The sequence below is a fragment of the Cupressus sempervirens genome, chromosome 7 (assembly GCF_028749045.1).
Source record: "Cupressus sempervirens isolate cs-2001-9-10 chromosome 7, ASM2874904v1, whole genome shotgun sequence".
Classification (NCBI taxonomy): Eukaryota; Viridiplantae; Streptophyta; class Pinopsida; order Cupressales; family Cupressaceae; genus Cupressus; species Cupressus sempervirens.
In genome coordinates this window covers 277,441,149-277,513,237 of record NC_143124.1, presented here as the reverse complement: position 1 = coordinate 277,513,237, position 72,089 = coordinate 277,441,149, and the positions used below count along the sequence as shown (strand labels likewise).

The following is a 72,089-nucleotide window of genomic DNA, read 5'->3' as shown; positions in this document are numbered from 1 at the left end:
CTATTTCAATTTTTTCCACTTGATTGTCCCAATAGCTCTCAACATCTAATATAAGAAACTATCTATTTAATGTTTCATGACCTTCAATAATAAATATTAATTTATTTTATTTTGTGATTAATTATTAAAATATTTAGGGGACTTAAAAAAATTAGTTTATTATATACAATATTAAGAGATAGTTTTAATATCTAGTTTTTGATTTATTGTTTGATTTTTTATTAATATGTGTCAAACTGATTTATGTATGTATGGAGTAAAAGTTAATTTATGTATTCAATTTTATGCTTACTGATTTAATAGTCATAAGATAATAATTAAGTTAATTATACTACTAATATTTCATATTAACCATTATTTAATTAATATTTAATTGATATTTAAATTTTAATATTTATAGATAAAATCTTTCAATAATTAAGTAAATTGTAATACTAACATTTTGTTTTATTGTTATAAAATTAGTTGTATTTGAAAAGTTAGTAAATATGTGCAACATAAAATTGCATTGGGGAATAGGGGTAGTGCTTGATAGAAGTCCACTCATATAGGAACCCAAATATAGAACCAATCAAGTTAAGGTAATACAATTTTAATTTTAAAACTTAAAAATCTCACATATAAACACTAGAAAAGATCATGGACTAAAAATTAAAAATAAAGGTACTTATATTTAATTGGTTGAAATATAACATAATAATCATTATTAGGACTAAATGATTGCAATAGTACTAGCATATGACAAATACAAGAAGATACATAAAGTTTGTTTGGACCATCTTATAGGTTTCTATTTAACATATGAGATCTTAAATATGATCCAAAATGTAGCAATAGTGCTCATGTCTCATGTCAACCTCTTAGAGATGAACTATACTTAATTGATGAACTTTGTTTGCAAAAAAGATAGAAATAAACAACTAGCCTTATCTCTTAACTATTGTGAGATAAAGAATAGTCAATGGCACCTATTGGTGGGATTCTTCATCCTCATCAACTTCCTCTTCATGCTTTTCATCTTCCTCTCCATTTTCTTCTACCTCTTCTTCCTCCTCAACCTCCATCTCTACAATAATCTTGTCATCCTAATCTTCTTCATCACCCTCTTCATGTTCTACTTCTACTTCTTGTTAAACTTTAGAGAAATCTATACTACATCAACCATCTAACTTTTTAACATATTGATATTTCTAAATATACACTTTTTCCTCATCTACATCATCTATATAAAAATCCTTCATGTCATCTAGTTGACCATGAAGCCTTTTTGTGAAGACCTAATCCACTCCTCACGATGGACCTCCTAATATCTTGGATCTCCTATTCCTAAGTCTACTCGAAACAAAGAATATTCTAGGAAGCCCACCATACATGTTTCTCCTTTGTTTGTTACCCAATATTGGGAATTAATCTCCACCCTCATCACAACTACAAATTCAAATTGAAGGTTTAATGATGCCTATCAGTTATGACCTTAAACAAACACCATTTCTCTTAACTAATGAATAGTTTAGCATTTTGTCAAACACCTAGAAAAAATTCCTACTTTAACCCATCTCCAACTATGGTGTTAATGTGACTTCCTTAGTTTTGTTGATTTTTGAATATTGAAATATTGATAAAGAAATTGACAATGCTAAATTTTAACAATTCACCAATCATCTAGTTCTGAAATCAAAATGTTATTGCAACTTTATTTATATGAACCCAATGAGAATTCCATATAAAAATTACATTGTATAGAACCTATGATAACTCCAAAATTCTTCAATGCTAGCTGCAAATAATTAATCTAGGCTCTTCACATGAACTTCAGTCCTCAAATTGAGTTTCCAAGCTTCTAAAAAAGTGGACATATGGCTCCAAAAAGTAATTATAGGTCTGTAAATGTTTAGTGTAGGCCTTAGAAATGTGATCAAAGTACCTAGGAGTCCACTCACAACCCTACTATTAGTGAGAATGTTTCCCATAATAAGGAAAAAAACAACCTCCAAGACTCACAATAGTCTCTAACAAACAAAAAGAAAGTTCTATAATTTATAAACACTACCACTAGACCCTTTGTAATTAGACCCAATCATTTAATTTGCAAAATAAATCACCCCACTTTAGTTATTATCAGATTCCCAATGAGAAGCAACTACAAAAATTTGGTATTCACATGAAAGCCCCAAATTCTGACAATGAAAATGCAATCCCTTAAATCCTCTGATGTAATCGCCCAGAATTACAGCACTTAGATGCCCGAGATACATATATGTATTGATAATTTTGAGATGATAATACTCACATCAAGCGGGCAGATATATCAATTATTGGAATAATAAATTCATCAAAATTCTTTATTAAACACCTATCTTCTCAACTATAGGAACTGTAGTATGAAAAGGCACTAAATTCACCAATGGACAAATGCTCCTCAACCATAGTCGAAATAGAAATAGAAAGCAATAGAGTCAAATAATCAAATTAAATCCTTATACTTTAGAAAGGGCACAAAAACACAAACTCAAAATTGTCACAATGATAAGAAAGGAAAATAGATCATCGAATAATCAGATGCCTCTCTTGTCAAATGGTCTCATATTAATAATCTCTGAATGGCACAAGTTTCCTAAATGAACTCCACTTTAAAAACTTCCTCCACATAGGATGAAAATATATTAAAGTGCCATTATAATATAATTTATTAATTTCTTTGGTCTCCCAAAAATGAGCTTTTCTACCATAACATAATATTCTAACACACAAGGCCCTTATTTTTTATGATTGTGATTTTAAAAATTTCAACCAAGTTTGAACAAGATATGATACTAAGATGAGAAACATACAACACCAACATAATTAGAAATTTCAACATATTTAGATGATTAATAATAATAATTCATCTATTTTAATAAAATAACTAATGAAACATTAGAATAAAAATCTGACAACACCAAAGTGATCCTGGTGATGAAAGACAATGAACTTGACAAAGTGACCTATTATAAATAGATGATGCCTCCAAGATTCTTGAAATTCCAATTGAGAAGCCTAAAATAAAAATTAAGAGCATCACTCAACTCCTCTAACTCAACTAAAGTTATTGGAACAAATAGTTTGGCTTACTATAAATAGTAAGTCCCTCCAACGAAGATAAAGCATACCATAGGCTATTAGAAAGCCTATAACCCCACAATTGAGATCCTCAAATTCTAATGACAACTCACAAGGGTTGTGATGGTGCACTGACCAATCTAACTATGATAACCTACTAAAAATGGGGATATTACAGTCCTCTTTCCTTAAGAATTCTTGTGCTTAAGCAATCCCAAAGACAAATGAACACCATAGCCCACTTGGATCCTAATGGTAGAACAACATATTGTCCCTATAGTGTACAAGCAACTCATATAGCATCAATAAAAAAATAACTAATGTCAATGACTGAATCATATGGAAATTAGCTATAGGTCGCTGATGGTGATAACAACTCATTAAAACTCAATTTGACTTAAATACTGACTCTATTGACATTTTAGTCCCTATCAAACTAACAATCACACCCAATGGTACTATGGAGATGATAATGACCACAAGTACCTAAATCACTATCAACAACTCCAGCCAATGATAAACTATCCTAGGTATGTGGATATTGCAAGTAGTCTAACTTGTTGCAAAAAATCCCATCTGCAAAAGATCATGCTCACCCATCCCATAATGGGTTGTATGAAATTGGAGTCAACCCACATCAACGCAAAATAAAATTCTCTATGTGTGGGTCAAAAGATCAGTGATGAGCACTCATCATAGCATAATATTGATTAAAACTCCTGATCTCTATCAAGGGCTCATCAAACTAGGAATTAGGAGTCAACTCCAATCTATGACTTTGAACTACTAAATGGATAGGATTCAAGAAAACTCTCTTAGTAGACCCAACCTCAACATCCCTATTGGGAAGCATTGTAGCTAGGGTCTCTACAATATTTCTTAATGAATTATTTAGTCTCATTTAAATATCAACTAGGGATGTAAACTTGGAATGGCATTTGCAAAGTATATGCTTTAAAATTTAATTGGTTTCTAAATTAATTATTCAGTCTCATTTAATTATTGACCAGGGACATAAAATTGGAGTGGAATTTGAAAATTATATGTTTTAAAATTTCTCAATCTCAAGACTAACCTATAGAATTCAAATGCTTGAGCTTTGGGAAAACTATGCTAAAACCAGTAAATGAAATTACTCGAACAAAGCATGAAATCATGTATAGGAATTAATCTAACTACCTATGTTGTAGGAATAGTTCACTAGTTTTGTTATCAATGGCTGCATGAGCAACAGAGTTCTACCTCACTTTGAAATGAACAAGGAAATGAAATCTACTGTAACTAAAAAGTTAACTCACTAAGTGCCCCCTTGGATGAGTAAGCATGAAATACAATCAAGATAAAAGATATAAACTTGAACTATGTATTCTATTCATTCATGGAGAAATATTACGCTTAATTGAAAAAAAGTATCACAATGGTTCTTCTATGAAAATCAACTCATTTGACTTCTTCGACTTCCCTCCAAGTTACAATAGTCATTATTTGAAAGGAAACCTACAATTACTTCCTAAATCTTAGATCACTCTATTAATGAGGATCATCAAGTTCAAAAAAGAAATGATGTTAACCATGAAAACATCTTCTAGGAAAAAAAAAGCTACGGAAGCTACATTTTTGTGCTTTATACATTAGAAAGCAATAAATGATTTTCCCTACTTGCAATAGTTTAGCAATCCATGGTTGGCTTTGACTACTCTAGCACTAAAATGTTGGTCCTTGCATACCCATGGTAAATACCTACAAAATAATCAATGTGCACACAACCTTCCAAATACATATATATTCTCATTATCAATACTAGAGAAAAGGTGTAAAGTTCCAATAAACACTCTTGCAATTCCTATGGCTACAAGAGGTAAACTACCCATAACATGGCATAGATAGGGAAACATTTATCAACATGTATAACTACTTCATTATACCATTTCTATCCATGATTTTCAGCAAATATAATGTCTTTAAACTATCCATATCTCTACTTCATGTCTTCGCGAATGCACACACACATGCATGTGTGTGCACACACGCACACCCACACACAAAAAAGAAAAAGAAAACCATGAAGTCATAATTGCTTGCAAAATAACTGTTTGAAAATAAGATAAAAAGGACATAGAATGATGGCCTTTTGGAGGCCCATCAAATACTAATTCTTGGTCAACACTATAATTTCTTGACTTATACTAGTGCTTGGTCAACGCTAGCATTACTCAACATAAACTTCAAGTTCCTTAATATTTTTCTCTTTTGCTCGGCCAAGCCTATGCATTTTTTCATTCTTTGATCACTTCTTCTAGGCTTCATTACAACTATCTATTTTAGTTTTTTAATGATTAAAAAATCACTTTATCTTGACAAATTTTAACTAATCAAATGCTCATTGTAGTTTGGTATAACTCAACCTTTACTCTAGGTCATTTTGTTATGTCCATCTTCTCAAATCCTCTTCATCAATCATCTAGATATGACAATTGAATCATATAACAATTGTCTTACCAATAGGATTTGACACCAATGACAACATAATAATTATCTCAATTGTAGTTTCCAACAACATACTTACTTACATATATACATAGATACATATGTAGATACATAGATACATGCAGATACATAGAGACATACATATACATACATACACACACACACACACACACACACACACACACACACACACACACACACACACACAGATATATATGTGTGTGTGTGTGTGTGTGTGTGTGTGATTTCATCTCTATATACAACAATTGGAAGAGTATTGTAGTAGATTTTTAAAATTTCTACTAATTATTTTACAATTGTTCTAATCTAACCCTAATTATGGAGACATTATAGGTTAAAGGTTAGCCTATCTCTTCTTTTAGTACTTCCCTCTTTTTGTGCTTCACTTTAACTTGTGACAATTCCTCTTCTATAATGTACTTTATTGATTGGTAAGTTCCTTGAGTTGATAATGTCATTATTATGGACAAATCTCTTAATGATAATGTTGACTATTTTCTTCCCGATGAAAAAGATAGCATAATGCTTGATACCTTTTCTCTTCAATGAGACAATCTTGATATTTCTTATTGTTCTAATACATATCCTGATTTAGTTGATATTTGAGATCAAGAAGAAGAAATTGTCAATTCTTTAACCTAACATTGCATTTGTATGATAAACCTAGTAGAGAGGAAGACTTCATGGAAATTTGTGATCCCTAATCTAAGGATTCCTTGGGAAAAGTAGATAATTTAAACACTCTTAATGTTCTTCCTATTGAAAACAATTGGTTAATTGTGTAATGTCTTTGATATTACACAAAACTTCATATCATTATCAGTCAACGTATGTCAAGCTCACTTGAGTGATGAAGATAGTTTCTTGTATCTGTCAAACATTATAGAGTTTGCCAAGTTTAGAAAAAAAATTGTCTATTGAGTTCACTTGGGCATTAAAGGGAAGTTTGTAGAAGTTGAGTGTTAACCAAGCTCACTCAGTTAACAAAGGAAATGTTGGATGGAACCACTATTAATCAAGCTCACTCGATTACCAAAGAAACTCAGTGAATATGTAGTATTAACTGAATTCACTGGTTAACATAGAAAAATCATTTTTGAGTTGCCTACCAAGCTAGGTCAACTAATGAAGGATTTTCTTATTTTGGCATATTGAGTCCAATAGATTTCTTTGTTAGTTCTAGCTGATTGAGGAGATGAATACTAAGTCTTGTAGGTTGTATTCAACCTAGCTTGACAATGTGTAAGATATATATAAGGTCAAGTTGAGAATTTAATGTGTCGAATACAATAGAAGATTTGAAGATGCTTAGAGGAAGCAAATTAAAAGGATAAGCATAATTTCCTTAATGGGATGAAAAGATACATTTGGTCAGAAAGGATCAAGTATACTATCCAAAATTGAGATTTGTAATCAACAATTTAGTTTCATAAAAAATTAGGTCATTTCATTTTTTCTCTCTAACCATTGTAGCAGTGATCTAAATCTCTTAATAGAGTTGTCTTAACAACTATTTGTAAATCCTCTAACAAGGTGAAATTTCTAGATTGAAGTGTCTAAAGACCTTAAACAAGACCACTCTTAACAGGGTGATCAAATCTTCTAATAGGGTCACACCCAATAGTGTGTTTTGTAACCTTTAGTAGCATTGGCTCCTAATAGGGCTCACTTCATAAGAGTGAAAATTAGTAACTAGTTGCAATTGGTGGTTTCCCCCAAATTGGATTTCCACATTAGATCTTGGTGTCACTTGTGCTCATACTATTTCCTTTATGTGTATGAAACTAAGTTAAATTAATCATAGATAATTGTTAGAAATTCTTTAGAATAATCGAGGGGGAGAGGTGGGGGTGGCGGGGTGAATCATTTATTCAAGGTCCAAGTGTCCTTATAAAAATCTTTCACAAATTATAGTGAGCCCATTAAATTAACCATGCATCCAAGCTAAACATTTTCCTTAGCAAGTTACTAATAAATCAATATGTAGGATTAAGACATGAAAAATTGACACATGACACAATGAATTATGGAGAGACCCAATTTTGGAAAAACCACTAGTAACATGCTACTCCTTTCTCACTATTGTGAAGTGATGCCTTGTGAAAGGCCTGACCTATTAAAGGCTACAAAACACATTGTTAAATGTGACTCGGTTAAGGGATTTCAACCACCCTGTTAGAAGTGGGCTTGGTTAAAGGACTTTTGAACATTCACTTGGAATGTCACCATGTTAAAGGATTTACAAAATGGTTGTTAAACTAACCTAAGTCCATAGGAATTTTCCCTAATTGATACAATTTCTAGAGAGTAACAATAAGGGCTTTTGATCTGATATAACTCAGAACATAACTTGCAAATTTTAGATCTCAATTTAGTTCACAAATTTTCTTGGCTTTTAGTCCCTATAGCTCTGATAGCTTGTCCTCCTTTCAAGCTTTTTCTCCTTGAGCCTTCATGGTTGTTGTGATAATGCAATCACTTCTGTGGTCACCTATCAAAGTAGAGTCTCTGTACTCTTTTCTTCCCTCTCAATTCCTTCTCCTTGACACCAGACACTTTCTCCCATCTCTCTTTGTTTCTTGATCTATAACTCCTTAAATAGGAGTTTGGAATACTTTTCAGCTATAATTTTTCCCCTCTTATTTTGGGTTTGAATGGATTAGGTAAGATATGATGTATCTTACCCTAATCTTGTTTCTTCTGGAAATATCATGTAGAATCCACCTATATTCACCTAAAAATGGTCTACCTAGAATTTTGTACCACCAGCTCAACATCCTTATCTTCCATCTAGTTCAAAAAATTTAAGGTAATGAACATATTGCCTTAGATCTGGCAAATCTTTGACTTTTCAAATAGTGGAGCAGCTTACCACTATTGACTTTCTAATGCTCAACACATACTATGTTGCTCAGTACCTACTGTGGATTCACTCGGCATTAACTAAATTTTATTGATGCTCGACATCTATTACATTTTATCTAGCTTATCACCTTCTATTTCACTCGGGACACACTAGATTTTCCATTCACTCGACACCTACCAATAATTTGCTTGGCATGAACTAACTTTATCAATACCCACTAATGAATTTAGTCGAGCTTTGCAGACAACTTTGTTACAACTTATTCTTCTAGAGTTTCTAAGTGTATCCAACGTATGTATCTTCAAGTGAATTATCAATACATCATTTTACCATTGTCTTAACTGATCCTTGTACTTCATTAGAAAACCATAACTCAACCTTTCCCTTAGGCTCTTTTGTTACATCTTATTGCTTAAATCCTCTTCATCAATCAACTAAGTGATAGTACTTGGATCTTATATGCAATTGTCATTCCAACAAATAGCAGGTTTGACATCAGTGACAAAAAAATGATTGAAAACATTCTTTATCAACAATCTCCTTTCTTCAATAATGATATTTTCAATCAGGTTTCAACAATCTCCCTCTTTGGCATTGATGGCAAACCAAATTGATCAACCAAGTTATCAAAATGCTAACTAGGTTAAAATAGTAAGTCAAATGCTAAAAAGAAAACTTTTCATCAAAACTTATTCATTCTACTAGAAACTTTGAATTTCTCCCTCTAAATTTTGTAAGACTCCCTCTTTCAAAGTATTAGGGATATCTCTTTTGCTGATACACTATCTTCTCTTTTTGTTCTACTCCCTCTCTAATCTTGTCCTCCTAAATGATTTCTGTTTGTGTTGTTTTCTCTCTCTTAGCTACTATTTCCTTTCTCCTTCCTTTCTACTATTTCTTCTTTTACACATTTGATCTTGTAAATTTGATTTGTTTATGCTATTTCTTCCTCTTTGACAACAATGCCAAAGACATATTATTTTAGCATCTTATCATGCAAGTGTAGCATTTGTAGGAACTCCAATTTCTCCCTCTATTACCTTGCCTGTGACTTATTTGGAATTTTAGAATTTTAATTACTTTAGGAAAAACCTAAAGTAAGTATCCTCTGCATTAATTTATATCATTTCAGCAATCAACTCATTTGATGCAGAGTAGTCTTGTTGTTACTTAAATAGCCTTGGATAGGGGTATCACTCCTAACTTACCTCTAAGATACTCAAATGCATCTTTAGGTAATCGTTTTGTGAAAATGTCAGCAATTTGTTCCTTTGAGTTGACATATTCCATCTTCACTTGTTTGTCTTCCACCAATTCTCTTACATAGTGATACTTAATTGCAATGTGCTTTGTTTTGGCATGCATCATAGGATTCTTTGATATGTTGATGGCACTTGTGTTATCACAATAGAGTATCATAAGTTCAGTTGTCTCTTCCTTCATACCTTTCAACAAGTCCTTATTCCATATAATATTGGTGCAGTTGATGGTAGCAACAACATATTCAGCTTCAACTATGGACTATGAAGTACAACTTTTCTTTTTGCTAGTCCAAGTACTTGGATATTATAAGCAATTTCCATTCCAGCAAATAGTAGGTTTGACATTAGTGACAAAACAATGATTGAAAAAATTATTTATCAAGAATCTCCCTTCTTCAATAATGATCTTTTCAATTAGATTTCAACAATAATATCTTAAGATTTTCATGTTGATCAGCTGATGAGTTATTTTAGTGTTTGCTATGTTTTAGCATTTGCTAGTGTAAACCAAGTGACTATGTGTTTAATGAGCATCAATATTTTCAATAAAGTTTATGTTGTGACATCTAAGGGATCTAGGAAATATTTTTGTGGTAACTAATTCACCCCTCCACTCTCAGTTACTCTTATGTTTACAACACTCGTAATAAGTGATGATTTTTTGAAGACAATATTCTAATAAAGTTAATATTTCTCAACCTATTCTAACTCTTAAATGTTACCTACATCAAATAAAACCCTTATCAGCCTTAAAGGTTGTCCTTCAACATGTTTTTAAGGGGAATCTACTAATTATTTTGATTTTCATATTCTTTCTCACACCTACCATTAAAGGAATAATCCTCAACCTACTATTTTTCTCCCATCTTCTCAACCCTTTCTTCCTCATCCAACTAAGCTTTCTCAAAATATTAGAATTGAATATGATTTGGTTTCATAGGTGGGTAAAAGCACAAACCTATGTCACCCTTTTATAAAGGAAAAGGCTAACAAAAGTATAGTTGTTCACATTCAATGACATAAAACTAGTATTATTATTTAGAATTTAAAAATGAAGTAAACTAATGAAATGTGTAGAATTAGATGAATTTTATGAAATTATACTTTTTAGTAATTATTTGGAATAAGAAATTATATATTTTCCTATTTTTTAAAGATAAATTTTAGTTGCTGAAAAATGCTAAAAATTAGGGGTCTAGTTCCCACCACAAAACTATATGGAAATAAACTTATTTCCCTTTGAGATACATCAGAAGTCTCTTTCACCAAAAAAATTTGATACTAGTAAGAGATGTAAAAGGCCACGAAAAAGAAATAACTAAATAACCTTTTAATTCTTATTAAACCATGAGACTTTCTTAATAGGAGTTGCAAAGGAGGTTTCACTAGAAAACCCATTAAAAGAGGCATTCTATTAGGAAATGGCCAATAGCCCAAGTAGAAGGATTACAATTATCATAATAATCCAAGGGGACTCCAAATTTTGACCAATCAGAATCTTAAATTATTATGAATAGATAAAACTAGAAAGCTTAAGAGTATAGTAAATGAAATAGAGAGGGTATGACTAGGGAGTTTTTTTCGCTCTACTAGGGTTTCTTACTTCATGCAAACTTTCAATTTTCTTGTGTATGAATTTTCATCTAAACTTTCTTTCTGAGAGCACCACTTGTCACACTACATTTACTATTGAAGTTTCTAGGCTAGGATATAATGACTCTGGCCAGCACGAACTAGTTGTTTCTAGTGTTCACGCTATTGCTTCAATCTACCATGGCACTACCACAGAAAAAACACCCACGCAAGTTTGTCCCAAAGGTTTTTCATGAGGTAATCCTAACATTATCCTTCCTTTATAAGAATTTGATGCTGCATGTGATTGGTTAGAACAACACACCTTGATAGGTTATTTTGTGGGTAGGACTCCTCCTGAAGCTATGCTTTGAGAATGGGTTAACAAGAGATGGACTCCTCATGGAGTTTTCCTTCATGCTATGCAAAACCTTACCAAACATTTTTTTAATATTACTAACCAGTTGCAAGAAGATGCAACCTTTCACAACAAACCTTGGTATGTGTGTTCTTCTTTGCTTGTTTTTCAAAAGTGGTCATGAGACTTCACAATCTCGGATGATAAAAAGCTTAGTGTTCTTATGTTGGTCGAGTTCCTAGGTCTACCCCTGACATGTTGGCCTTTCATTGAATCCATTGCCAAAGTCATTGGAAAAGTCATCACCAAGGAGCGTGAGAAATTTTTTAATGCTTGCCCACAATGACGCATTTGTGTCAAGATTCATCTTTCCAAGGATCTCAAAGATTCTGTGGAAATTCAGATTGGGGCTCAAACCTTCTCCCAAAAGGTTCTTTACTTGAACCTCCCCAACACCTATTATAGGTTCCAATCTACGAAACACAAGATCAAGGACTGCCCTTTGGCTACACTTAAGGTCAAACCCACACCTAAAGAAGCACCTATCAAATAGGCCAAAGGGAAAAAAGAAGAATGGGTTACTGTTGGGTGCAAGGGCAAGGATCCCTTGAATCCCTTTCCTCCCAAGAAATCCTATGTGGTGGTGACCATGATTCTTCCTATCCCCACAAGAGCGTTAGTTCTAGCCAACTTGTAGGGACACAAGCAGTGGAAAAATGAACTACTCTGGGGATTTTGTAGGTTTTAAACCCTGCTGGTATGTAGGGGATAAAGGCGGCCACCAAGGATTCTACTTTAGTTGGGGTGTGTACTCCTCTTGCTACTTCTTCCATAGCACCACCAGTGACATTGCATTCTTGTAGTCCTCCTAGACATGTGGAGATACTAGAGGTGAAATGACATGCTATAAGTTCAAAGGGTACTCTATCAAACTTCAACCATTTTTCTACCTTCTTGTGGAATAGCTACTCCTCTCTTGAGGATAAAGATGACATGGAAGAGTTTTCATGAACTTCCTATCATGGAATGTTCGAGGTCTCACAGACCTCCCAAGAAAGTTCTACTTTTGGGATGTCCATCATAGACTTGGTAATTTAGATTTTCTGTCTGCAAGAAGTTAAAATTTCTAGTTTCATGCTTTCCTCGGTGTGCCACATCATTTGGCAAGATGGTGTAATGTTTTCTTCTCAGCACAAAGCTAGTTGAGTTGGTGTAGTTACTCTCTTATCACCTCACCTTCATTCTGCTATTATTTCGCACAGTTCTGACCCCACACATAGAATTATTTGGCTTTTACTTTCCACTAACAATCATTCTTTTGGAGTCATTAATGTTTATGCTTCCAATGATGCCGTGGAAAGATCCTAGATATGGGCCTAGTTTGCTGACAATTTGCCTCTAACTACTTGGGTAATGTATGGGGACTTTAATATGGTTGAACTGGCCTCTAACAAAGATGTCATTCTACCTTTTCCCTGGACAACTGGGGAAAGACAAGCCTGGTACTACATGTGCAATAAATTGGGCCTTTTGATCCCAATAACAACCACTACCAGGATAGTGGGGTTTGGCACACTTAGTCTAAATTTCGAGCTAGCTTTGACCACATTTTAAAATGCCTTGATCATGCTATGATCACTACACAATCTTTTTTCTCTTTTTCTAAGGATCGAGATCTACCTATCATTCCCATGCCATATGTGATGTTGTCTAACCACTATCCCATTTATTTTGTCATTTCTTGGAAAATAGTTGTCCTAAAGGTGGCCAAGTCTAAGTTCTTCCTCAACACATCTATGCCGATGCATGCTTCCACCATCTCGGACATCCTACATATCTAGAATTTGGAGCCACATCCACATTCTCAAAGGGGATGGATTCAATGGATGGAATGATGCCATTACTAAAAATGCTCACTTCCTATGCATCTATGGGCATCAATCAGTAATGTTCAGAAAGTGGTCATATGAAGCCAACACGCTTGCCCTCAAAAAAGCCTCTAAGGCTCTCACCCTCAATCCCTTTGATGTGGATTTACAAATTTAGCTTGCCAAGCTTTGCCATGACTAATAACTATGCTACTCACAAAGCCCAAATTAAAGCTCCTCTCCACTGGTTGGAGGTTGGTGACAAAGCCTTGAAGGATTTTTACAGGCTCTTCGAGCCCATCATACCAATGTTGGGATTAAAAAGATCAAACAAGGAAATGTTATTCTGTCCAATCTCCCTGACATCCTACTAGAATTTGTTCATCACTATGAGAACATGTTTGCTTCACAAGGAAATTTGGTTGCTCAGGAGGAAGCTCTCAAAAAGTGTATTTTTGTTACTCCAAACCACCTAACAGTTGAGCAACATGCTTTCTATGAGAAACTTCTTTCCCTCCATGACCTTAAAGAGGTGGTCTATTCCATGGCTGATGAAAAGTCCCCTAGGTGTGATGGGTTTTGCTGTGAATTCTACAAACACCTCTAGGAGCATATAGGTCATGATCTGCACAAAGTTTATCTTGAAGCCTATCATTCTAAAAGCTTAGGAGCCATTATAAACAAAGGAGATATCAAATTCATACCTAAATTCAGTGATACAGAGGACATATGCAATTGGAGACCCATTACCCTTCTGAATGTGTCTTATAAGATTATTGCCAAGGCACTCTCTCTCAAAATTAGGCACATGTTGCCTTTAATTGTGTGGCCTGAGCGAACTGGCTTCATCAAGTCTAGATATATTCTTGGTAACGTCATTGCTATTTGGAAAGGAATGGAATGGGCTTGCAAGTCCAATCGGAAGGCTATCTTTTTAAAGATAGATTTTGCTAAAGCCTATGATCACATTGAATGGCCCTTCATCTTGGCTATGTTCTAGGATTTGGGTTTTGGTCCCAATTTCCTTCATTCCATGGAGATGCTCTTTGGAGATGCTAATGCTTGCATTACCATTAATAATTTTCAAACTAAGGCTTTTGGAATTTTTGTTCAATTAGGCAAGGTTTCCCATTAGCTCCTACACTTTATGTCCTTGTTGTTGAAGGTTTTGGCTATTTGCTAGTGCATTCTATGTCCTTAGGGCTGGTTTTTGGCATTTCCTTTTCTGAATCATCCTCTGAGTTAGTCAATGGACACTTTGCTGATGATTCCTTTCTTACTCTTTTAGAGGACAAAGAAAACATCAATAATGCTTTAAGTTGCCTAGACACCTTTTGTCAAGCCTCTAGTTCTGCCATTCAATGGCATAAAATGCTTTGCTTTTGTTTGTCATTTTTTCCAGCTCCACCTTGGCTCAGCCAGTTTGAGTGGAAATGGGTTACACATGGGGAAATCTTCTACTTTCTTGGCATTCCTTTTGCATTCTAGGATTTTCCTATGGAACTTTGGAATGTTGTGTTGGCCAAGATTAGCAAGAAGCTTGACTACTAGATAAAAAAATTGCTCTCCCTTGTTGGGAGATTCCAAATTTTCTCAAAGATTTTGGTGACCACTCATGTGTATTACTCCTCCTATTGGGATCCCTCCAAAGCTTCATATCTGAAGCTGGAAAGATTGCTCAAGGATTTTTGTTGGGCCCTTAGTTCTAATCATCGTGGCTTTTATAGAGTTGTCTGGGATTTTTTTTGTCTCCCAAAAGAATCTGATGGTCTTGGCCTGCTTTCCACTTAGCAAAAAAGCCTTGCTCTCTATGCAAAATGGATTATTTAGGCTATTTTTGGAGATGAAGCTTGGAAGATTTTGGTTTGGCACTACATTTCTTCTAGCTTTCCTATCAATAGGCCAGCGTGGAAGGGGATTTGCTTTCAAACCCTTCTCATCATGCATGAGCCAGTGGCCATATAGGGCTCATTTGTCATCAAGAGCATATGGAAAGCCTGGGAGGCTATTAAGCCTTGGCTTTGATGGGCTGGAGATGAATTCCACAATGGCCTCTCCTTGAATTAGTAGAATATTTGGTGGTCTCCCTTGTTTTCCATTTAGGGTACTCCCCTCACCAAGACTTAAGGTGTCAATGCTCTACATTTTTTAAAATGTGGCATCAAAACTCCTAAGGACCTCCTTTCAAGGGTCACCATGAGTTTTAGGACCTGGAAAGATATGCAAGTATAGTATCGGCTTATCCATTCTAATCAACAAAATTTTGACCTTTTTCTTTCTTCTATCCCTATTCACTTAGTTCATAAAGTGGGGATTCAGTCTGTTCGACCTTAGTGGCTTGATTGGAAGTGGTATCTTGCCACTCCATTTTCCTATTACAAGCCAAATTTGAGATACAGATGGCTTTCACCTCATCTTCTGATGGTGGGTATGCTCAACCAGAGATCTGGCATTTTCAATATTCTCTTTCTCAATAATAATTAGATACTTAAATTCTAAAATATATAATGAGTCAATTGCACATGAAGAAAAATAAATAAAAAATTAAGATTATATATTAGGTGTTCAGGTGTAGACCAAGTCTTCATTGACAAATAGGTAAATAAATGAAAATATTTAGAAGTTTCTTTGAATTCTATAATTATGATGTTTAACATGAGTATTGGAGGATATTAGAAAAGGTTCTAGAAGGTTGACAAACAAGAAAATATTAGAGTATTAGAAGTCAATTGCATAATACGATCACTAAAGTATTACAAGTTGAAGTCAGTGAAAGCTAATTAGTTTTAAAGTGATACTAATTTAGTAGGTAGAAGTTGTTATGTATAAAACTAGGTTCATCCCAAGAAATCACTCTATCATATTGAAACATGAAATCATTGACTATAATTGAGATAACCTTATATTTATACTCTCTCTCTCTCTCTCTCTCTCTCTCTCTCTCTCTCTCTCTCTCTCTCTCTCTCTCTCTCTCTCTCTCTCTCTCTCTCTCTCTCTCTCTCTCTCTCTCTCTCTCTCTCTCTCTCTCTCTCTCTCTCTCTCTCTCTCTCCAAAATTATCCTTGGATAATGTAGTCTGGCAAATATGTCAAAGAAGATGAGAAAGTATTTCCTATTGTAGTTATATTATATTCACAATCAATTAAAATATGAACCTCTGAAGATGAAGAGATAAATTAAACATGTTGAGCGACTAGTATATAACTTTTTTTGGAACTATAAGTTTACTCTTTTATATTTTGAACTTTTTTTTAATTTTTTCTAAAGAGATTTTCAGATTTTCAGCTTTGGAAAAATATTCCAATAGAGGTAACTAGAACTATATGATTGTTCTCACATTTACTCATTGGAAGGGTTGTACTATTAGTGTTTTTATTCTATTTTTCAAGGTAATAGTATTTCGTGTACCATGAATATGAAGTAAATATAAATTAAATGGACATGTTAAATTTAATGGGATCTTTTTCAAATAGAATTCCATCAACATCAAAATTGATTTGATATCTTTTAAGAAATCAAAAGTAGCATTTAAATTAAAATACTCATTGTCTACATGGAAGTTACATGAAATATTTTGTGACCTTACATATTATAAAAGTGTGAAATGTTTCATTTGTTCTACTGAGAAATAAATTATTGTGAACCATTACCCATGATGTATGCATAGATGAATTTGACTCCAAATATAGACACCTAGACCTTAACACTTATTTCAAAATATATGAATTATCAATTTTGTAGTTTCGTCTTATTCTACTATTACATAGGATATGTTTGGTAGTAGGAATATGAGTTGAATATGCATATGAATTTTTTTTAAACTTAAAACTCTTTGTTTTTCTACACCAAATGGGAATTTTGAATAGGAGTACATATTCCAATTTTTCCCAAAAAATGGACGTTCAGAATTCTACCTAAATAGGTGGAATTGGAATACATATTCCTATTCTAGTTTTATTTATTTTAGAAAACATAATTTTTTGTGTCTATGAATTCCCCATCAAATTCCAACTGAACCAAACAAGAATAGGAATACATATTCTTATTTTTCATTGTATAATAACAATTCTAGAATATGCATTCCTATTCTCATATTTTTATTCATGTAAGAAAATAGACCCTTAGTGTAGGAACTTGTTAATTTTAAAAGAGGAATCCGATCTGCACTCCAAAATCTCATATTTCATAATTTTAAGAGTGCAAAGAATGCATTCATAAAGTAAATCGGACCGTTTGATTATTTCTAAGAAATCAATATTTTTTTTTTCAAAATATTTTAAGTTTTTTAATCTAATTTTTAGCTTAAAGGCTACTTCAGTCTTAAGAGACCCCCCTAATCTATGCAACAATATTATTTCTATATAATTCATAATAAAAATTATATATTATTATATATTTGATACCAAACCATTTCAGATAGTAGTGATAACATGGACACCAAAACTAATTTTTAGGCAAATGTGGTAGGCCACAAATATATTAAAGTAAAATTTGATTCAAGAGTTTAAAGGGGAAAGAATCAGAAAAGAAAACCCCAAATCATTGCTTTGATACAAGGTTCATAAATGAAAACTATAAGGAACTGTTCATATGACATGTCACTACCAATGGGCCGAGCAACACTTATTGGCAGCATAAACATACCTATATACCAAGAGCATTACAATGAAAGAATGCAGCTAAAGGGAATCCTGCTGGAAACATACTTTTCTTGTATTTTTTACATCTCTTCCATTTTTTACTATTAAAATCATAATTTATACATTTCATATGTTAATGTTCTGTAAAAAAATTTTGCAGATTTTTTTTCACAAATAGTTTTGTCAAATAATTTTCATATTTTGTCTATGCATCCATGTTTTATATATATGTGAAATAGGACTCTTTAATCCATGATAGCGGCCAAGTGCATTTGGTTCAAATGTTTTTTCAAAAAATTGATTATGTATTCCTGATGATCATTGTGCTTTATGTGACTAAAGTTCCTTGAAGAATTTTGTATATTAACTAGCAGTCTTGCTTTGTTCCTAACTTTTGCATATATATCTTTTAGTGCATTCCAATTACTTGCTCTAAAATCTACGTAATTCATCACTAAAATATTCTCTGTAATTTGATATTCTTATAAATATTTATGTTAATTAATATTATTTAATATCCATGTTATTTAATATTCATTAAAATTAAAAAATTGATACAAACCGTTTACTAGTATTTGTTTCAATATTATTGGGTGGTGTTGATCTGAAATAGTTATCCCATAACTATAATCTCTAAAAAAATATTGGATGCAATTTTAATCAGACCAATGTGAAATAATTATCGCACTAATCCTAATTGTTTTCTTTTCATTGAATAAAGGAATCAAAATATAGGTGAGTCCCAACTATGTTTGAATTTCATGGATCAGACCAGCAATTTATTTTTATTTTTTTGTTCTATGTATGTTTATTATTTTTTAATTATTTAGTGTTTTCTTTGAAAGTAGGGAACTCAAAAATGTCAAGATTTTGATTTAAATAGGTCACACAGATCAACAACTAGTAACATTCTTCTTGATTCATTTTGTAGTTTGAAAAAAATGTAAGAATTGGTATCAATAGAAAGACAAAGATCTCACATGTTAATTTGGTGTAAACCGATACACAAACGGTGATCTCTATGCTAAAGAAAGAAATTGTAACTTGATAATGTCTAGAAACTTAATTTCCTTTATAGGCACTTTTGTTGGAAATATTTTTGTAGTAACTAATTCACCCCTCCCCTCTCAGTTACTCCTCTTATATTTTAAACAATTGGTATTAGAGAATTTGGTGCTTGCAGAGAAGGTTTTGTAGATCTTATCAAAAGGGACATGGTCTACAATTTACATAAGGCATTATATGGTCTCAAGCAAGCTCCCAAAGCTTGGTATGAAAGACTTCACAACTACTTGATACAGATTGGTTTTCAAAGAACAAATGATATCAGTAGTATATATCAAAGAATCTAGTGATGCATACCAAAACAAAGCACATTGCTATAAAATATCATTTCTCGAGAGAATTGGTTCAAGATAAAGAAGTCAAACTAGAATATGTAAATACAAAAGATCAAATTGTAGACATATTCACCATGTCATTACCTACGGATGTATTTTTGTACCTAAGAGGTAATCTAGGGGCTATTCCCTTGTCTAAAGCTCACTAAATGAAGTTTAGTGATGCATCAACCAAAGCATGTTGAAGATCAATCAGTTGATCCAGAATTGGCAAGGGCATATTGCAAATGAATTAGTACTTGAGGTAAATTAATATTTGCTAAATATTGTCTTTGGCATGAGATGTCAAAGAGGGAAAAATTTGTTGTCATATCTCATAGAAGTTTTCGAAACAAAAAGAAGAAATGTTAGAGAGGGAGAATAATTTTGATAGAAGTTCTAGTAGACAGAGGGAGAAACTGAAGGTAGAATGAGTTCACATTGATAGATGGAGTTCTCATGGATGAGAATTGGAATGAAACTAAGGATATGTTCCTTACTTTATTCCTGCTCTAAAATTTCATTATGCAATGACATGTTGTATTGTCATCAATGCTAAAAGACAAAGATTGTTAGAAAAATTGATTAATAGTGTACTATCCTTGATGTTACACAAAATGTCATATCATTACTAGTCAATGTATGTTGATCTCACTCAGACATTGAAGACAATTTTTTGTGGCTACCTAGCATTCTTGAGTTTGCCTAGTTCAAAAGGTAGTGTCTATCAAGTTCACTCAGGCGCCAAAGGAAAGTCTGTAGAAGATGAGTGTTAATTGAGCTCACTCTGTTAATGAAGGAAATTTTGGATAAAACTAGTGCTAACTGAGCCCACTTGGCTACCAAATGAACTTAGCAAGTATGCAATGTTAACCAAGCTCACTAGGTTAACATAGGAAGATTGTTTTTGAGTTAGTATCTACCAAGTATGGTCAACTAACATTAGGATTTTTTGGTTTTGGTATATTGAGCTCAATTGGTTTATCTGGTGGTTCTAGCCAACTAAGAAGATGAATATTAATTATTCTAAGTTTTATTTGAGCTAACTTGACAAAATGAAAGATATAAATAAAAAGTCAAGTTGAGGGTTAGAATGCATGAAGTATATGTGAATGTATGGAAGGCTTTTGAAGATCTAATGCTATTGAGAGGAAGAAAATTGGAAGGATAAGAAGAATATCCTTGAGAAGGTGAAAAGATATATTCAATCATGAAGGATTAAGTACAAGCTGAAATTGAGATCTATAATCAGCAATTTAGTTGGATAAGAAATTAGGTCATGTCATTGTTACTCTCTAACAATTGCAGTAGTGATCTAAATATCTTTACAGTGTTGGCTTAAAAACGATTTGTAAATCCTCTAACAAGGTGGCAGTTCTATTGAATTATCTCAAGACCTCTAACAAGGCCACTCCTAACATGGTGATTAAATCCTCTAACAAGGTCACACCTAAAAATGTGTTTTGTAACCTTTAGTAGGGTTGGCTCCTAATAGGGCTCAAATTTCAGAAGGCAACAAAAGTGAATTTTTCATTCTCTCAACTAGTATGCACATTATGTTTAATCGATAGAGCTCCTCTTTTAATGTTTTGCATTGAAAATATTAACTATAGATTTCACGACATAATTTAGCTAAGACCACCTCTTCAATGATAATGAGTGGGATATAACTATGGCACTAGTCTTGGTAAAGGAAAACCTTTCATTAATCACTTCCTATAGACACTCAACCTTCGATTATTGTGTAAAGATACATTTAAAAGGAGGCTAATAGCATTGATTTGGGAAACTTGACTAGAACTTAGAATTAGATCTATAAAGTAAATCAAACATATTTCCCTTGAGACAATATGTTTGATTAATCATTGACTAGTCATGAACCTTACGTATTATGATATCCTCTCTCAGAGATGAAAATGTGATGTTTAGAAGAAAAGTCAGCTTCTTATATTCATTTTTCTGTATAGATAATATATTATTTTTGTTATGAGAGAAAGCAATGTGACCTTGTGAAATATTTTTTTATACCAAGAAAATGAATGTGTAATCTTGTGGGTTATACACCATACTGAATAATGAAATGGAATTTATCTTGTATTTTAAGATCTCCCTTAATATTCAAATTAGTTTGCATAGTACATGACAAACCAATTAATGAACTCAATAATGGTAGTTGTTTCAGAACCAGTCATCACAAAACCATAAGGAAGAAAATAGGACAATTTTATCACAAAGAATTTAGATGATATATTCATATATTGTAGGTGAACATTTGAAAACTAGATTGATTTTCTGATGACAAACTGCTACATTGATTATTGTCAAAGTGAATTAGATTAATGAGTGTAGAAGCTCTATGTTATGAGCTTTCATTTAGTTGTTTCTCTTACAAGGAAAATAATTGATTATTAATTATAACTTTTAATGAAGACCATACTTACTTTTGGGTATTACATCCTCTAAACACAAAATCTATATTAAGAAAGATTTAAAGACTAAAAACCTCCAAATCTTACTGATGTATGGGAAATGGGAACAATGACATCTTATTAGTAAGGGGAATGAGAACAATGACATCTTATTTTTCTCTTTTACTCTATTATTGCTTACTTCTATATAACAAATCTATAGGAAAAATTGTGATGTGTATTGACTATAATGTAGTTGGATTGTATATCTCTAGAAGAAACCTTCGATGTTTGAAATTATGCAAATGAAACACCAATTAATTTTGTCTTATTTTATTTTGAAAGATAAAATTAGCATCTCCTATCTAAGTTCCACTTATATGTCTATATTGTGCATATAAAATTGATGGTACATAATTGATATTTTTTAAACTAGAAATCATCATTGAACCTTTATTAATCTCTTTGAGTCATTATGAATCAGTGAATACCTTATGATCATTATATATGAGTACACTATCTCTGAGTTTATCTTGCCTTGGTAGTCAGAGAGACTCCTCAGTCTCAAAAGGTCTCCTAAAATTTGTACAATAATTTAAAATTTGTGTCATTCTATATTTTATTAAAAATTAAATTATCAAAAATTAATAAATAACAGATATATATTTACAAAAAGTTATTAGAATTTTTGGGTATTGGGCAACAATACAACAAAATCTTTACCATTAACAAGAATAAATGTTTTTTTGCAATCCTTTTATATTTGTTCACAAATTAATAATATTTCCTCCCATATGCATTCCAACCTAGTGCAGGAGTGGTTAACCCATAGCCCTCCTTTTAGATGTAATGTGTTAAGAACATTTGGTAATATAGAGAACAATCCAATCATGATCAAATTGTTACTCTTTTATTATTTTTTCATTTAGAAACATTTTAAATATTTTATAAGAATTTTTATTTTATACCTACATATAAATTTTCATATTGTTTTCTATGTTTTTCTTGAGCTTAGTTTACAAACCAAGCGAGAAGGAATGCAATGTCCATTTATAAAAAAAGTTAGTACTAATTTTCTCACAACACTCCCAAACAAATGTTTCCACTTTTGTAAAGAAATTACTTATAATAGAAAAAGAAAAAGAAAATAAAATAAATTCTTAAGTTTTTTTAATTATGTATTTTTAACTTTTATAAAAAAACGTAGTTGTAGAAAAATATTATATTTTTACATGATTAAAGAAAAAATCTATAAAAATATTAGAAATAAAGAAAAAAGAAAATAACCAATTTTTGTATTATATAATATATAATAAATAATAACTAAATTTTATTTCTCCAAATAAAGTGCTATCAAATTATTTTTATTTCTTAAATATAATATATGATTATTTTATATCTATAAACAATATTTTCATCAAATTTTTTATAAGATGCATTATTTTAATCTCAATTCTAAATCTAATTCTATATGTAATGTTATCAAAAAATTGAAATATAAATATAATCATAACATTCATAAAAGTAGCACTTACAAAAATTTAATAGAAAAATAATTTTATTTCTTTTAAGTTTTTGATAATTTTAAAATTTTAAATTTTAAGAAATAAAGTAGCTAAAATGATATTGAGTTTTTCATTATTATACATTAATTTAATTTATTAAAACATAGAAATGAAATATGTTCATTATTATACATTAATTCAACATTATTAAAACATAGAAATGAAATATATAAGTTTTAGTATGGTATATTTTGAGTTTACTTTTAATAATTTAAATTTAACAAAATATAATTGAGAAAAATTAAAACTTTCATTTTTATATATTGATTTTATTTCTTATAGAAATTTTATTAAATATACTTAAATGTTTATATTTTTCACTAATTTTATAACTTATTCAATGAATTGATATAATTTTTTTAAAAAAAAATTTAACATAACTAAAAAATATCTATCAAAACAAGAAATAATGAATTATTTATTTTTTGAAATATTTTTATCATTAGAAGGAAATAATAAATTTGTGCATATATAATATTGTGGCCTAACTAAAAAACTTTATTATATGTTTATGGTGAGAGGGAATAGAAATTGTAACAACATACATTGAAGAGTAAGCATGGGAAGATGGAATGAGATGAGATAGAGTGAAAAGAGAGAGGAATATGCATGCATGACATTACATATATATATAGATGGTAATAATGGGGAATAAGGAGATGGTAATGAAGGAAGGAAGAGGGGAGGAGACATATAGAGAGACAATGTAGGGAGAGATAGGGTGACTGACATTAGGTAAAGATATATTTTAATAGGGGGAGAGGGAGTGAGATGAGATAGAGAATAAGATGGAAGAAAATTAAGGATCAAGATAGAGAAAGATGATACTAGGTGAAGAGAGAGGGGATGGACTAATTGATGCAAGGTATATATTGACTGTAATTATGGGAAATTCAAGGTGAGATTAGGTTGAGAGAGAATACAAAATGATTAATCACAAGGGAATATATGAGAAATAAAGATAATAATTATGAGGAGATATGTGTGGGAAATAAGGGGAAGATGGTAAGATACATGGGGCATAGATATTAGAGGATTAATCATGGGATTATATAGTGACAAAAGACAGTGAGGAGACTAGAAGAGAGTATGTAGGGAGATATAGAAAGAGAATGATAGAGAGAAAAAGTAATTATAGGGAAGTGATGGTAAGAATGGGTGAATGAAATAGATGATGTAGAGAGAGAGTGAAAAATAATAATTATGGGTTCAAATAAGGGGAGAGAGAGAGAGAGAGAGAGAGAGAGAGAGAGAGAGAGAGAGAGAGAGAGAGAGAGAGTTCTAACACTAATGAAAGAATAAACCAATTTGAACACTAACCATAACCTTAATTAAACATTATACTATATGGAACCCTACCTCATATACTAGAATCACAATTTAATTTGAAACCCCCAGATTGGTTTTGTGTAATCCTATAAAAATCAATATTTAAATATAATCTATACATGAATACAAAGTAAAAATATGATTTTATTTTTAAGACTTTCCCCTCACAATGCTACTAGCTATATATATATATATATTGAAGCTTCAATATCATTAGTTTTTCTTTATATATATTATATAATATATAATATATATAAAGAAAGACTAATGATATCGAAGCTTCAATTTACATTTAAAAAATAATTACATTTATAAAATAAATTCTATTTGAGTCTAAATGCTAATGATAAACCATATTTACCCTTGCATCTGATTGCAGCTCCAAACCTAGCTATCAAATTTAACACTATATTAATTGAATTGTAATCATATGACTAAATGTTGACCTAGATTGACTCATGATAACCTTAAACCTACCAAAAATACTAAACAAGAATGAACCCTAAACCTAGCACTAAAAAATGGAACTCTAGCCTCAACAATAAACTATTTGGACCCTAACTATAAAGCTAAATTAACTCAAACTTACACTAAATGAAATCAAATTGTAATCATAAAAGAAATATTATGAGCTGAAATAAATTCAAATCATATTCCCAAACCTAATTGAACAATATGTTATCCACTAAACCAAATTTAATGATAATAGAAAACTAAATTGAAAGATAATCCCAACCCCAATTGAATACTAAACCATATGAAGCCCTAACCCATACATTGAATTAGGTTTAAGATTTTAATCTAAAACCTAAGTTTAATTCTATATCTAATCCTATAGAAATTCAATTCTCTATATATAATCCTAACCCGAAGACAAAAGAAAATTAAAAATATAACCCAAAATATAATTAAATTATAATCTTAATGTTAAAGAAAAAATCTTAAATCCTACTCAAAATGGTTGACCATTTTTAAAATTGAACTAAAGAACCCCAACCTAAACCCTACATTAAATTAGACCTATTTTACAAGTAAAAAAAAATAGTTCCGCATAAAATTAAATATATAATAAAAATACAATTTTATATTATAAAATTAATGTACTAATATAATATTATATAATAAATATTAGAATTTTAATCTTCCAATGTCTTCTCCAAATACTACTAGCTATATATATATAGTTTATGTTTTTGAAGGCACCGAAGTCACCATCCACCTAGAGATAGTGGTTAATAAAGTAGTATAAACGAAATTGCGTATTACATTGTTTACCTATAAAATATATTTTCGGAAAAGGATGTTAGAAGTTGACCTTTGCTTTCCGCGTATGAATGCAGTTTCGTAGCGCGCTGCATGATTACAAAAGATGCTTGTTTATCGCGTTGGTTTCTCAGCCACGAAGCTTCCATGCATGTTGATATATCAATAAATTTAGGGCCTTCTCTGGGTTTGGGCTTCAAAGAAATTTGGGGAAACGTAATCGTCAAGGCACCAATTGTCTATAAATTGAGCACCGCTGTCTTATTGCAGCGATTAGTAGAGAACGCAAGGAATTTTTTCGTTTCTACCATGGACCATAAAGAAGATCTCTATATTCCTGATTGCTTCAACGATGATCTTGAATCGCTGAGTGACTTTATGGAAGGTAATAATGAAGAATTTCATGTTGTGTATTAAACTTTCAATGTTCTCAGCGGCTTAATCCGTTTGTAGGTCTTTTTTCGGTTGTTTTAGTGTGTTCTGGCTCTATCTGATAGGGGAAACAAGTCAGTTGCTGCCACTTTAATCTTATTTTTTCTTACAATTACTGCTGAAAAAAATCTTCAATTTTTATGATTGTTGATTGGTTCGTTTGTCAAAAAAGTAATAAACAGCTATTGGCCTGTCTTAGTGGCACTTGTAAAATCACACTTTTAGATGCGTTAAGCTCTTTTCACCTATAGAAGTTCACCCAAAAAATCAGCAAACTTAGTCATACAGATGCACTATTAGATTATTTCCCATGTATCTCTTCCCCTGACTTTAGACTTGATGTTCTTTTTACTATATTAGATTAATCAGAACATTGTTGAAAGCTCGTAGCTTTCATGGATTTTATAATATTTTTTTAATTCACGAAAATGTATAAATTATTGACTTTGGAATGAATTCTTTTCGTTCATTCAGATGAAGACGATGAAGATCTTGAATCCCTGGATGGGTATTGGGAAGGTAATGATAAGCACGATTCAACGGGAGAAATAATCATCTATTTCTACACTTTCATTAATATTAGATTAACATTTGAACGCTCTTTGCTTTCTCAATATTTATGTATCAGACATATATTCCTAATTGTCGAATGGTTTGTTTTATTCAAAATTCAGATGAAGATTTTGAAAGTCAGCGGTATAGTGATGAAGAAGCCGCAGAGATTTTGGGATCGCCGAGTGAAGGAATAAATTGTGATCCAGAGAATCTTTGTGCCATATGCCTTGATCCCTTGCAAAAGTGTTGTGGAGATTTGAAAGAGTTGCCATGTAAGCATGTATTTCATTTCAATTGTATTCTGACATCCACTAAAACTAAGAACAGCTGTCCCTTGTGTCGTGGGGAATACGACTACAGGGAAAGAAAGCCAGTTGATCATATTGAGTATGCACCAATTCCATTTTTCATAGGCTTAAACATTCGTCGCTATCTGGCAAGGATGGATCAATATTGTATTTTCAGGCCTGAAATGGAAGAAGCTTTTGCAACTTTTCATGAATTTGCTCAGGTTAACGAATATGGCTACTGGGAAAGAAAACCAGATCATATTGAATTTCACCCAAATTTCTTTTACGTAAAATACTCTCTGGAAAAAGTTGTTGCACGGATAGAAATGGAAGAAGCTGCTGCATTTTTTGCTGAAGCCAAAGAGATTTTAAAATCGGTTCGGGAAAGAATGGCTTGTAATCCAAGGAAGGTCTGTGGCATATGGCATACAAAACCGTTGCCATGTAAGGAGATATCTATCCTCAGATCCAGCAAGATGAAGAGCAACTGTGTCATGTGTCATGGGAATACGACTGCAAGGAGACCCACCATGAAGTTATTCCATGCAAATCATTCGACTCCTTATTCTTAAATAAAAAATTAAATAACTTTAAAATTAAATAACTTTGATTATTTAATAATTTTAGTTTAAGGATAAGTCTTAATGTATGATATTTAAGCCATGGCCTGATCACTTCGATATTTTTCATGAGGGCAGCTACACTTCTTTTTCAGTCTGCCTCTTTGCATAATAAGCTGCAGTTGCGTGCAGTTATTTTAGGCCACAATTTGAGTGCTATTTTTGTTTCTGTTTGCGTTTGGGTCGTGAGCTTTAGTTTGGACGCCTGTAATTGCGTGTTATCTTTCAGTTATGTGATAGCAACTTTTGCAATGCTGACTTTATAAACAAAAGTTTATTTTTTCAAACGGTGTTAATGTTTAAGATTTGAATATTTTAAATTGTTAAGATTTGAATGTTTTATTCAAAACGTTTAAGATTTTGATTCTTTGGCGCCTCCACTTTGTTTGAGGAAAACGAGAACATTTCAAAATAATAAATATAGGTTTTTCAAAATATTATATATTGAAAAGTGCTTTGAAATTATGTACAAGTCTACTATAATGAAAACAGAATTATTGAAAAGTTATATATATATACATGTATATATATATATTATATATATGTAAAGTTATATATATACATGTATATATATATATATTATATATATGTAAAGTTATATATATACATGTATACACATATATATTATATATATATATATACATGTATATGTATATATGTATATATATACATGTATATGTATATATATACATGTATATATATACATATACATGTATATGTATATATATACATGTATATATATACATATACATATACATGTATATACATGTATATATACATGTATATACATGTATATATACATGTATATACATGTATACATATATGTATATACATGTATATACATATATGTATATATGTATACATATATATATATGTGTGTATATATGTATAAATGTATAATATGTACGTATATATGTATACATATATACATATATATGTATATATATACATATACATATATATGTATATGTCTATATATATATATATATATATATATATATATATAATTAAAAATTAATATATATTGAAAAATTATTAAGATTAAAATCAATTATCATTCAAACTGGCAGTGATATGGAAAAATGATAGTTGAGGAGAAAAAAACTCTACATTTTTTCGGCTAGTTTGTTTGCGATTTTTGTGGATTTTTTTTTCAGTAGTTTCCCGGCGACCTTGGTTTCACCAAGGTGGCAACCTCTGGCAATGCTTGTCCAAATGGTGGATAGCTGGCTTCCTCTGTGCATCTCCCCGATTTGGGCGATCCTCCTCTCGCATCCGACATTAAAGACTGCAACATGACTAAGGTTGGTTTTAATGGCAAGACCGCTGAGCTCATACTAGGTATGTTATCTCTGACGGCTGATAAAACTACTCTGGTTAATGGCATTTCTAGTTCAAACACCCGCAGCAGTGATCGACCTAGTTCTTTCTCTAAGGACATGGCTCGATCTCCGGGCATCAATGTGAGGGCTAGGTTTGAATGTGCAATTGTTATTAATGATGAGGCTTGCAAAATAGGTAAGAATCCCTCTGCTTCCTTGCCTCCTTTTGTAGTAGTTCCTAATCTTGAAATGTTAGAGGAAATTGTGATAGAGAAAGATAGATTAAGAGACACTACTATCTTTTTTTCGGCTGTTGAATTGGAAAAATGTCCACCAAGGAAATTTATGGATTATTGGTTTCATAACTATTGGAATAATATATTAAGGCTACATATTTCTTTCTATAGGCAATTACAAAAGGGTTTATATGTTATCCTTTTTGTGAATCATGATGCCCAAAAGGAGGTGCTTAAGAAACAATATGGAATGTTGGGTTGACATCCTTTAGGGCTATTGCATGGTCACTTGAGATTGTCCATGAGGAGGTTCTCGATCTTTCGGTGCCTAGATAGGTTTTGGTTAAAAACATCCCTCCATTTTTGTGGCGTACATTTGGTTGAACCTATTGGTAAAATCATCCATATGGATGAAACTGTGAGGCTCGTCCCGTATATGGATGCTAGAATTCTTATATCCTTGTTGCCAGGTAAGAACATTCTCGCTGATTTTTCAATTAACATCCTCAATGAAGTTTATTGTTGTCCTATTGAGATCTTGGGGGACTTAAATGCATGCTTTCTCTACCGAAAGGAAGGGCATCTTTCTAGGGATTGTCCTATCATTAGGAAAAAACTTAACCCCTCCCATACCTCTTCTAAGGATGCGGATAATCCCCCTGCTACTAGTAATCAATTGTAGAAAGATGAGGTTAATCCCCTTGTTACTAGTAATCAATTGCAGAAAGATGTTACTGGCCTTTCTACCCCTCTTTCTTCTTCATCGTTGTCTCATCCCACCAGAAACCCTAATGTTTCGAATCTTACAGTGTCAAACCCTCTCTCTGCTATCATTGTGCAACCTCCTACTAAGGAAGGTTTTTAGTCATTCCCTAATCTCAATTTAGCTATTGATCTTAATAATGATGACAGTTTTACTGTCGTTCCCCACAAAAAAGAGAGGAAGAAAGGTAACAGTAGCTCTATGCCTAATATTAGTAATAATCAAATTAAATTGGTCTCTGGTCCTACTTCGACCATTACGCATAGCATAACCCAGGAAGGAGATGTTAAGAATGAGCCCCATGCTAAAGATTCGGCTCGAAAACTCCCCCTGAAAGTTTTTCAAGAGATTGGTGAGGAGTTTGATTTTGAGATCATCCTGGCTGCCTCCATTCCCATAGGTTCCCAAATTGATCCTTCCATGAATGTGGACTCTTTTGTGGATGTTGAAGATGATTAGAATATTGACTCTTCTACTACTAGAAGAAGAGGTAGACCACCTGGTTCTAAAAACAAACCATCAGTGTCTAAATCGGGTAAAACCTCAAACAGATTCTTAGCCTTAACTAAACATGAGGATAATGTAGGCTCCACCCTTAACATTGTGTCTCAATGAATTGTCTATCATGGAATGTTAGGGGTTCAGAGTCCCCTGATAGAAATTTTTTTATCAAGCAATTGTTTAATTCTCTGCATTCTATAGATTTTTTCATGATGCAAGAAGTTAAGGCTATGGGATTCACTTTGGATTCCATTCTTAATTTTATCCCAAAAGATGCTATTAAATTTTACACTAACCATGACAGAGGTAGGGGTGAAATTGCCCTACTTATTAATAACAAATGGGATAATTACATTACTAATAATGGTTGTTCCCCCTATCAAAGAGCAGTGTGGGTTACATTGCAACATGATGATAAAACTTTTGTAGTTTATGCTATTTATGCCTCAAATGACCTTAAGGAAAGAATTGAGCTCTGGAAGTGGCTTTTGGACCTTCCAGACGTGTCTTGGTTGTCTGGTGATGACTTCAACATGATTAAGTCCCATTAGGATAAGTTGGGGGGTATTCCCTTTCATTGGAAGGATAATGAAAAATCCTTTTGGAATAAATTGTTATGTTCTAAATATCTTTTGTATCCTATTGTTGGGAACAAGGATGCTAATCCTAGATTGTGGCACATGTGGTGCAACTTTCAGCAGGGCAATGCTAGGATTTACTCTAGGCTTGACCATTTTTTTGCCAATAAGTTTTTCTTTTCTTTTTCTCCTGACAGTGCTGGCAATATTGTGCAAGTCATTGCTACTACGTTATCTGATCATCATTCTATTCTGACTAAGGTCAATTTCAACAGTAGTCCCATTCAGCAAAAGCCTAAAAGCATCAAATTCATTCTCAATACCAGCCTCCTCATGGATGAGGATGTCCTTGCTATTGTGCAGATTATTAGAGGATAAAATAAAATTAATCTTCAACACCTATCCGATATTGATAGATGGAATACTAACCTCTCCTCCTGAAGGATCTTTTTAGAAACCATTGGGTAGAAAAAAGCTAAGGACTATAGGTTTGTTGAAAAACAATTATCTTTTGATTTACAAGTTGCCAAAGAGAACATTCAAAATGACTCTTCCAATCTAGATCTTCTTTCCAGGGTTATGGCTGCCAAAGATGCTCTTAGGAAGCATCAGCAAGTTAGAATTTGGGGAGCCAGGATTAGGTCTAGATCCCACTGGCTCTAATTTAGAGATAGAGGATCGAAATTTTTTTCAACCTTCTTAAGAGTAAACATATTAAAGATTTTTTTGATAGACTTCTAGTTGATAACTAGGACATTTCTAACCCTGAGACTATTATTTAGGCTTTTTCTAATTATTATGAGACTCTTTTTGCTTCATAAGACTCTGCTGAGGCTGAGTCGATTAGAGTTAATTGTAAGAATCTTATTCCTAAAAAGCTTGATCCTGATGATATTGATGTTCTTGCTAGAAATATTTCTGTTGAGGAGATTGAAGGAGCTATTGAGGCTCTTAATAATGATAGAGCCCTGGGCCCTGATGGTCTACAGGTTGAATTCTATAAGTCCAACATCAGATGGATATGTAAGGATCGCTTTGATCTTTATTCTGAAGCCTTGAATAAAGGTACCCTGGGTCAGGATATTAATAGAGGGATTATTAAACTTCTCCCAAAAGAAGGGGATAAAACCTTTATTAAGAATTGGTGGCCTATTATGCTTCTTAATGTTTCCTACAAGATTTTGGTGAAAATTATGGCTCTTAGGTTGGTTAATATTGTTCCTAAATTTTTTAATTCTACCCAAAATGGTTTCATCAAGGGTAGATATAGTCTTGAGAATCTCATAACCAGCTGGGAATCCATGGATTGGTCTAGATGCTCTCATCAAAACTCTGCCATGCTCCTTTTAGATTTTGAGAAGGCCTATGACAGGATTGAATGGAGATTTATTCTTATGATGCTGGATGCTTTTAGTTTTCCTCCTTTCTTTTGTAACATTGTGGCTATGCTTCTTAATGATGCTTTTTCTCAAGTTTAGGTCAATGGTATTCTTTCAGCTCCTTTTTCTCTTGGGAGATCCATCAAGCAAGGGTGCCCTTTGGCACCCACCCTCTTTGTCATAGCTTTGAAAGCTCTTTATTATATCCTTAGGGATAATTGCATATCTCCAAAGGTTAGAGGTATTTATCTGCCTAATAATGAAGAGCTCATCAATTGTCAATTTGTGGATGATACCGTTTTATTCTTTGAACTTTCAAACAATAATTTTAGAAACATGCAAGATAAACTCAATCTTTTTTGTTCTATTTCTAGGGTTAAGATATCTCAAGCTAAATCGATTTGTTTAGATTGGGATGAGTGGCCCCTAGATTGGTTTCTCCAATACAATTTTCAATGGGGTATTCCTAATAGGATAACTAGATATCTTGGCATCCCTTTCTTGGTGAAGCCTAACCTTAAAGACATGTGGCCTTGGTTGAAAGAGAAGATTGATAAAAAGCTGAACAAATGGCATAACAAGGCGTTATCTTTGGCAAGTAGAATTTAGGTGTGCTAGATGATACTGTCCTCATACACCATATATTATTCTTCTACTTGGTGTTTTAATAGCTATCAGATTGCTGAAATTCAAAAGTCCATCAGAGAATTCCTTTGGTCTGATGGAAAAGGAAATAGAAAGATCCATTCTGTTAAGTGGGCTTGGTGCCACACTGACAAGACCCTTAGGGGACTTGGGATGAAGGATTTAAGAAATCAGGTTATAGCCTTGTCTACCAAATGGGTTTTTAAGTCTATGGAGGGTGATTCTCCTTGGAAAGTGCTGATTAGGAGCAATATTGGGAGGGGTTTTTCTAGAAAAGCTAAGTCTTGGACTACCCTCCCCTTTTGTTACCACATTCTTGGTAATTTTATTGTCCTGGTTCAAGGCTCCAGGGTTTTCGGGTCTATTTGGAAGGCTTGGGATCATGTTAGGAAATTCATCACTAACAAGGAGTTTCATTCCAATATTCAACTCCATGGTGAAAGATCCATTTGGTGGAATCTCCACCTAAATGGTAAAACTTTGGCCCTTACCCAAGAGTGCTTTGCTAGATAGTGGGCTAAGAAAGGTATTAAACAATTTATGGATCTCTTTGAGTATGAGCAAATTATGCCTTGGGATGTGCTTAAGGATAAATATGATATCCCAGATTCTCATAGAAGAACTTATAACATGATTGTGCAAGCTATTGTTGGTCTTCCCACTGTCTGTCATGCTGATTCTCACAAGTACCTGAAGTGTAAATGGCTTGGTGGTATCATTACTACTCTGCTTAAAGCTAAGAATATTTATAAAATCATTGATTGTAATACTGATATTATTGATCATATTAATGCTATTTGGTACTCTTCTTATGATGCTGATTCTTTGAAAAAATATTTTGATATCTTGTGGAAGAATCTAGTGGAACCCAAGATTAGATGTTTCAAATGGTTAGTTTTGTTGGACAAGCTACCTATAAAGAGAGATTTTGTTAATTCTGATATTTGTAATTTGTACAAAGTTCTTGAAAGTGGTAAGCATATCTTTCTTGATTGTATTTTTACTAAAGAAATATGGAACATGTTTGGCATTGTTTATCCTATTAATGTTAATGTTTTTGATATTATCTCTAGTCATCTTAATGGTCTTCCTAATGATACCAATTTATTTTGGAATATATTGTCATCTAACATTCTTTTGTAGATCTGGAAGTGCAGGAACAAGAAAAGGTATCAAGGTAAGCATAGGGATCTTACTGAGTTTTTTAGAAAACTCACATACTTTAAAATCTTCTTGTAGGTGTAGGCTACAATGGTGATTGAACGAGACAAAATGAGGAGGTTCCTTCATGATGGGCATGCTACTCTTTACTACTCTAAGCTTAAGCATGGGTACCAGTGGTGTAGTACTTTGGATGGTCTGCATGTTTTTGAGCAAGCCTACAATAGGTTGAACAAAGAAATTAGAGAAAAAGGGAATGGCAGAAAAGAAGAGTTATTTATGTTGATGCAGATTCAAGGACATAGAAGTATAGTTTGGATGGCAGGTCCCTTAGGCTGGACTACCTGGGTTGACAATTACTATGATGTTCTCAGCTAGATAGTCTTGGTTTTTCTCCATTTTTTGCTTGTATGTACAGCTAATACTTTTTCTCTGGGGTGACGCTTGGCCTCCTTGTGTTTTTTCGTGTTGATACTTTGGTGATTTTTTGATTCTAAAACTCTTATGTCTAATAGAAAAAAATAATATATATTACTATAATTTATTTTATAAAATAATTTAATATTTTATAGAAATAAAAATATATTGATATAAAATTTTATTAAAAATTATATTAAATAAAATTAATAAAATTATATAATAATGATAATTTGTTGATATCAATCAAAAAGAGAAAATAAATTTTCAGTTGTTGTAGTCTTAGGTACAATTTAATAAAAAAATTGATGAAAAGTTAAGAAAGACTTTTAAATAAAATACTCTCCCAACTTTCCAATTGAATATGTCGAGTTTATATATTAGTAAATTAAGTAATTAAGTATATCATATTTTCACAATCCATATCAATTATTATTTTTTTCTTTTACAATTGATTGTATGATAGTTTTTAGGGTCAAATAAAATAAATCTAAGTCAGGTCATATGTGCATAAATGAACTAACTATTAAAAATTATGAAATTGAAAATAAAAAAATAAAAATTGTTAATATAGTAATAATTTTCCTTAAGAGAGGTGTGTTTCTCACACGGCAATGCATTGCGCCTATTCAAATGGGCAAAGACAATGTGTTGTCACATCTCTAACTAGTAGTCGCAAGTTTTCATGCTTCCAATGATTAGCCGATAGGTGTTTACTTTAAGTAAAATTTAATTTAATTTTGTAATCTATTAAATAAATATTATTTATTTATTTAATTTATTATATACTTATAAATTATCATCTAAAAAATATTCCCATAAAAATCTATTATGAAAAACTAATAAGAAAATTATATGAAAAAAATAACACATATAAAGTCAAGCAAAAAATATAAACTAAAATGATTATAACAACTAAATTAACTAAACTAAGGGAAGTCTTAGTGCTTCACCCCTGCGAGCATCACCTAGATCCATGACTATTAAGTGTTCTATTTATTATCATTAGAGATGGAATTGTGTAAATCACTACTCATTAAACATGAGACAATGAGTTTGACTCAAAAACTACATAATTAAACCCTAATAACAATATCACAATTCAACTTGTTGTGAAAAAGTATCTCCTACTTATTAATTTAGAGTCTATTAGCTTAAATATATGAAAAATGAATTTAAAAAAATGAAAAACTAAACTAATTTAAAATCTACCAACTTAAATATGTAAAAAATAATCATTTAAAAAAAAAATTTAAAAATAACAACTCCCAGCTAAACTAAAAATGAATATTTAAATGAAAAACTAAAGTAATTTTTAAAATAAAATAAAACTTCATTCATACATAAATGCTAATCGCTTATCCTATTTGCTAAACTCAAAATATATATTTAAAGTGAAAAATTAAACTAATTTTAAAAATAAATTAAAAAATAAAACATTAAAAAATAATTATAAAAGATAGAAACCTAACTAATTTAAAATCTATAAGATTAAATATATGAATTCAATTATTATTCTAAAAAAATTCCAATAATTAATATGAAAAAAAAAAATATATATATATATATATATATATAGTAAACAAATAGGAACTCACAAATATCTTATTCGCTAAAATGAAAATGAATATTTAAAGGCAAAAAAAAAACTAATTCAAATAATTTAAAAAGTAAAACTTCAATCAATTTTAGAAATCAAAATTAAATAAAAAGAAACAAAAACATGACTTAAAAGTGAAGATAAAACTAATTAGTTGTCTAAATAAATAGAAAAAAATAAGAGTTAAAGTTATAGATAAATTAATTTATAAATTAAATACAAGAGTTTAAAATGAAAATCAATAAATAAATAAGAAAAAAACAAGAGTTACCAATGTAGACAATAGCTAATTAAATTAAATAAATATAAAAAAATAAGAGTTAAAAATATTGATAAATTAATTTAAAGAACCCCAATCATCACCTAGAAGGGTACTTTTAGAAGGAGGAACAACATTATATTTATGATATTGTTTTTCTTCAACATTTAGGCAACATTTTGTCTAAGTGTCTACATGAAGAGTGTACATGATATTGTTATTGATAAAATTGACATTTTTTATGACTATTTGAAGGAACAAACTCCATAGCATGTAACCAAGGCCTACCAAAAAAAGACTATAATTCAGAGGTTCACGCATGACATGAAAATCAATATACAAAATAATTGGACCAATTTTGATAGGTGAAGTGATGGTGCCTAAAGTTTTCTTAGAAATGTTATCAAAGCCACAAATAGATGTACTATAGGGTTTGATATTTTGATGTTAATTTATTTGAGCATATCCATGCTACAAATATTGAGCTTGGGTCCTTTATCATCTAGAGTTTGATGAATAAGGTTACCATTGACTAGGATAGCTACCATAAGAGCATCATAATAATCTTGAATATCTTAAGGAGGTAAATCACCATGAGTAAACATAATTTGAGGTGGACCAAGGGTAGCATTCATTCATTGCAAAAATACATTGATGTTATCTTGATTAGGAGATGGATTAGGAATAGTGAATGAAGAATTTATAAAAGCTTCATAGTAGATGTTTGAAGAAGCTCTCAAAGAGAAATCCTTGTGGGGGTGTTGCATGACTGCGATACCAAATCATTGTCCAATCCAAGATTTTGAGAAAGATGAGGTGGAGGGGGAAGAACGGTTGAGAAGGTAGAAGATACATAGTAGGCTAAGGATTATTCTTTATATGGTAGGTGAGAGATACCATATGATAATCCTTGGATTCACTAGATTGCACTTTAAGAGTTATGGGAGGAAAACCCTTAAGGGTGATGAGAGGTTTATTTGATGAAGAGTAACCCTTGAGAGTGAGAATAGGTTGAGTGAGATTAACTTGATTAAGATAATTTGTTTTCATAGACTAATCCAGAGGATATTTTCATCAAAAATTGAAGTATCCCCTGATCACCCATAATTAGCACCATGTCGAAGTTCTTAGTATTCTGAATCTAATGCAACTCGAATGGGAAAAAAAGGTGTTTGTATGTTCGAGTTATGGCCAGTTAAATTTGGGTCAAACCTTGGACTAGAAAGCCATCAGAAAGGAAAATTTTGGAACTCTCCAAAACTGGTCAAGGTCAACACCAATTCAAAGGTCTCATTGAGAGGCTTTCAAAAATGTTTGATTCATCAAAATTAGAGCCCAGACTCAAAAGTTATGCCTAGTCAAACTTGTGGTGAAATAGGCATATCAGAGGTTGACCAAAAATAGGCATGAAAATTTGACCATCTCCAAATTGGTTGAAAATGGCATCAAGTCGAAGGTCTTTTTTCCACGATTCCTATGTCATTCATTTCATCAAAAACAAAGTTCATATGTAGGAGTTATGGTCGGTCAAAGTTTACCTCAAAAAAGGGTTGACCAGTGATGTGGCATGTGACATGCTTGACATGGTGGCAAACAATCTTGTTTTGAATGCCACTTGGCACATTGGGATGGTGCCACATGGCACCTATGTGGCAGAAGAGGGTAGCAAGTTTGTTTGAGTAAAATTTGGGTTGGATTCAAACTTGCGACCTCCAGGCTATTTTTGAAGAGGATTAATTAAAAGGCCCTATTTTTATATTTTTTGGTTATGGCCTATTTTAGGAAAAATTTTATGTATAAAAGAGGGGGGAGATTGCAGAGAGGCCATTCCAGAGGAGAGAATTTCAAACATGCTAGTGAGCATTCTAGAGGAGATTTTCTAAGAGGATATTTTTTTGAGAAGCCATTCTAGGGGCACTTATAACACACTTGCATGTGATGTAATGATGTTCTATATCTATAGTCGGACCTTTTAGGTGAAGTCTTCCTTGCTCTTCAGTAACCAATCTTGAACCTTGAGAGCTTGTATGCAAGATGGTTTGAGTTAGGATTTGTTAATGACTTTGTGGATGGACTACAGTATGTTGTAAATCAACTTTTAAGGGCATCAATTATACATTGGTCACTCAGTTGAGCTAGACCTAGAGATGTAGTCCACTTAGCTAGATGAACTCCAAAATCAAATTGGTTCTCTTCTCTCTCCATTCGCTATCTCTGGTGATATAATTATCTCTTTCTATTGATTGTGTCATTTTTAATATTTGATGTCTTTTTAGTTAAACATTAGACATTAAGTGTTTGTACACTTTGATGCAATTTTTCACTAGTATATAATTGCCTAGATCATGATCAAATCAAGTGGTATCAGAGCTAGTTTGGCAAGTTGTATGCGAAGTGATTGCAGGAGTAATTTTTACAATGACATTAGAAAGGGAGGAATTAACTCCATGTATGATGGAAATTATTCACTCTATCATAGAGAAAGTGGAACTACTCATCCAAGACCATCAAGAAGAAGATAAGAGAGTCTAAAAATTGGAAGAACCTAATCACCAGCTTTGATTAGAGAATGCAAATATTTGAAGGTTTCTAGAAGAGGGTAATAGAGAGAAGCAAAGCTTGCATGAGATGTTTTGAAGGGAGAATGTTGAAAGAAGTCCTCTTCATTTAGAAAGTGTTGGCATGTGAGCATTGAGCCGGTGATCAAAAGGAACTTCTTCATACTCTTTGCTCACCCCACTTGAAGTATGAATGCTTTGTCAGCTATGAAGTCTTGCCAAAGCAAGGATTCCCTTGTGGCCATGGAAAATGGGCTAATTATGGTTCAAAGGAGAATGCAAGCCATTGTGCCTTTTGCGAACAAATGGAGTACCTAAGATAGTTCCAAGCCCCTACCAACCACATTGGTTGGATAGAGGCATCTTCTACATCAGAACAGGAGCAGGAACCTGAACATCACTCTATTGGGAGCTTTGAGAAGCACACTAAGGGCATCAATAAGAAACTAATGTCCAAAATGGGGTATGGTGGCAAAGGCTTGGGCATCCATGAGCAAGGCATGATCCATCCTCTTGAGGCAAAGCAAAGGCCTTGAAAGCAAGGATTGGGATATGGAGGAATTGATAAGAACTCTAAGGCCTTGTTGAAGGCAAATTCCTTGGATAATGTGGAAGCTAAGTCTTCTCTGAAGAAAAAGGTCAAGACACATGAAAAGATCAAGAATTACTATGACCATTGTTAGATAAGTGCCCATTGGATAGAGAAGTGTTGGAAGTTGTACCCTGAACCTCCATGCTCTCCTAAGTTCATTGCAAAATCTAGTCAGGTCAAAGCAGACAAGTTAGGAGTGAAGGTGGTACCTAACACCACCATGCAAGAGACCAAGGCACAAGCAATGCCATTCATTTCCACCACTCCTGAGGCAATCCTATTGGAAGTGCAACAGAGTAGTGAGAACCCCAAGAAAGGAGGTTCTTTTGAACAACTTCGCCAGAGTTGGGAAAATTTTTCAACAAACTAGTGATATCAACTTTGTGGGTATTACCTTTTTAGTAGGGTCATTGTTGATAGGAAGCTAGTATGTTTATGAGTATATGACTCTAAATAAATTTTTATGTAATGAAGTTGTATAATCCTAGGGATGAGATGTTTGTATGGCTATTGAAAGCCATGTCTCTTATAATCTAGAAAGGAGAATACTTTGAACTTATTGCAGATTTGTTTTGGTGAGAGGCTCTCTAGAAGAAGCACCTGTTACAACTAATGTGATTTAGAGTTGCAAAGAACGGCTAGCTAATGCATTAAAGTTCTTTGCTTTATGTCTTGGTTACAAATAGTTAGTTAATGACTGATGTTTCTATAGGTCTTTATCATGACCTTGATGCATATGCAAATATTTGGAGCTTTCTAGTGATGCCTTTAGTCAACCATTCCGAAGAACAAAGATGAAGGAATGTTTCAAGCTGAGGCTTTGTTACCATCACTCGTGCAGTTTGCAAGACAAAAGGAGCATCAAAAGTGACTAGGCTAGAATGTAGACATGAACTACCATTGTAAGAAGCAATGAGTGAGAGGTTTATCGTGCTCAACTTTTCTTCTTTCTTTATGGTTTTTCAAGTTATGTTTGAACTACATCCCTTTCTTTAAAAGTCCTAGTGTGACTCAAGTATGAGTTCCCTTGTGGAAAAATATGACATTGAATGTTTTCATGATATTGTCAAAATGTAAGACCTTGAGAAGGAAGAATAGATAGTATTGAGGCACAAGTGTATTTGACCAAGACCAAAGGTTAATTCAAGCATTGCAGTGGAGCTTCAAAAATGGAAACATAATTGAGATCAGTGACAAGAGAGTTAAAGGTTCTACTATATATGCTTTTGGAGGACCAAAAGATTTTTTAGTGGGGAGATTTGATCCAGAGGATATTTTCATCAAAAATTGAAGTATCCCCTGATTGCCCATGATTAGCACCATGTCAAAGTTCTCAATATTTTGAATCTGACACAACTCAAATGGATGAAAAAGGTGTTCATATGCTCAAGTTATGGCTAGTCAAAGTTGGGTCAAACCCTAGACCAGAAGAATGTTAGAAAGGAAAAATTTGGAACTCTCCAAAACTAGTCAAGGTTGACACCAATTCAAAGGTCTTGTCAAAAGGTTTCAAGAAATGTTCATTTCGTCGAAATCAAAGCCTAGATGCAAAAGTTATGCTCGGTCAAAGTCATGGTCAAATAGGCATATTAGGGGTTAACCAAAAATTGGCATGAAAATTTGACCACCTCCAAATTGGTTGAAAATGGCATCAAGTCAAAGATCTCATCACCATAATTCCAATGCTGTTCATTTTGTTGAAAACAAAGTTCATATGCAGGAGTTATGGTTGGTCAAATTTTTCCCTAGAAAAGGGTTGACCAGTGATGTGGCATGTTCATATGATGATGTCAGCATGGTGATGTGGCAAGTGCGCAATCAGTAGTGATGTGGCATGTATAGTCAGCAGACTAAGTGACATGGCATGTGACATGCTTGACATGGTGGCAAAAAATCTTGTTTTGAATGCCACATGGCACGTTGGGATGGTACCACGTGGTAGAAGGGGGAGCAAGTTTGTTTGAGTAAAATTTGGGTCGGATTCGAACCTGCGACCTCTAGGCTATAAGCCTTTGGCTAGTGGCTATTGAGCCACCTGTGATCTACAAAACCTTTAATCTCAAGTTTTTATTTAACTTTTATCGATGGGAAATTGGTGGTTAAAATGTCGTTGGCAGGGTTGGAACCCCTAACTAGTAGCCCGCTAAAATATATAACCACCAGTGCACTATCTACATGCTTTAACATATATATGGCACGAGTTATATTTAACCTTTAACAAACTCGCCCCCCTTTTTAAAAAAAATTGTTAATTTGTTAGGTGGTTATTATTTTTAACCACAAATTTGATAAGACCAAATCCCTTAAAATGACTAAGGGGTATTTTTCAAGGGGATAAATTAAAAGGCCCTATTGTTATATTTTTTGGTTATGGCCTATTTTAGGCAATTTTTTATGTATAAAAGAGGGGGGAGATTCTAGAGAGGCCATTCTAGAGGAGAGAATTATGGACATGCCAGAGAGCATTCTAGAGGAGATTTTCTAAGAGGAGATTTTTCTAAGAAGCCATTCCAGAGGCACTCAGAATACACTTGCATGTGATGTAATGATGTTTTGTATCTACAGTTGAACCTTTTCAGGTGAAGTCTTCCCAGCTCTTCAGTAACCAATCTTGTACCTTGAGAGCTTGTATGCAAGATGGTTCAAGTCAAGATTTGTTAATGACTTTGTGGATGGACTACAATATATTGTAAATTGACTTTTAAGAGCATCAATTATACATCGGTCACTCAGTTAAGCTAGACCCAGAGACATAGTCTGCTTAGCCGGATGAACTCCAAAATCAAATTGGTTCTCTTCTCTCTCCATTCACTATCTCTGGTGATATAATTCTCTCTTTCTATTGATTGTGTCATTTTTAATATTTGATGTCTTTTTAGTTAAACATCAGACATTAAGTGTTTGTACACTTTGATGCAATTTTTCAATAGTACATAATTGCCTAGATCATAATCAGATCATAGACTAATCACTAGAAGGGAGATCATTATGGAGATTTCTAGTATCCTCTTTTTCAAAGGAATCCTTAGAATAGGGGTCATGCATATCCAATAATGAATCATGTCTACTAGGAGAATCAAATGAAGGAAAGGTCAAATTAATGAAAGTGTTTATAGTGTCTTCCTCTTTCTCTAAATATCATTAAGAGAAGGATATATATTACAAGAAGAAGAAACATGAAGCAGAGGTCCATCTATGGTCTGAGAGAGGAATTATAGAAAAGGGTACTAAAAGGTCTTAAAATACAAGTGCATCCATTTTATGATGGTACATCATTAGGCTCTCTCAAGGAAGGGATTGTTATTGGAGATTTGCATGTCAGTTGTTGCAATGTTGCCCCTTTGCAGGAGGTAATTGCTCCCTTATGTGGGGTCAATACATATATGGAGTCACCCAATTGTGATATTGGTCATTTGGGCATTACAACCAAAGTCAACTTATGTTGACCTCTATTCTCCAGTGTTATTGATTGACAGCCTGACATCAAGTAATGTATGCAGAGTCAGGTAATGGTAGTTGAGCATCTATTAGGAGATGTGGATATAGTTGTATCTCAATTGTAGAGGTGTCTAAGGATCTAATAACACAAATGTGGTGAGAAATATCGATTTAGTTTCTAATCATAGTGGAGATAATGAGATAGAGAGCTTGCATTAGATTTAGGGGTTATAGAGGCATCATGGGGCTAGTGAGTTGAAGGTGAGTGATGGTGACATCTCTTCATCTTTTGAGCTTCATGATGTGATTCATCATATGTTAGATGAATATGGTTGGTGTGCTCCTATCTCAGGTGAGAATGGTGATGATAGACTTTTTCTAGTAGAGATTCATGCACTTTGAGAGGTTGTCAAGAGGTTAAAGCATAATTAATCAAAGTTAGTTTTTGATAAAGATTACCTTATTGAGTGGAGTAGCACATGTTATCAGGAATTGTTTATGAAGGAGGAGGAAGTGGATGAGCTCACCTAGGAGATTGAGGTGACTATGGACTATCTTCAGTGTACTCAATTAGCTCTTTAGAAGTCACAATCATAGTTGGATGAAGTTACTATATAATTGGAGTAGTTATAATTAACACCAGCACTAGACTCTATTTAGTTACATATTGTGGTTAGTGGTGAGTTCTTTTTCCATGGTTGGTGATGAGGGGACTAATGATTTGGCACTCACATCTATCTAGGTAGTAGGTATAAAAGAGATGAGAGCATCAATTAAGGATTACAATGTGATTTTTGTTGTGCCACATTCTCAAAGGGATCAGTTGTGGATTGTGGGTGAGTTGGTTCACGATTCCACATATAATCGCTACTATAATGAGTCATTCATTGAGTATTTTCTTAAGAGTTTAGATTTATGGGAGGATTCATACATAGTATGTAAGGGTACTCTCATTGAAGTCTCTCATGCTATATGATAATTAATATGGAATATTATAGAGACCCTTGCTATAATTCTTCCCAATAGGGATTTTGAGGTTGGGTTTTCTGAGAGAGTTTCCCTGAATCCCACCCATTTAGTAGTTCAGAGTCATAGATTGGAGTTGTCTCCTGATTCTTATTTTGATGAGCCCTTGATAGAGATTAGGAGTTTTAATCAAAATTACATTATCATGAGTGCTCATCACTATCTTTTTACCCACATGTAAAGCATTTTATTTTGTGTCGATGTGGGTTGGCTCTACTGTCATACAACCCATTATGGGATGGGTGAGCACCATTTTTTGTGAGTGGGATATGTTGCAGTAAGTTAGACTACTTGCAATATCCACACACCTAGGATAGTTTATCATAAGTTAGAGTTGGTGATAGTGATTCAAGTCCTTATAGTCATTATCATCTCCATAGTGCAATTGGGTGTGATTGCTAGTTTGATAGGGACTCAAATGTTGATAGAGTTGGTATTTCAATCTGATTGAGTTTCAATGAGTTGTTATCAAGATCAATGCCTATAGCCAATTTCCATATGATTCAATCATTGATATTAGTTATTTTTTTATTGATGCTACATGAATTGCTTGTACACTATAGGGATAGTATGTAGTTCTACTATTAGGATCCAAGTGGACTATGATGTTCATTTCTCTTTGGGATTTCTTAAGAACAAGATTCTTATGAAGAGAGGACTGTTATATCCCCATTTTTAGTAGGTTATTATAGTTGGATTGATCGCAGCACCATCACAACCCTTATGATTTATCATTATAATTTGAGGGTGTCAGTTGTGTGGTTATAGGCTTTCTAGTAGCCTATGGTGTGCTTTGGCTCTGTTGGAGGTACTTACTATTATTAATCATCTAAATATGTTAAGGTTTCTAATTTTTTTGGTGTTGTATGTTTCTCACCTTAGTATCATAGCTCATTTAAACCTGGTTGAAACTTTTTAAATCGTGGGCATAAGAAACAGTGACCTTGTGTGTTAAAATATTATGTTATTGTGGAATACATCATTTTTGGGAGCCAAAAGGAATTAATAAATTATATTATAATGGCACTTTATTATATTTCATGTTTTTTGGAGGAAGTTTGTTAAGTGGAGTTCATTTGGGAAACTTGAGCTATTTAGAGGTTATTAATATGAGCCCATTCAACAAGTAAGGCATATGATTATTTCATGATCTATTTTCCTTTCTTGTCTTTGTGACAATTTTGAGTTTGTGGTTTTGTGCCCTTTCTAAAGTATAAGGGTTTAATTTGAGTTTTTGATTCTGGTGCTTTCTCTTTTTGTTTTCACTAGGGTTGAGGAGTGATTATCCATTCATGAATTTAGTGTCTTCTCATACTACAGTTCATGTAGCTGAGAAGATAGGTCTTTACTAAAGATGTCTAGTGAGTTCATTATTCAAATAATTGATATATCTCCCTGCTTGACGAGAGTATTATCATATGAAAATTATCAATACATATTTGTGTCTTAGGCACCTAAGTGCTGCACTTTTGGGTGATTACATCAAAGGATTTAAGAGATTGCATTTTTATTATCGGAATTTGGGGGTTTCATGTGAATACTAGATGTTTGTAATCGCTACTCATTGGGAATCTGATAATAACTACAGTGAGGTGATTTCTTTTAAAAATTAAATTATTGGGTCTAATTATAAAGGGTCTAGACATAGTGTTTATAAATTAAAAAACTTCCTTTTTGTTTGTTAGAGACTATTGTGATTCTTGGAGGTTGTTTTTCCTTATTATGTGCAACATTCTTGCTAATAGGAGGGTTGTGTTTATCATTATTTCAATATTCAATAACCAAAAAAACCAAGGAAGTCACATTAACACCATAGGCAAAGGAAGATGGCTTAAAGTATGAATGTTTCCCAAGTGTTTGACAAAACACTAAACTATTGATTGGTTAAGAGAAATGATGTTTGTTTAAGGTTATAACTCATAGGCATCATTAAACTTTAAATTTGAATTTGTAGTTGTGATGAGTTTGGGAGATCCTTTCTTAGGATTGGGGAACAAACAAAGGAGAAACATGTATGGTGGGCCTTCTAGAAGATTCTTTGTTTCAAGTGGAGTTTGAAATAGGGGATCCAAGATTTTAGAAGGTACATAATGATGAGAGGATTAGGTCTTCATGAAAAGGTTTCATGGTCAATTAGATGACATGAAGGATCATTATATAGATAATGTGGATTTGGAAGAAGTGTATATTTACAAATACTAATATGTTAAAAAGATAGATGGTCTAGGTAGTATGGATTTCTCCAAAGTTGAACAAGAAGAAGTAGAAGTAGAACATGAAGAGGGTGATGAAGAAGATGGGGATGACAAGATTACTGCAGAGATAGAGGTTGATGAGGAAGAAGAGGTAGAAGAAAATGGAGAGGAAGAGGAAGAGCATGAAGAGGAAGTTTATGAGGATGAAGAATCCCACCAATAGGTGCCACTAACTCTTCTTGATTTCACAATAGTTGAGAGATAAGGCTAATTTATTTCTAGCTTTTTTTGCAAACAAAGTTCATTAATTAAGTGTAGTTCATCTCTAAGAAGTTGACATGAGACATGAGAACTACTACTACATTCCAAAATATTAAATAGAAACTTGTAAGATGGTCCAAACACAATTTATGTATCTTCTTGTATTTGTCATAGGATGGTACTATTGCAATCATTTAGTCTTAAATAATGATTATTATGTTCTATTTCAACCAATTAAATATAAGTACCTTTATTTTCATTTTTAGTTTATGATTTTTATAAAGTTTTAAAATTAAAATTTTATTACCATAACTTGATTGGTTCATATATTTGGGTTCTTATGAGTGGTCTTCCATTAAGCACTACCCCTATTCTACAATGCAATTTTATGTTGCACATATTTAATAATTTCTCAAATACAACTAAGTTTTATAACAAAAAAATAAAATATTAGTATTACAATTAATTTGATTATAGAAGATTTTATTTAAAAATATTAAAAAATAAAAAATAAATATCAATTAAATATTAATTAAATAATATTTAATATGAAATATTAGTATTACAATTAACGTAATTATTCTCTTATGACTATTAAATCACTAAGCATAAAATTGAATACATAAATTAAGTTTTACTCCATACATACATAAATTATTTTAACACATATTTCTATTAAAAATAGAAATCGAACAATAAATCAAAAACTAGATATTATAAATATCTCTTAAATACTAGCTATATATACCTCTATATATATTACGCCGAGAGTAATCGTTCTTGAGTCGCCTATTTTTATTTAATCCCAAAGTTATTTTAATCGAGGTTGGGATTAATGAAAATAAAAATAGGCACCTCGAGAACGATTACTCTTGGCGTAATATATATAGAGGTATATATAGCTAGTGGCAGTCGCGGCACAACCAAAAAAGTAATTTTAAATTTTTCTATTTTTGATAAGGTTAGTATTGATTTTTTTATTTCTTTTTAAATATAGTTGTATAAACTTACTATAAAATAGTAGTAGTATAAAATTATTGAACATTTTTTTAAAAATCCTTATCAGTTTAATCGAGTTTAATTTTAAGGATATTGTTAGGTAAATTGTTATATTGAAGAGTAGAGTTAGGGTTAGGGTTAGAAATACGGTTAGGGTTAGGGTTATCGTTAGGGTTAGGGTTAGGATTTTAAATAGTGTTAGGGTTAGGGTTAGGGTTATAATTAGAGGTAGAGTTAGATTAGGATTAGAGTTACAATTAGAGTTACGGTTAGGGTTAGGACTAGGGCAAGGGCTATTTTAGGATTACAACTATTCTTAGGGTTAGAGTTAGGGTTAGGTTTAGAATTAGAGTGTGTTAGTGTTAGGGTTAGGGTAAGGACAATGGTAAGAATTAGGGTTTAGGTTAGTATTATTGTTAGGGTTAGGGTTAGAATTAGAGTTAGGGTTGAGGTAGAGTTAGAATTAGAGTTAAAATAAGGGTTAGGTTTTTAGTGAAGATTTAAGTAAGGGTTAAGGTTTGGGTTAGAGTTTTGAATCGGGGTTGAGGTTAGAGTTAGTGTTAGGATTTTAGCGAAGATTAAAGAAAGGGTTAAGGTTAGGGTTAGAGTTTTGAGTTGGGGTTAAGGATAGAGTTAGGGTTAGGGTTTTAGTCAAGAGTAAACTAAGGGATACAGTTAGGATTAGAGTCTAATTATGGTAAAGTTAGATTTATAGTTAGAGTTAGAGTTAGGGTTAGAGTTATGGGTATGGTTGGGGTAAGGTTTAGGGTTAGTGTTAGGGTTAGAATTAGAGTTAGGGTCAGGGTTAGAGATAGGTGTATAGAAAGGGTTAGAGTTAGGGTTAGGATTTTAGTGAAGATTAAAGTAATGGTTAAGGTTAGGGTTAGAGTTTTGAGTTGGGGTTAAGGATAGAGTTATTGTTAGGGTTTTAGTGAAGATTAAACTAAGGGATACAGTTAGGATTAGAGTCTAATTATGGTAAAGTTAGATTTATAGTTAGAGTTAGAGTTTGGGTTAGAGTTATGGGTATGGTTGGGGTAAGGTTTAGGGTTAGTGTTAGGGTTAGAATTAGAGTTAGGGTTAGGGTTAGAGATAGGTGTATAGAAAGGGTTAGAGTTAGGGTTAGCTTTAGGGTTAAAATAATTGTAAGGGTTAGAGTTAAAGTCCATTTATGGTAGAGTTAGATTTAGGCCTACAATTAGAGGTAGGGGTAGGGTTATAGTCATGGTTAGGGTTAGGGTTGGAGTTAAAATAATTGTTAGGGTTAAAGTCCAATTATGGTAGAGTTAGATTGAAGGTTGCAATTAGAGGAAGGGGTAGGGTTACAATTAGGGTTAGGGTTAGGGTTAGAGATAGAGAAAGGGTTAGGCATAAGGTTATTGTTAGGGTTATGTTTATATAGAGATAGTGTTATATATAGAGGTAGCATTAGGGTCAAAGTTAGCGTAAGGGTTTGAGTTAGGGTCAAGGTTAGAGTTAGGGTTAGGATTAGGGTTAAAATCTAGATATGGTAGAGTTAGATTTACAGTTAGAGGTAGGGGTAGGAGTAAGGTTAAGGTTAGTTATAAGCTTAGAGTTATGGTTAAGGTTAGGATTAGAGTTAGGGTTAGGGTTAGGGTTATAGATAGGGGTAGAGAAAGGGTTAGTATTGGGGTTAGGGTTATGGTTGAGGATAGGGTCACATTACGGGTTAGAGCATGAGTTTGACTTAGGGTTAGAGTTAGGGTTATAGTTTGAGTTAGGGTTATAGTTAGAGATAGAGTTACAGTTAGAGTTTGGGTTAGAATTACAATTAGGGTTAGGGTTAGAGTTAGAAATAGATTTAATATTACAAGTAGGGTTTGAATTAGGATTAATGTTAGAGTTAGGGTTAAGGTTAGAGTTTTAAGTCAAGTTTAAGGATAGATTTAGGGTTAGAGGTAGGGTTAATATTAAAGTAAAATTATGGCAGAGTTAGATTCATAGTTAGAGTTAGGGGTGCAATAGGGTTACGGTTATGATTATGGGTGGAGTTAGACAAAGGGGTAGAGAAAGGGTTAGATTATGGGTTATGGTTAGGGTTAGGTTTATATATTGAGTTAGCGATATATATATAGTTACATGAGGGTTAAGGTTAAGGTATGGGTTTGAGTTAGGGTTACAATTTTAGTTAGCATAAAGTTAGGGTTAGGGTTAGGGCTATATTATAATTATGATAGAGTTATATTTAGAGTTAGAGTTAGGGGTAGGGGTAGGGGTAGGGTTAGTTTTAGTATTAGAGTTAGGGTTAGGGTTAGGGTTAGGGTTAGGGTTAGGGTTATAGATAAGGTTAAGGTTAAGGTTAGGTTTCAGTTTATGGTTAGAGTATGAGTTAGCGTTAGAGTGAAAATTAGAGTTAGGATTAGGTTAGGCAAAAAGTAGGACAATGGTTAAAGGTACAATTAATATTAGTGTTAGAGGTAGGGGTAGGGTTAGGGTTAGAATTAAACATATGGGTAGAGAAAGGGTTAGGGTCAGGGTAAGGGTTAGGGTTAGGGTTAAAATATGAGTTAGGGTTAAATGCTAAGTTGAAATTAGGCTTATAGTTTGAGTTAGGGCTAGAAAAAGCATTAGAATTAGGGTTAGGGGAAAAGTAGGACGATGGTTAGAATTAAAATTGGTGTTATGTTTAAAGTTACATTTAAGAGAGTAGCTTGTTCTCCTTACACATGCCTCGTACCATAATAGAGCAATATAAGGATTACAATGTTCCTTATGTAGTTTTATAACTTTAATAGTTGCATTTATAAATAGACAATTTATTAATGTTAATTATGTTTAGCATGAATAGTGTACAATGAAGGACTACTAAATGTTATTGAGGTAATGATTGCACTTAAAATGAGTATAAAATGAATATTCTACTTTAGAGTGGATTAATAGTTAGATATAAAACATCAATTTTATACATAATTTATTATGTTTAGCATGAATAGTGTACAATGAAGGACTACTAAATGTTATTGAGGTAATGATTGCACTTAAAATGAGTATAAAATGAATATTCTACTTTAGAGTGGATTAATAGTTAGATATAAAACATCAATTTTATACATAATTTAATGATCAACATATAAATGATATATCTCATGTTAAAGCTTTAACAATACAAACACAAAGGTCAAGGAAAAAGATTTGAAATATTTGCAAGTATAGTTGAGAAGAATTTGAGCTAAGAAGTTAAATTGTTTATTTATTTTTTCGATACATAGATGAAAGCAGAACAACATCTCCTAGTACAATTCTCTAGATAAAGTAATAAGTGAAATACTAAAAATTGTGAAATCATCATATGGACCATGTATATAATTCTCCATAATGATGTAAGTACATCACATATTCTTCAGAGATTAAAATTGTATTACGGCCTTTGTTCGTAATATGATCATCATAGACCTCTTTCATCATGGATGGAAATGCATCTACTTTTGTAGATGTGTTGCGTACATATTTTGCAACATCTTCCGTCTCCATTATCTCTATCTCTTGTACATGATCAATAGATAAAGCTGCATTATCAAGAGCTTTTACCATAGTTGTACAACACTGTTTAATTATTTGTGCACACTTCTGAAACTCTATCTCATAAAAATGATTTGAGTCTACTGAAGAAGTTGGGCTCATGTCAACAATGCTTGACTATCTATCAAAGGCTTCCATGCCTAAAAAAAAACATGGAAATCAATTTAGAAAGCATTATCACCAATTAAAAAAAATAGAACAAATGTATACTTAATGAGGGATAAATATTTTATATCAATAATGGTCTTGAAAAAAATAGAACATGTCACTTAGTACAATCCATTGTGGAGAAAATGAATATAAAACCAAATTGTATTAAAATTTGTAATGAAAGTTTGGGTATTGAAACATGGTAATATTATGACCATTCATGGACAGTGAAGAATAGACAAACATAGATTTCAAATATTGAGTAGCAATGTATTGGTTGAAAGTAATGAAGCACAAACATTATGATTTATTTGAATTGAAGAATTCCTTTATAATTTGAAATAATAATATAAACTTAATTTGTGGACCCAATTGATGATCATAGTTAAATTTACAAACTAGAGAATTAGTATAATAAAATTTTAGCGTAATGGTACTTGCAAGCATTAAAATGTGCAAATAAAAAGGTTATCATGTGAGATTGAGCATATGAAATTATACTTTTCATTAACTGTGGAATATGAACTATCAATGTGCATAATAAGAATAACAACATAATAGTTGATGATGATGATCACATAATGTAGTAGAACAAATAAATCTTTATTATTAAATAATATGTTTCAAAACATCAATGATTTTCAAGACTTCTCAGTCTACATTCTTCTACTTTTCTCTTTGAAAGTTGTTTCCCACTTTTCATTTTCTCATAACGGTCGTATGTAAAGGGTTGCATTATCCTCAAACCTTCTAGTGACTTAACACGAGATATCCCCACAAATGTCAATCCTGGTCTTTCTCTTGGACCTATGTCAATTGTGGCTTTTGAAAGAGTTAGCCCTTGAGATTTGTGAATATTCAATGCCCATGCCAACCTTAATGGTAGTTGGAAGGTCCTACCCCTTTGCAATGGTGCTATTGGTATTACGTTTGGATGGTGATCATCAAATGGTACTCCAGAGTAATTGTCAAATTCAACTATAACATATGATGGTGTCTCAGGTGGAGCAGTTCCTGGTTTGTAAACAATATTTCTGATATATCCCAATGATCCATTCACAAGACCAGCTTCTATCCATAGATTTGTAGTCAACATTACTCTTGCATTGTTACTAATCAATAACTCTGTATCAAGTTCCTCACTTGATAAATCTTCATTTCCATTACCATTCCTTGACTTGGTTGCAAGGCTACGTGCGACTGGATGTCTTAAAGAATACAACATCCTCATGTTATGGTTACAAACATTGTCATTTGTAGAGAATAAATGCACTACCCTATCAAACTCATCATTGCTTGCAACATCTAATCTTATAGGTGTTTGTGTCATAAGCAAGTTTCAGTCATCTATTTGTGGATTCGCATCTCTCACATTTGTGAGAAGCTAACGAAATCTTTGTTGTTGGCTATTTTCTCCATCTTGCCTAAATACTCTATCTAGTGTAACCACTGTCTTGAATTTCTGCCATAATAACTTTTCCCGCCTATTGCTATCATATGCTGGTCTATCATTAACAGGAGGTAATTGCCCCAAATCACCAACTAAAATAATAGATACACCTGAAAGATAGTTGCAAAATTTTTAGTTACATATATAAAGTAAAATCAAAAGATATGCATTCTATATGACCAATCTTAATAAGAATTAGAAGACATTAATAACAGCATGTGATGTACGAAAAGGGATACCTCCAAAGCTTATGTCTGCTTTATGTGGGAAGGCTTGTCGAAGTCGACTATCTATATTTTCTAGCATGTTTTGGCCAATGAAGCTCATTTCATCAATCAAAATATATTTGATATTTTTCATCTCTTGTTGAAAGCTTGTAAGTCTTGTCCCTTGTAGTTCAGCAAAATCTGCAATTGGAATTCGCAACTTTGAATGAATGGTAGATGCTCCTATATTGAAATCTGCAACTCCAGTTGGTGCAAGCAATAGAAGAGGAGAAGGATTTTTCATGGATGTCATTTGAAAAGATTGATTGATGGCACCAATTAGATAAGACTTTCCCGTTCTTGTTGTTCCTTGAATTATCATAAACAAAGGATTTCCCACTTGATTGCAATGGTATTCTCTTTGATATTGCCTTTGGTATTCTCTTCTTGCCTCCTCTGATTCAAAATTTAACCTAGGTCTCACCATAGCTAGTACAAAACTAATATTAGTGAATTAAGCTATATTTTTCATGACACTAAATAATTTTCCATAGAAACCATATAAAAGATTGCTGAAAAATATATTAATTAAGAATAAATGAAGAAAGTATGAACAATAAATAAGAGAATACATTAAAAAATTTATGAAAATACATTTTTTTTTTAAAATATAGAAACATGAAAATTACATATATTTTTAATTACAATTAACAGTATAATAAATTGCTTACTATTATAATATTTAAAAAATGGCGGCATTGCCTTTCACTTTTCAAAGATTGATGCCTAAAAATGAATTTTGATACTTTTAAAATTGCACATAAATAATAAGCATAAATTAAATGAATATATGGTTATTCTAATTTTCAAATAACAAAATTGAAAGTATAAATTTATTTTTTCTTATTTACAAACAAATAAATTGATATTTTAATGAAAATATATGGCGACATTATCATCCACTTTTGAAACATTACAAATATTTTTAGATATAGGTAACATTATAATAGATTGCTTAGTATTATAATATTTAAAGAATGGCGGCATTGCCTTCCACTTTTCAAAGATTGATGGGTAAAACTTACTATTTATTCTTTTAAAATTGCATATAAAAAATAAGCATAGCTTAAAATAAATATATGGCTACTGTAATTTTCAATCAGCTAAATTAAAAGTGTAAATTTGATTTTTTAATTTAAAAATGAATAAATTGGCACTTTAATAAAATATTTGGAAAATGGCGGCATTGCCATCCAGTTTTCAAATATTAATATACAAAGATTAAATTTAATCTAAATGTAAATTACAAAACAATGAAACATGCAAATGTAAATTTGAATACAACAATGTAAAAGCTAATAAATCTAATTTTAAAAATAACTTACAACTAAATGTAAATAGTGTAACTACAATTCTTAATGCGGATAATAATCAAAATGCAAAATAAAACTTAATATAAACAAAAAATAAATAAAAAACTTACTTAGCTTTTTGATCTACTTGTTGATCTTCAAATGTAGAATGCTTTTCCAAATGATTTATCTCCTTCTTTTCTTCTCTCAACAAAAAAAATGAAGCTTTACTGAAAACTTGTCTTCCGCAAATGTATTCTTCTACAAATGAAGAGCAAAAATGAGAGGAGATGAGTGTTTTATAATGAAACAGAGAACTCTTCATCTCCCACGGAAAAAACTCTTCATCTCCCATTAAGAAACTCTTCAATTTCCACTAAAAAAACCTTTCAATTTTCACTACTCCACTCAAATTCGGAATTCAAATTAACATTAAAAAATTAAATTTTTTAAAAATACACATATCAAATGTGTACACGTCGCTACACATCGTCGTTGATAATAATTTTTTTTTAAATGTTTAACGCGATGAGTTTCACATGCGTTTCATTTAAAACAAAATTTTAAAAAAATTAAATGAGGTGATTAACGCGATGTGTTTCGCATGCGTTTCATTTTTTAAAAAAATTAAAAATTTTTTTAATGAGGTGATGGGCCACCACCCCCGCCACCCCAATTCTTACACAGCCTGCGGCAGTAACAGCCGCTGTTGTCAGCGGCAGTTACTGCCGGCACTGACTGCCGCATGCTGCGACCACCTTTTACATAATGTTTTGTTCTTTTTGTTTTTTTCGTTTTTTTTTTTTTTTTAATTTTAAATTTTTTTTAAAATTTTTTTTTTAAAATTTTTTTTTTTTTTTTAATTTTTTTAAATTTAAATTTTTTTTTATTTTTTTAAAAAAAAATTTCACTTTAAAAAAATTAATTTCGTATTTTTATTTCATATTTTAAAAAAGAATATATGTAATTTATTAAAATTTATAGGAGCCTATTTTTTCGGACCCTATTATTTCGGGTTCCATTTGGCATCTTCTTTGCCAGCTATTATTTCGGGAATATTTTTTATTGTCTTTTATGTTGGCCACCTATTATTTCAGAAATTTTTTTTATTTAAAATAAAAGGTTGTAACCGCTCCCAATTCTTTTTAATTGACAAAGAATCTTGGCATATTCCTGTGCTGGGCATTTGTGTTGCCATTGTATAGAACGCCTCTCGGCGTAATTACGTATAAGAAATTGATTTTTTTAACTTCCCTGAATATTTTAATGATTAGTAAAAAAAAAAAAAACTAGGGAACATTTGCAAATAAAAATGACGTGGCATCCCGTCACATAGGCTTAACGCGATATTATGCAGTTGGGGAATATTATATATTCCATGCGTAGTTCTTTCATTATTCGAGCCAGTATAGTTTCTGAATTGCATACATGATTTCACTTTGCATTGGCTAAACCTATTGTTAAGAATATAACATTTTAGTTAATAATTCATTATTGGAAATATCTAATACGAATATTTATTATATTCGTAATTTCGTAAATAATTATTGCATGCCGCAGTTGATTTATTGGAATATAACAGCCAGAGCGACAGTAAAAATATAATTTTTCTTTTCCTTTATAAAAAGAAGCAATTGAGCTATTATTGCATTGATTTTGTTTATTTATCTGAAATTAACCCTATATACTAATGTCCAATATAGTTTAAAGCTCAGAATTTAATTATTTTTTAATATTTTATTAATTTTACAATTTTAAAAATACATGTGAAATAACTTTGACAACTGCACATTAAACTCATAATTTGCGCCCTATTTCGAATAACAGCTACTTCTATCAAGATCTCAACGACAGAAAATACAAACTCATTCAGACTTTACAAATCAAAGACATAGATTACCAGTAAGTAAAAGAAAACTAATGGTCTATTATTATCTCCATAGCAAAAAAAAAAATACAAGGCATAGTTTCTTGCTAATTATCTCCATTCATAACAAATGTAGAAGACATAATTTCTTACACAGATTTTTTTTTGATAAATAGTCTCTTTTTGTTAATATGATAATAGTCCTTTCCTATTAATATTACAATTCACCAAAAAAAAATCAGAAGTACAAGATTACCCATAAAAATTCACACTGCCAAAGCCTGAATCAACAACTAATTTGAAAGCACATAAGTTTTAAACACACATCCCACTCAAATCTTGGTCTGCCTGCAGTCGTATTCCCCACGACACATGGGACACGTATTCTTAATCTTGGTGGCTTCCAAGATACAATTGTAATGAAATACGTGGTTGCATGGCAACTCTTTCAAATCCCCCCAACAGTACTTTTTCAAGGGATCGAGACATATCGCACAGATATTCTCCCCATCACATTTTATTCTTTGACTCGGCGATCCCAAAATCTTTGCGGCTTCTTCATCTGCAATTGGAGCAGAGTCGTCTTCCAGTTGATTGAGATTAGCATATGAAGGCGTGTACCATTCCTGATACGAATCAAGAAGGCCTTCAAGTCTGTACCATTCCGTCTCACTCGTAGCACTCTCATATAAGTTGAGATACTCTTCTCTGCTTCTGTAAGTGGTGACGACAAAACTGTAATCAGTGGTGTCAACATAATCATAATTGGAACCCATAATAAGTTCTACTCCTCCTATTCCAAGAATTTCAGTATTATAAAATTCCTCTTAACTTCCTTCAAGAGCAGCAAAAAGTTTTAGAAAATGAGATAATCTATACAACGACCGCAGCATGTTATTTATATGAATAGAAACCACGCAACCCTAGAAAGGTAGAGGGCCTTAATCAAAATTAGAAAAGATTTGACTATATTTAGATCTCTGTAGTTTGCTTAAAAATACCATTTCTTCTCTCCCTACTTTAAAAAAAATCTCTAAATTATATTATATACAATTTTAAACCAGCAGTTACACTTTTGCATGCAAGATATAAAATTATTTTTTTAAATCTAATAAACAAATTAGATTATTAATAATTTTTAAGTTAAATGACATAATATTTTCTAATTTTTTAAAAATAGATTAATAAATATTGTTTATTTAAATTTAATTTATCAAATTAAAAAAATCATTTTTAAAAAATCATCAAAAAATCTATTATGAAAATTTAATAAGAGAAATAAGAAAAATAAATAAATAAATAACATCTCTAACAAATATTCCATTGACTAAATAAATTCTAAAAACTCAAAAACAACATTTAAAGAAAAAATAAAGCAAATATAAAAAATAAATTAAAATAATTTAAAAACTTAAACTTAAATCAATTTTAAAAATCAAAAGTTAAATAAATAGAGATTTAAAGATCACAACATCAGTAAAAGGAAACAAAAACAATAGTTAAAAGTGGAAATTTAAAATATAATCTTATGTGAACAAATTAGATTATTAATAAATTTTAATTTAAATAACATTATATTTTTAAAAATATTAATAAATATTATTTATTTAAATTCAATTTATCAAATATGAAAAAAATTATTTATAAAATTCTATCAAAAAATCTATTATGAAAAAATGATAAGATAATTACAACTAGATAATATGAAATAATAGCAACATCTCTAACAAATATTCTATTGACTAAATAAATTTTAGAAACTAAGGAAAAAATATTTAAAGAAAAAAAAAAACTAATATAAAAATTAATAATAATAATTTAAAAGCTAAAACTTAAATTAATTTTAAAAATAAAAAGTTAAATAAATAGAGATCACAACATGAGTTAATGTGGAGATTATAAATAATTTTTTTTTTTTATAAATAGGACAAGAAAAACAATAGTCAAAAGTGGAGATTTAAAATATAATCTTATGTGAAAAAATTAGATTATTAATAATTTTCAATTTAAATAATATTATTTTTTTAAGAATATTTTAAACAATTAAATAAATATTATTTATTTAAATTCAATTTACCAAATATGAAAAGAATCATTTAAAACAATTCCATCAAAAAAATTATTATTAAAAATTGATAAGAAATCAATTTGAAAAAATAACATCTCTAAAAAATATTCTATTGACTAAATAAATTTTTAAAACTACAAAACAATATTTAAATAATAAAAAAATATATATAAAACAAATTAAAATAATTTCAAAACTAATATCTAAATCAATATTAAAAATCAAAAGTTAAATAAATAGATATCAACGTGTAGATCCAAGTAATTTTATTTTTTAATAAATAGAAAGGGAAAAAAAATAGTTAAAAGTGATGATAATAACTAATAAATATGAAAATAAGAGTTAAAAGTAGAGTGAGATAAAAACTGACTAATAAATAATTGACAAGAAGAAATTCAATTTTTGGTAATAAATTTCCCACAAATGGCCTATCCACTAAATTATATTATATACAATTTTAAATTATATTGTTTTAGTGAATTGCAAAGCATAGTACTAATTTATATTATAAGATTCTTTTTTTTTTGTTAGTAGTTAAAATTTGAGATAATAATTGTTTAATTTTAATTTTATTTTAGATAATATTTGCTCATTTAATTGAAAATACTTTGGCTAAGCTATGAGATGATTAATGTACAATTTACACTTTAAAATTTAGATTTATAAATATATACTCTTTAAATTATTCTAATTATCATTAGTTTATTTGTTTTTGACAACAAATATATATTTTTTAACTTTAAAAATATCAACCATAAATTTTCATAAAAAAATTAAATTAAAAAATAAACCATGTTTAGAAATATCAAAAATAAATGTTTATAAAAAATAAAATACAAAATAAATCAAATATAAATTTTCATAAAAAATTAAGTTAAAAATTTATAAAAGTAATCTCACAGTAAAATAAACAATAATGAAAATCTATAAAAATAAATACTAGTGCACAAATTTAGCCTAATAAAAAATGATATGGAAATCATTGCAAGAAAAGGGCTCCTATAAGGCAAAAATGAGTCAACCAATCATATAGTTTGTTTAATATAAAAAAATCAAATATAAATAATATAACTTTAAACATATTTGAATTATTAAAAATAGTTACATATTATAACTTTTAAATCTTGTTTTAACATTTATTAGTTGTTATCTCCACTTTTAACTATTGTTTTTCTTTTTCTATTTATTTTAGAAAATAATTATTTGTGATCTCCACATTAGCTCATGTTGTAATCTCTATTTATTTAAACTATGATTTTTAAAATTGATTTAGATTTTAATTTTTAAATTATTTTAATTTATTTTTATATTAGTTTATTTTTTCTTTAAATATTGTTTTTTAGTTTCTATAATTTATTTAGTCAATAGATTTAGAGACATTGTTATTTTTTCATCAATAAATTTTAGTTAAATAAATAATATTTATTAATCTATTTAAAATATTTTAGTATATATTATGTTATTTAAATTCAAAATGATTAATAATCTAATTTGTTCACATAAGATTATATTTTGAATCTCCACTTTTAACTGCTATTTTTCTTTTCCCATTGATTTAAAAAATGCTCGTGTTGTGATCTCTATTTATTTAACTTTTGATTTGAAAAATTGATTGAGGTTTTATTTTTTAAATTATTTTAATTTATTTTTATATTAGTTTAGTTTTTTATTTAAATATTATTTTTTAGTTTCTATGATCTACTTAGACAATAAGATATATGCTAGAGATGTTGTTATTTTTCCATTTTTTTATATCTCTTATTAATTTTTCATAATATATTTCTTGATTGTGGTTTTTCTGAATGATTTTTTTTCATATATGATATATTGAATTTAAATAAAAAATATTTATTATTATTATTGAAATAATATTAAATATTATGCTATTTAAATTGTAAATTATTAATAAACTAATTTATTCACATAAGATTATATTTATAAAAATAATTTTACTATTGAGCACCTATTAGCTTATCATTGCAAGCACAAAAAACTGCAACTGCTAGTTAATTAAGTTTTAGGAAAACTGAATGCAATAGCATTTGCTATGATAAGTACAATAAACAAAAACATAAGTGTTCAAGTTTGCAATTTATATTGTGCAATTTTAAATAATCAATTTAATTTTAGAGATAAAAAAGTATGATAAACCAATTGTGGGGAAACTAGATTTCTAACATATTATTTTTTCTAATAATTATGTTGAATTTAATACATTTTATTTATTATTAAAATAAAATAATAAATAATAGTAATAATGAATAATTAAAATAAAAATAAAAATGAATATAAAGTATTATTAATGGATGAAAATATTAAGGGGTATGTCTGTGTCTTGAAAAACTAATATACTATTTTGGTGACCTATAAGGTCAATCTACTAAAAAAATGCAACAAGACTAGAGGGGAAGATAGCTTTGGTTATTCTATTTCTAGTGATAGTAAAAAGAGGAGGGAATGAAATGAAATATTTTGAACTAATAATTCATGTGGGTTGTTATGTCTCTCTAGATTCTAGAGTACAACTTTTGTAGTAGATCTCACTCTAAATGACTTTATATTTGAATCATTCCATGTGGCTCTAAAATAAACAAATTTAGGATCCAACGGTGATCAATACTAAGAATATTATAGTCAAAAGATAACTAGACTTGAGTTAGTAGAAGTGTTTTATATTTTTACATTAGACAATCATTGTGAATACAATGAAGAGGGACTATGTTATAGATAGAAATAGTATGTTTCTAAACCAAATATGGGTGTGAGGATTAGTATCTTATTGTAGACTTTTGTTAGGATAGGGCTTAATACTATTATTATTATTAGGCATAATATATTGGGGTTCAGGTAAATAATTTAGAATTATGATTAGGGTTTAAGTATAGGATTTTTCTTAGAAAAAGGGTTCACATTTGTGTGTCTTATATTAAAAATAGTTAAAATAAATAAAAATATAATTAAAATAATAATAAGCCAAAAAAATGAAAAATACTAACTTGAATGGATATTTGTTGAGTCAAATGTCTCCTCACATCCTCTTCCAGTTCTAAAATTGAAGGAGTGATAATAAAAATTATCGATTGTGCACCCTAGGTACTTTCAATTGACAAACCTAGCTACTTTCAATTGAAAGTAACTAGGTACTTTTGATCAAAAGTATGTATCTACATTCAATTGAAAGTAACTAGGTACTTTCGATCGAAAGTACCTATCTACCTTCAATTGAAAGTAACTGGGTACTTTTGATCAAAAGTACCTATATACTTTCAATTGAAAGTAACTTAGTACTTTCAATCAAAAGTACACAAGTCAAGTTACTTTCAATAAAAAACTATAATTGTAATGACTTTTAATCGAATTAATAGCCTTTCTATTGAAAATCTTAATGCCTTTTTAAAAATCAAAACTCCCAAACTCAAATCAAGCATGTCCACTTTTTTGGAGGGATTTATTCCTCCAAAAAAATTTGACTAACTATTTTGGGTTGACCATTCCATCCACCTTTATTCTACTTTTCCTACTCCTACATCTCAAATTATTTTAGCTACCAGGACCACAAGTCAGCCTATCAAGAATATTATTAAAATATATAGGTGCTATCATAAAGTAGAAAGAAAAGACCTTACAATCCAATAAATAAACTTCTATTGGGATAAGTATAAGTCCTCACATGATCCAATAAGAGATTCATAGGACTGTGGAAACCTAAATGCCAAAAAAACCCTCATTGAGGCCAAACTTGCACATTAATTGAGTTGCAAAGAAACAAGCACACCTTGAACAAAGAGAATGATAAATCCTACAAATGTTGGAATTAGTTTTTGTGAGCTTAGGTATAGGGTCCACAATAGGTCCAAATTAAGGAGATAACTTCATGGAAAGAGAAAACTTGAACAAAAATGACCATTCCTCAAATAATAGACATGAAAAATAAAATGAAATACTTTTGGTTGATTCAAGATTTCCAAAGCACCCAAGATGCTAATGCAACACACACATGCGAGAGTGCATGCACATACATGAACGTGCATGCACACATACACAGACACACACACATTTAACCTTTGATTTGTATATTTATTTTAAAATCGTAAACTTTATTAGATATAATATCATAATATTTGATACTTATATCTATAAATGATTCATATAAGTATCCAAATAAAGCTATAATGTATCAACAATTTGGATACTCTAATCTAGAAAATGAGATTAACACAAAATAATATATATTATTCAAGTTGATAAAATGATTAACTCAATATATTTAAACATGTTAATGTGGCATTTAGACATTGGATTAAGAAAATTTATGTTTAAGATGAGTCTTTTCAAACCAATGAGGTCACCATTCATGTATGTAACATGAATTTCACTCAATAAAGATTCAACCATGACTAGCCTAAGATTTAAGTGCCAAGATCAATCTAGATGTGAAGATTTAAATAATGTCACTAAAAATAAATAAAAGATGCAATTAAGGTTCATGTCTAGTGTGAATTACCTCAATTGTAAACTTTGAATAACAAGGAAACTCTTCTCCAATCTAAAAAATTATTACCATAATAACAAGGATACAACAAAAACAAGGAAAGATGATGGGAGTGATTAGACACAAATAATTCTCTAATAATAGATATTTCTAATAGATAAATAGAAAGTAAAACTTATAAAAACTTATTGCATTAATTTCTACTTCCAGTATCCTAAACAATATTTTTTTGGAGTACTAAGAAAGAAAACACCCATTCCAGCGTCCAAAACATAGGAAAATTGTACACTATTATTTTTTGTAACCTTTCATGGATTGTTTGTAGGTTTCAAAGACATGGATAGAGTTAGTTTTATTATTGAACAACCTATTCAAAGCTTAAATTGATGAATAGTTAAAGTGACCTTTTGTCACATCCATTATTGAGCTTAGATTGAAGGAAGTATCTAAATTAAATCATCATTTTCTAATGCATACCATTAGGAATTCAAATTTTAAGGTACCTACGTCCATAAAATAGTCAACTTCAATATTTTTTTATCTTTTTCTCATATATTTTGGATATAGAGGGGCCTAAACTAGTTGCTAGAAAATTTTTCTTAAGGTTACTTGAAATGAATTATTTGGCAAGGCTTTATGATACAATCATCAAATTGATGGGGATGAATAAACCATCCCCTTTTTGTAATGTCCACATTTTTAGCAAGTTCCCACAATTGGCTTGGTTAGTTCACCATCACAACCTTCATGAGATTAAAATTAGATTTGAGGGTCTTAGTTGTGGGGTTATAGGCTTTACAGTAGCCTATGGTATGCTTTGGCTCCATTGAAGGTACTTACAATTTATAGTAAGTAAAATGATTCATTTTGATGAGCCTAGTTGAGTCAGAGGAGATGAGTGATGTCTTCATTTTTATTTTAGGCTTTTGGTTTGGGCTCCAAGAATATTGGAGGGAGCGTCTATTTATAGTAAGTCACCCCATTAGGTTCATTCATTGTCTTTCAATATCAAGTTCACTTTGGTGTTGTCAGATTTTGATTTTGATCTTTCTTTGGTTGTTCTTTCAATATGGGTGAATTATTATTTCTATTATTATTCATGTAAATATGTTGAGGTTACTATTTTTGTTGGTGTTGTATGTTGTTCACCTTAGTATTATAACTCATTGGAATTGGGTTGAAATTTTTTAAATCATGGGCACAAGAAATAATGGGCTTGTGTGTAAGAATATGATGTTATGGTGGAAAAGGTTATTTTTGCAAGCCAAAGGTAATTAATAAATTAAATTATAATATCTCTTTATTATATTTTAATGTTGTGTGGTTATTTGGGAACTTGTTCCATTTGGAGATTAGAAATATGAGTTCATTTGATGAGTAAGCCATCCAAATATTCGATTATCTATTTTATTTTCTTGTCTTTATGACAATTCAAAGTTTTTGTTTTAGTTCCCTTGCTAAAGTATAAGGGTTTAGTAAAAGTATTTCATTCTGGTGCTTCCTCTTTCTATTTTGATTGTGGTTGAGGAGCAATTGTCCTTTGGTGAATTTAGTGTCTTTTCATACTATGGTTTCTATAGTTGAGAACATAGGTCTTTTCTTATTAGGTTTCGTGAATTCATTACTCTAATAATTGATATATCTTGTTGCTTGACATGAGCATTACCATCTAAAAATTATTAATGGAAATATGTATCTTGGGTGACTAAGTGTTGTAGTTCTAACATATTACATCAAAGGAGTTTACACCTTGCATTTTTATAATCAAAATTTGGGGGAGTGGTGCAAATACTAGATGTTGGTAACTATTTTCCATTGGAAATCTGATTATATATATATATATATATATATATACATATATATATATATATATATATATATATATATATATATATATATATATATCTATATATATATATATATATGTATATATATATATATATATGTATATATATGTATATATATGTATATATACATATATATATATGTATATATATATATATATATATATATGTATATATATATATATATATATATATATGTATATATATGTATATATATGTATATATATATATATATGTATATATACATATATATATATGTATATATACATATATATACATATATATACATATATATAGGTGGGTGATTTCTTTTAAAAATTAAGTGATTGAGTCTGATTACAAAGGGTCTAGAGGAAAAATTTATAAATTATAAAAGGGTAGAAGCACAAACTTATGTCACCCTTTTCCAAAGGAAAAGGCTAACAAAAGTATAACTGTTCACCTTCAATGACATAAAACTGGTACTATTATTTAGAATTTGACAATGAAATAAACTAATAAAATGTGTAGAAATAGATGAAGCTTAGGATAATAATTTTTAAAAATTATTTTGAATAAGAATTGATATATTTTTCTACTTTTTGTAGACAATGTTTTAGTTGGTGATCCTCCAAAAATGAAACTGTGACAGATAGAAATATTTGCAATTTTTTTTATTAATATATGAATATATGAGTCGATTTGTATTCCTTCTATAATAGAGATGGTTTATTTTAGCTAATCAAATTTTCATCCTCCCTAAAATCTATGGCAACTGGAATATAATGGTTAGAATAGTTAAGCGATTCCAAATATTTTGTTCAAAGAAATTACTTTGGGTTGTGAAATAATGATTTCATTTTGATATTACTTTTTATTTTTAGTATGATACATAACCCTTTTTTCATGCTTTTATGGTGGCAGACAATTGCTAATTGGTTTACTTTTGGTGGCACATAATTTCTAACTAGTTTACTTTTAATAGAGAAAATTCACATTACTTCTAGCTTCTAGACATCATTACTTGGAAAATGACTGATCTTTTTTTCATGATACTTAGCACTTCTTGGTGTAAAGAAATAATTTTTTTCCTTTTGAGTGTTTTAAAAGTATATATAATATATAACAATTATATTTTTTTTTTTATGTTTTTCAATATACTCAAATAATCTTTAAAGAAATATTGCAAATGATCCCTTTTCATGATAGTTAACTTTTATTTAATACTTATCAATGATCCTTTAGTTAACATGTGTTTCAATATATTCAAATAGTCTTTTTTTTTTTTTTTTTTCAAATGATCCCTTTTCATGATAGTTAACACTTATTGGTGATCCTTTAGCCAACACTTATTGCTATTGGTGATCCTTTAGTTAACACTTGCTAGTGGTCCTATTTCAAGATAGTTAGCACTTATTGGTGTAAAGAAGGATTATTATTTTAAGTGAACTCAATTTTTTATTTTTCAGTTTTATATTTATGAATAATAATTATACATTATATTTTCAAAAAAACAAGTTTTATATTTATAAATAATAATTATACATTATTTTCAATATTTTTCAAAATATTGGAATAATAGTAACTTTATTTTTCAAACAAGATATATTGTAAATGATCTATTTTCATTATAGTTGAGGCATATTGGTCATTGTTTCTCTTTTACAATAACCTTATGTTGATCAACATTAGTGCTCTAGATAACATCATTAGCAAAAGATCATGCTATGATACATTACATTAAATTTTAATTGCTATTAAATCTTATTCTTATATTCCAACTATTGTTCATATCTGAGAGTGTCAATTTCCCCTTCATGATATGTGTATCAACGCTCCCTATTTTCATACATACCATAATATGTTCATTATTTCATGTCAAATGTCTCTAATTTCACACACATCATCGTACCTTTATTTATATTCATCTCACACCTTTTAGTTTATACTTCACCATAATTATAATTGATTGGTTAATTAAGAAATACCATTGCCCTCTTCCATATATCGTCTACTCCATATTCCTCTATACATCTACCTATGGCAGGGACTACTCTACTCCATATTCCCCTATACATCTACCTAAGGCAAGGACTAGAGCTGTGTTCAATCCTTGTTATTTAAGAGTCTCTTATTTTAATTGTATTATTTTAATCTATTTTTAGACATAAAATAAAATAAGGTAAATAATTCATGGAGAAATTAGACTTCATAGATTCTTTTCTAATAAATTTAATTTAATTTTAATATTAGTATTAGTATGAAATATCATATATATATATAATTATTCAAACGTAAATAAAATTTACATAAAAAAATAATAAATAATATCAATTAATTTCTAATATGCTATGCAATATTCTAATTTAAGATTCAAAAAAGATTAATAAAATTACTTAAAAAATAAAAGAGCAATATAAGGGTTCTCTGGGCTGGGGGAATAGGAATTGGACATATGTTTGATTGTGCAAAATTCAAATTAGAATAAGATTAAGTTTTATTTTTTATTTTTTTAAATAAAAATAATATTAGGTATTTTTTTTCATTTTAATTTATTGTTTTTCTCCCTTTTACATTTTATTGAATTGTTAACATTTTATGTTTTTGAGTAAGGTTTAAAAAAACATTTTTACAATATATATGTTATTTTAAAATATCCTCTTAACATGAAACAATAATGAAGGAAGATCAACAAAGGTTTAAATGATGAGTTAGATAGTTGATATAAGTTACTTAGTTAATATAAGTTATTTTAATAATTTATTTATTCCATTTTTATGAGATTGACAGTCTTTCATAAAAATTTTCCCTTCTAGAAAAAGAGGTGATTGTACCTCTCATAAACCAAATACAACATTAAATTAACTAAAGCTTAGTATATGAGAACATTGAATTTAATTTTGACTAGCTAATTTGTAGAAGTTTATTGATTATTATAAATGTAAATTGTTTTATTTTACTTATTACTCTTTTATGTAATAGCTAAGAATAAACTTATTTGAATAAATGTTCTGCACTAGAATATTACACAAGTTACGATGGTACTATATGGTTTAGTCTAAAGACATCCCAAGTGGTACAAAAAAGTGCACAAACTAGTTTAAAGGAGAGACAAAATTGCACTTCAAACCCATGACTTGATGGAAAAGAGTATTTATATGGGGACTCCAAAGTGAATCCTCACCCATTATATTGTGGTTGTGTGATATATTTGATCCAAGGTAAAACCATTAAAAGACCATTTAAACTATTAAAAAATGAAAAAAAAAATGTAGAACAATTCAAAGCCTTGTTAACTAGATCTACCTATTTGATTAGAATTAAACTTGAATAAGATTGAAATTGAAGGTGGTTGCACATTTGTATAGAATGTCATGGTGATATACAATTCAAAACCATAATAGAGCTTCCATTCATTACATGAGGTGATATCAACTTTAACTCCATGGAAAATGAATTGGGTAAATATGGTGTAGATCCTATATTTGGTAATTTTTATATAGAATATCTTTGGTGACTAAACATGAGTCATTCTCTGATAGAAGATGTAAATAATTGACAAACATAAATGAGACTACACAAAATATTAGGGTATAAAATTTCTACTTCCAACTTCCAGTTTCCTTGACAATATTTTGTCACTATATAGACAAAGCAATACACTCATTACAAGTTGCCAAAATTAGCAAAAGTATACACTACTGGTTTTTAAAAACCTTTTTGCAAGTTGTAGTGATGTGTTTATAGATAGTGGAAATTACAATGAATGTCCCAGTCAAAGCTTAAATCTATCAAAATTTAGTCACCTTTTGTCACACCCATTACTGAGCTCATAATGAAGTATCAAAATTCAAGCATCATTTTCTCATCATTAGAGAGATTTTGGAATTAAAATTTCTAAATATGGACCACCCTAAAAGAATTTACACAAATATTTGCAATTATCTTTGCATATTTTTTGGTTGCAGAGGAGCCAAAACTAGTTGCAACCCATATTTTCATAAGATTGTTAGAAGATAATCATTCAATAGAGATTTTTTATGCCATCATCAATAGTGACAATGATAACTAGATCATCCCCTTTCCATTTCAATATGTAGTCATGATGAAGGGAGGAGATCCTTTCCCCTAATTAAGGAACAAATAAAGGAGAAACATCTATGGTGAGCCTCCACAATGATTCTTTATTTTGTGGGAGTGGAATAAGAGATTGAATATTTTAGAAGAGGCATAGTAAAGAGAGGATTTGGTATTCATCAATACAATTTTTTTATGGATGACATAGAGGCTTTTTATGGAGATTATGTAGATGTGGATTACAAATTCAAATATAACAAAAAGACAAATGGTATGGGTATTCTACATTCCTCTTAAGTTTAACATGGACAAGTAGAACTAGAAGATGAGGAGGAGGATGCGGAAGATTAGGAGGATGAGGTTAATGCTATTAGAAATAGGGAATATTGAGAGGGGGGTGAATCAATATTCTACAAACTTTTGTCAACAGCTAGATATTATTAATTACTTTGAACCATGCATAAGAAAGTAAACAAGTAATGGTGAATAGTAAAAGTAACCATGCATAGATAGAACTCATAACACCATATTTTGTTAACTAGGGAAACCCTGGCCAAGGGAAAACCCTGGTGGGAATGATACCCACTAGATGATGTACTAATATAAATGTTCCTTGTTAGAGGATGGACCTTGTTAGGAGTCTATGAACTCATTCAGTACATATGAGTTCCTAATAGGAGACTTTAAGTCCCTGTTAGGAGTTGTGGTATAATGAGTATAAGAAGAGCTCACTACCCAAACATGCACTTTCAATTACAAGAAGAGATCACTGCCCAAACAAGTAATTAAAGTTCCTTGAATATAGAAGTATGAATGATGTACCTTCTTTCAACTAATTTTTGACCTTAGCTCAATCTTGGATCATAGAATCAGGTTATCAAAAATTTTCTTCTGCATATGATAAAAAAGTCACATTCACAACTTTCACATGTTACTTCACAAATAATCTCACAAGATATCTTTACATAAATACCATGCCTTTTCACAAATTATTACTAGGTCAGCTAAGACAAAAATTAAATTTTCCAAGTTAGATTAAACATCTAGGATTTCATCCCTAATTGGTCCAGTAATTATTTTGTAAACAAAATAATTCCTTTACCTTTCATTTTGATGTTTTGTACATTTTAAATATATTTCTTCCGTATTGTCTATACTGATGTCTAAGGTTATACACATCATTATCAACATGATTACTATTCTCATATATCTTCTTTCTTAGGAATAACATCATATAAACAAGTTATAGATAAAATAATACACTGTTGTAAACTATTTCCATACTTAGACAATTTTCTGAGTACCAAAAAGCTAAGTATCTGTATTTTTGAGGTTTTCTACAAGAAAGTACATCAGCTATTTCTATTAATGACAATATGGGCATATATACATATATCTAATTACCAAAAATCTCCCTTTTGACATTGATGGAAACAAAGTAGGAAAATTTGTTAAGTATCAAAAAATTTACCAAAACTTACAATATTACTATACTTACTATCTATCTATTACAATTTTCTTATACAACTTCTCCCCTTTTGACATCAATGATAAAGGTCAAAATGTCCCAAAAAACTATCAAAAAGTTATACTAACTACTATAAAAAATTGTCCAATTTTTTTGTCTCACTATCTCAAGTTGATACCATCTTCATACAATCATCAAAAATTGCCTTTAGACTATCCATACCTTTCTAGACCATGTTTCCTTGAAAACTTTTGCTATAGTGAGAATTGCATATAAGGCACATGACGCAATCTCAATTGTATTAAGGTTAGAGTATATAAAATTGGAATAAGTGTCCTTTGCTTTGACACATTCTTCCAACTGTCTATCAATGGTTCATAGCTTTAGAGCTGTAGATTCTCTTAAATCTAACAATCTTCTCAAAATTTTCTCTTTCTCAAGTTGTAGCTTTTTGATATCAGTGTGAACAGTAGCAACTTTTCCTTCAAAATCATCAACTCTACTGGAGGGTTGTTTTAATTGACTTGTTAGAGCTTGTAGATCACTTGACTTCCCTTCCATCTTATTGTCCAAAACTTTGGTCAACCTATGAGATAAGGAACATTTGATGTATAGTACCTTGCAATTTTGTTAATATCATCAAAGTTCCTTGATATAAGTATCAAGACTCATCAAATCATTCTTTGTGTTCTGATAATCAGTGCTAAAAGAGTAGCATCATGAGAAATCAGACTCTGCAACATTCAACAAATTTATAAATTCATCATCAAATGATTTTACTACTGCTTTGGCTCTTTGTTCGGGATCTTCTTTTGTATGTTTGGCTGCTAGAGTGTTAGTCACCTCCATTAATACTCCATGTAGACTCTTGAATTTCTTGTTCTTCTCAAACAATTTGTTCAAAGATGAGATCAACTTAGATTCATCATCATCATCACCTATAAGGTTGGCAAGAGATAGTGGAGTGGATGAGCTTGGTGCTTTAGTCTCATCTTCCTTTTTTTTTTTCTTTGTTGTCTCCCTTGTTTCTCTCTCTCCTTCTTCTTCTTTCTCTTCTTTTTCTTTCTTTTCTTCTTCTAGATTCTTCTATTTTTCCTCTACTCTCCTCTTATTTTCTTCTTTCTTTCTCTTATCCTCCTTAAGTGGTTCCTACTTAGCTTCTTCAATCTTCTTATTTTCTTCTTCGAATTTCCTTTTCTCTTCTTTAATCAATTTTAACTTATCTTGAATGTCCTTAGAGTGAGACTTAGGTTGATTAAAATGATCTTCTTTAATATTAATAGTAATATTTATTTGATCAATTTGTATTGTATCACCACTTACTGATACTTCTAAAATTTTCTCTGCTATTGTAGGTGCTACATTTGATTCATACATCATTTGGTTGATGGTTGTAGCTATTTCACTTCTTATAACATTCTTCTCACCTCCGATAAATAGAAATGGCCTCATCTTACTTCGCAAGTAAGATACTAATTTGTTCAATAGTTTCTTGATTTTTTCTTAATCATTAGTTTTTCATATAGTCCTTAACATAGGTTTTTGAAGTTTCATGTCTTCCTCACAAATTGGTGTCTTCTTAGCTATAAGTTTACCATAGAATTTTTGATTTATAATACCTTCAATATCTTCAAATTTCAAGTTATTAAGAAT

General features: G+C 30.9%; 1 protein-coding gene across 1 annotated transcript; it reads left to right on the top strand.

Annotated features, from left to right (window-relative positions):
• The first annotated feature begins 26,404 nt into the window (after nucleotides 1-26,404).
• On the top strand, nucleotides 26,405-27,985 carry LOC149546498 (uncharacterized). The gene is made up of 3 exons (XM_089794589.1): nucleotides 26,405-26,501; nucleotides 27,023-27,067; nucleotides 27,223-27,985. Exons 1-3 carry the CDS (start codon nucleotides 26,426-26,428, stop codon nucleotides 27,963-27,965), a joined length of 864 nt encoding a protein of 287 aa, XP_089650715.1. The 5' UTR covers nucleotides 26,405-26,425; the 3' UTR covers nucleotides 27,966-27,985.
• The last annotated feature ends 44,104 nt before the right edge of the window (nucleotides 27,986-72,089 follow it).

What these genes read in the sequence shown, in the direction of transcription:
- LOC149546498 (XM_089794589.1), top strand. Translation starts at nt 26,426, where the DNA reads ATGGACCATAAAGAAGATCTCTATATTCCTGATTGCTTCAACGATGAT. An exon ending in GCTGAGTGACTTTATGGAAG is followed by an intron (nt 26,502 to 27,022) that starts GTAATAATGAAG and finishes TCGTTCATTCAG; the next exon opens with ATGAAGACGATGAAGATCTT. An exon ending in CCTGGATGGGTATTGGGAAG is followed by an intron (nt 27,068 to 27,222) that starts GTAATGATAAGC and finishes TTCAAAATTCAG; the next exon opens with ATGAAGATTTTGAAAGTCAG.